The following is a 72,089-nucleotide window of genomic DNA, read 5'->3' as shown; positions in this document are numbered from 1 at the left end:
GGGAAGATGCTTCGTAGAGAAGGCCCCAGAGATCCACAGAGGAACACTTGAGTCTTCAGCTAGAAATGATCAGATGACCCCATATGTATGAAAATGACTAGAGACCGGGGAGGTAAAACAATCCAGAGGAGCAGATAGAAAAATCTCTAGAACTCACACAGGACCCAGAATAATCCATGGTTCCCATCTGTCAAAGTAGAAAAACCTTGTAATAGATGAGGCAGTAAGTAAAATATTTCGAAGTAACAAGGCTAAATTAGCTCTAAACTAGAGACAAACCTAGGAAAACTTAAAGAAAATCTCTAAAGGATCAAACTGTTTCCATAGAACTTTGGTGCATTCCGGAACAAAGCTCAAGAATAGTTTTAATGAATTTCTTATTCTAAAAGAATTATAGATTCACTTGCATTTGTAAAAAAAATAAGACAGAGAGAGCCCATGTACCCTTTATCCAATTCCACTTGATGGTGACATGTGGCAAAATTCTAGCACAATATGACAATCAGAATATTGACTTTGATAAAATCTACCAATCCTATACAGGTTTCCCCAGTATTACCTGTACTCATTTTTTCCATTTGTGTGTGTATTGAGTTCTGTGCAATTTTATCATTAAACATATGTTTGTGTACCCACAACAGTTTACATATAAAATAGTTACATCTCCACAAGGACCTCCTTGTGCCCCTTTTTATAAGCAAATCATTCTCCCTTCTGCAGTCCCTCTTCCCATCCCTAACTTCTGACAACCACAAATTTGTTCTCCATTTCTACAGTCTTATCATTTCAAATCATTATATAAATAGATTCTTACAATATTTAACCAGTGGGATTGGCTTTTCTATTCAGCATAATTTCCTAGAGCTTCATCCAACTTGTAGCATGTATCCGCAGCCCATGTGCGTCTGGGTGTGTGTGTGTGTGTGTGTGTGTGTGTGTCTGTTTGTGTGTCTGTGTGTGTACCTGCATGTTTGGGTCTTTTCCTTTAACTGATAAGCCCTGTTGAATGGTGCTGGACCACTGCTTTTCCTCTTGTGAATCAACTCATAGTTCAGCTGCTGTGTATATTTTCTATGTGTGTATTCTCTAATTTTTATTAATTCTAAGTTTTCATTAAATAAATTTGACTTTCTTTTCTGAAATTCAGGTTTTTTTCTCACTTTGGGGGTAACTTTTTAAAGTTAGTATCATTTACTATGCATAACTGCTTATGGTCAAGTTTATAATATGCATTTAATACATATTTTCTTTTTCCCCATTTAGCGGTTCATCATACATATTTTAAATCAAGTTATTTCGTGAAGATATGAGTTCCAGAAAGGAAAGGTAACCTCAGAATAATTATCTGAAGCTATTTAAAGCAGCCATAAAATAGTTTCCTTTTCTCTTTCTCTCTCATTTTTGCTCCGACCTTTTTCTTTGAAAGTTAGGGAATACTAAGTTTTTTAAATACTAAAAAAAAAAAAAAAAAAAAAAACAGGTTCTTTTTTTCAAATATCTTAAATCCCATATATTTAAGATGTGTTCTTATATCAGCTTTGCAAAAGAAGTCATCATCTTACACCGTATTTGTTTTGTTTTGTTTTGTTTGCTTTTTAGGGCCACACCCACAGCATATGGAATTTCCCAGGCTAGGGGTCGAATTGGAGCTACAGCTGTGCCACAGCCATGGCAACACCAAATCCTTAACCCACGGATCGAGGCTAGGGATCGAACCCTTAACCTCATGGTTCCTAGTTGGATTTGTTTCCACTGTGGCATGATGGGAACATCACACAGTATTTTTAATCAAAAGCCAATCATTTCTTTTTAAAGGAAGATTGCAAAAACTTGCTTTGAGTCCTTTGCAGTTCTCATTGCTCTTTCTTTTTTTTTTCCTTTCTTTTTGCTATTTCTTGGGCCGCTCCAGCGGCATATGGAGGTTCCCAGGCTAGGGGTTGAATCGGAGCTGGAGCCACCGGCCTACACCAGAGCCACAGCAACGTGGGATCCGAGCCGCGTCTGCAACCTACACCAGAGCTCACGGCAACGCCGGATAGTTAACCCACTGAGCAAGGGCAGGGACCGAACCCGCAACCTCATGGTTCCTAGTCAGATTCGTTAACCACTGTGCCACGACGGGAACTCCTCATTGCTCTTTCTTACTGTTGAGTAGTAGTCTATGGAATGGATGTACCAATATATTTAAGCACTCCCCCACTGTAAGACATCTGTCTTGTTTCCAGTTTTGAGCTATTATGAATGAAGCTGCTATAAACATTCCTATAGAGATTTTTTGTAAATTTTTCTTTCCCTGGGATAAAAGCCCAAGAGACAATTGCTGCTGAATCATATGGTGACTGCACATTAATTTTATAAGAAACTGGCAAACTGGAGTTCCCGTCATGGCTCAGTGGTTAAAGAAATCAACTAGGATCCATGAGGATGCAGGTTCGATCCCTGGCTTTGCTCAGTGGATTAAGGATCCAGCGTTGCGTGAGCTGTGATGTAGGTCGCAGATGCGGCTTGGATCCTGCTTGCTGTGGCTGTGGCGTAGGCTGGCAGCTATAGCTCTGATTGGACCCCTAGCCTGGGACCTTTCATATGCCACGGGTGAGGCCCTAAAAAGACAAAAGACAAAAAAAAAAAAAAGAGAGAAGAGAAAGAAGAGAAGAGAAAAGAGAAAAGAAAAGAAATGAAATGAAAAGAAAAAAACCTGACAAACCATTTTCCAAAACCACTTCACATCCCTCCAGCAATGAGTGGTGCAGATGCTCCTTATCCTTGTCAGCTTTTGGTGTGGTCACCACTTTTATTTTAGACATTCTATATGTGATATCTCTCTGTGATTAATTGGTATATCCTTTATGGACAAATATGTTGAACTGCTTTTCATATGTTTTATATATGAATCTGCATATATAAGATTATTGAGTGAAATCCATTGTTCCAATCAGATTTATTGATTTATTTTAGTTTAATTTGAAAGTTCTTTATATATTCTAGATAATAGCCTTTTGTTGGATATGTGGTTAGGAAGTATTTTCTCCCATTCTATAGCTTGCCTTTTCATCTTAATATCAGGTTTTTTGCAGAGCACAAGTCTTTGATTTTGATAACATCCTATTTTCATTTTTTTCTTTCATGGGTTGCACTTCTGATGTCAAGTCTAGTAACTCTTTCCCATCCCCAAATCCCAAAGATGTTCTCCTATAATTAACTCTAATTTAATAGATTCACCTTTTATATTTCATAGTTTCATCTTTTACATTTAAGTTTGTGATCTGAGTTAATTTTTATAAAAACATGAAGTTTAGGTCAACATTCATTTTCTTTTCCTGTGAATATTCAATTATGTCAGCAGCCTTTATTGAAAAGTTCATCCTTCCTGCATTGAACTGCTTTTTAATCTATCAAAAGTCAGTTGGGCATGTTTATGTGGGCCTTTTCCGAGTATCGGTATTCTGTTCTGTTGATCTATGTGTCTATCCCTCTGCTGATATTGTTGTCTTGATTACTAAAGCTACACAGGAAACCTTAATACCATGTTGACTAATTTCTCCACTTTATCATTATTTTTCAAAAGTATTTTTGCTTGGGGAGTTCCCGTCGTGGCTCAGTAGTTAACGAATCTGACTAGGAACCATGAGGTTGCAGGTTTGATCCCTGGCCTTGCTCAGTGGGTTAAGGATCCGGCATTGATGTGAGCTGTGGTGTAGGTCTTAGGTGCAGCTCGGATCCCACGTTGCTGTGGCTCTGGCGTAGGCCGGCGGCTCCAGCTCCAGCTGCGATTGGACCACTAGCCTAGGAACCTCCATGTGCTGCAGGAGCAGCCCTAGAAAAGGCAAAAAGACCAAAAAAAAAAAAAAAGTATTTTTTTCTTACAAGCACCTCTGCCTTAGCACATAAATTTTAGGATTAGTTTATCAATATCTACAGAATAGCTTGCTGTATTTTGATTAGGATTGCATTGACTCTTGATCTAAAAATCAACTGGAGAAGGAGTGATATCATAACAATATTTCATTTTCCAGTTCATGAACATGGAATAGTTTTCCATTTATCTAGATTTTTAGAAATTTTTTTTAGTGTTTTGTAGTCTGCATACAGATTCTGTTCACATTTTTTTTAGAGGTACACTCAGTCCTACATTTTTGTGCTATTGCATTGATTTTTTTAAAATTCAAATTTAAATTCTTTGTTCTAGTAGACATAATTGAGTGTGAGATATTGTTTAATGCTTTTTCTGAGTTAATTAACATTATAATTGAGTGTGAGATATTGTTTAATGCTTTTTCTGAGTTAATTAACATTATGATTTTTTCCCTTAGGCTGGTGATACAGAGAATTATAGTGAATGAATTTGAGAGTTGAACCAGCTTTGTATACCTAGAATAAATTCCACTTGTTTGCGGTATTTACAGTTTTTATGTGGTATTTACAGTTTTTATGCATTGTTGTTATCTCATATGTTGAGAGATTTTTGTGTTCATGTTCATGAGACATATATATTTCCCTATAACTTCATATTTTGCAAAATCCTAACTTCTTTTAGGATTATGGTAATGCTCCTAAAATTAATTAGTAAAGGCTCATTCTTGATTATATTTTCTGAAAGAAATTATGAAGAATTGGAAACCATCAGGGACTGGTGATTTTGGGGGAAAATTTTTAGAATTAATATGATTTATTTAATGGATTTAGGAATATTTGAGTTACCTACTTCCCCTTAAGTGAATTTTAGTAGTTAGTGAATTTTTAAGGAATCAGTCCACTTGATCTAAGTTTTGAAATTTGGGGGCATAGAATTGTTTTATAGTATTACTCTATTATTCTTTTATTGTCTATGGGATCTGGGGTGATGACCACTTTTCATTTCTAACTCTGGGCATTTATAACTTCTCTCATTTATTGTTGTTAGCCTGCCTAGAGCTCTTTCTATTTTTCTGATCATCTGAGAGACAGCATTTGTTTTTGTAATTGCCTCTATTGTTTTTCTGTTTTTAATTTCATTGATTTCTGCTCTAAATTTTCTTTTCTTCCTTCTACTTCTTTTAAACTTAAAAGCTTATTTTTTATAAGTTCCTGAAGTGGAAGATTGGTTTATTGATTTTAGATTTTTTTCCTCTTTTCTAACATACGCTTTTAATTATTTCTTTATTTATTTATTTATTTGTCTTTTCTTTAGGATGACATCTGTGGTGTATGGAATTTCGCAGGGTCAAATCAGAACTGCAGCTGCTGGCCTACACCACAGCCACAGCAACACAGGATCTGAGCCACATCTTCAACCTACACCACAGCTCATGGCAACATTGGACCCTTAACCCACTGAGCAAGGCCAGGAATTGAACCCACATCTTCTTGGATACAAGTCAGGTTTGTAACCGGCCGAGCCACAATGGGAACTCCCTGCTTTTAATACTATAAACTTCCCCTAAGAATTGCTTTAGCTGCATTCTATGAATTTTGATAAGCTGTGTTTCGTTTTTATTTAGCTCAAAATATGTTTAAATTTCTCTTAATACTTTTTCTTTTACCCATGAGTTATTTAGAAAGATACTCTTTACTTTCTAAATATTTGGAGATTTTCTAGCTATCTTTCTGTTTTTGATTTCTGGTTTAATACCATTGTAGCCTGAGTATATCCTTTGTATCATTTCTATTTTTTAAACATTTTAAGGTGTATTTTATGGCCCAGAATGTGATATGTTTTGGTGAATATCCTATGTGAGCTCAAGAAGATTATGTATTGTGCCATTGCTGGATGGATTCTATAATGACAAGATCAAGGTAATTGATAGTGCTTTTGAGGTCAACAATATCCTTACTGACCTTCTGCCTACTTGATATATCACTACTGAAAGGAGTATTGTTAGTCTCCAAATATGCAGTAGATTTGTCTACTTTGCTGTCTGTATTTGCCTCATGTTCTGGCATTCTGCTGGGAGATATGCATACACATTAAGGACTGTAACATCTTCTTAGAGATTTGGCTCCTTCATTATGTAATGCCCTTCTTTATCTTCCATAATTTGCCTTTTCTGGAAGACTGCTTTATCTGAAATTAATATAGATATTCTGTAATTCCACTGATCAGTTTTACCATGGTATATTTTCCTCTATCCCTTTACTTTCAACCTGTCTCTTCATACTGAAAGTGGGTTTCCCATAGCAATAAATATTTGGGTCTTATTTTTTCATCCACTCTGAAATCGCTCTCTTTTTTAAAAGATTTTTCCACTTAGACCATGTATTTTTAATGTGATATTAACTTTGGATTAATAGCAACAAATTATATAATTGTTTTCTGCTCTTATTATTTGTTTTTCTAGCTCTTTTTCCCCATTTTTTTATCCTACTCTGGCTTTAATTGCACATTTTATGTGATTTTATTTTATCTCCACTCAACTATGAATTATACGCTTCTATTTTTTTTTCACAATTACCATGGAGTATCCCATATTCATTGTTAACTAATTTAAGTTTACCTTCAAATTACACTTTCTGTTTCATGTGCAGAAAATGCAGGTAATTCAGACTATTTCCAATTTTTCTCTCCTACATTATGACATTACTATCATTCATTATTCATTGTTAGGGGCTAGGGAAAAAAGTGGGCATGAGGAGTGACTGTTAATGGATTTGGAGTATTTAAATATTTCTAATTAGATAGGAATGGTGGTTGCACAAACTTGTAAATATATTAAAACCACTGAATTGTACATTTTAAAAGGTTAAATAACATTGCATTTTTAATATCTAAATTTTATTTCAGTAAACTGTTGTTAAAAATTTACGTATTGCGTAATTCCATTTATGTAATATTTTGAAATGGAGAACAAATTAATGGTCGCAAGTTATTATGGGTAGGGAAAGAACAGAGGGGCATCTGACAGATGTGATTATAAAAAGCCACAAGAAGGGTTCTTGTGGATTTCCTGTTGTGCCTCAGCAGAAACGAATCTGACTAGTATTCATGAGGATTCGAGTTCAATCCCTGGCCTCCCTCAGTGGGCCAGGGATCCAGTTTTGCCGATGAGCTGTGGTGTAGGTCACAGATGCAGCTCGGATCCTGCGTTGCTGTGATTGTGGCATAGGTTGGCAGATGTAACTCTGATTCGACCCCTAGCCTGGGAACTTCCATATGTCGCAGGAGTTGCCCTAAAAAAAGAAAAAAAGAAGAAGTGTTCTTGTGATGATGGAACTGTCCAGAATCTTGACTGTGATACATAAAATTACACACCTGATAAAATTTCATACAACTAAATTTTATATAACACATGTACATACAAGCTGGAGAAATTCAAATAAGATCCGTGGGTTGTATCAACGTCAATAACCTAGTCGTTATATTGTACTATAATTTTGCAAGTGGTTTCCATTGGGGAAATAGTTTAAAGTTTACATGAAATCTCTATTATTTCTAATGACTGCATTTGAATTTACAGTTATCTCGAAAAACAACTTTAATTACAAAATCTATAGAGCAACCAAAATATCCTTTTAGATGAATAGATAAAATGTGGCACATCCAGAATATGGGATGTTACTTAGCACTAAAAACAACTGAGCTGTAATGCCATAAATAGAAATGGAGGAATCTTAAAGGCATATTCCCAAGTAAAAGAAGCCAATCTGAAAAGCCGGCAGAGTGTACAATTCCAACTATATGACACTGTAAAAAAGGTAGAACTATGCAGGCAGTGAAAAGAAATTAGTGCTTGCCAGAGGCTAAGCGGAGAGAGAAAGATCAAATACATAGAGGACAGATGATTTTTAGGGCAGTGAAACTATTCTGTATGATCCTAGAAGGGTGGAAACATATCTTTGTACACTTGTCAAAACGCATAGAATGTAAAACACCAAGAGCAAACTCTAATGTAAACTATGGATTTTGGTTAATGATGTGTAAATGTTGGTCCATCAGTTATAATAAATGTATCACTTGAGTGCAGGGTATTGATGGTAAAAGAGACTGTTGTGTATGTGTTGAGGGAGGAGGGAACTATGTGAGAACTCTCTGGACTTAATTCTCAATTTTACTATGAGCTTAAAACTGCTTTAAAACACAGAATCTATTAATGTTTTTAAAGAATATAGAGAGCAAGGCTTTCCCTCACTCTCTCTCTCTTTTTTTAAGAGATACAACATAAGCTACCTTACTCAACCTTAATTCAGTTTGCTGAATTAACCAATACTTCTCATTCTCTTTTTAAACACATTGATATATATTAATGTGTGTATGTGTGTGTAGAAAGCTTGGGACTAGTAAAATATTATTTAGTATAAATATGTATGTCTGCACTTTTTTTTTTTTTTTTTTTTTGCTTTTTAGTGCCACACCTGTGGCATATGGAGGTTCCCAGGCTAGGGGTCTAATTGGAGCTACAGCTATGCCTACGCCAGAGCCACAGCAATGCCAGCATCAAGCCACGTCTGCGACCTACACCACAGCTCATGGCAACGCTGGATCCTTAACCCACTGAGCGAGGTCAGGGATTGAACCTACAACCTCATGGTTCCTAGTCAGATTCTTTTCTGCTGCACCGCAATGGGAACTCCATGTATGTCTGCACTTTTAAAAATTCTTTATATCACTTACATCTGTTATCATACTAAGATTGAATATAACGAAAATTATATATCATTATGAACAGATAGTGCTGAATATAATGAATGTAATAAAGATAAGCTAGATATTTTATAAGAACCCCATAATTTAAAAACTGTTCTCAAATTGAGAATGAAAGAAAAGATTATGAAGTACTGGCATTTTTTTCATTTAAAAAAGTCTAACAAAATTCTGCACTTGGATTGTTTGGCAAAAGTTCTACTTTAGGAGTTCCTGTTGAGGCGCAACTGGATCGGTGGCTTCTTGGGAGTGCTGGGGCTCAGGTTTGATCCCCAGTCCAGGAAAGTGGGTTAAGGATCCAGCATTGCCACACTGGCAGCTTGGGTCGTGACTGTGGCTCAGATCTGATTTCTTGCCTGGGAACTCCATATGCCACATGGAAGCCAAAAACTGAAGAAAAAAAGTTCTATTTTCAATAACTGCAAATAATTATAGATATGATTTGTGTAAGAAAGGTAAGACACAACCTGGCCACTTCACACAATTGAAGTTGAAGTAGATGTCTTCTACTAAACAGTCCCAGTCATACTAACTATGCACTTGGTAACTCTTCTCGCAATTCAGCTACATGGAAAATGTAATTGTGCTGAAATGCAGATGTGCCATATCCACAGAGGGTGCATTTAGAAATCTGTCAAACTTACATAGAGCCATTGCTGAGAGAATCTAAAAAATGTCATATAAACTTTGGGTGATTTACAGTCTATAAATTATAGACCATTTTAGTATAGGGATCCCAAAAGAAAAAGGGACATCAAGCAGGGCATAAAATCATCATGGGACAAATCCTATGGGATTTAACCCCATCTCCAGAAAACAATTTAAAGAGTTAGCAGACAAATATGTGTTGCTAACTCTGCGCTACAGCGCTGACAAATATTTTTCTATGCTTCAGTGCTGACATATATCTATTAGACATTTAGTCAGTGCCAAAAATTCCTTGAAATTTGGTCCTGTCCAAAACGTCCATATGACATCTGGTCAAATTTCAAGAAGCTTTTGGTGTTGACCAAATGTCTCCATGGACATTTAAACAGGACCAAATTGTCCTATAAATCTCAAGAACTTCTTGGCATGGACCAACTGTCTTACAGGCATTTGGACAGGACCAAACTGTCCTGTAAGTATCAAGAAATTTTGGCATGAACCAAATGACTTATGGACATTTTGGATGGGACAAAATGGTCCTGCAAATATCAAAGATGTTTGGGCACAAACCAAATGTCTTAGGGACATTCTGGGCAAGACCAAATGTCCTGCAAGGAATTTGAAGATGAAATGTCATGTGCCTGTGTGTGCATGCATATGGATGGGGCAAGCCATATGGAGGGGAGGAGAAAGTTTGATTTCATGGCTTTGTAACACTAAGCTATTTTAACAAAATCCATCTACATGTTACAGAGCCACAGAAAAATGATCCATTGTTCTTTTCAATGTGCTTTCCAAGGACAATTGGCGCTTCATCCACAACAGTAGGGCATGTTTTTAATGGGCTGGTAGAAAACAGCACTCATAGCCAAACACAGGGCCAATAGTATATTTGTCATGCAACTTGGCCTTGCAGTTGGAGTTGAAAGCTGCTGCTGTCAAAGGAAATGTTTAGATGACTCAGCCAAGAAGGTGGTTTATTGGTTTTGGCAGCAGACAACAGGTGAATATTTCATGGAGGAGAGAGGTTTTATACAATCTGAGAGAGATTGTTTATACAATCTGCCCAGCCATGGCCATGGTTATTTAGATTGATGAATTAGACAATATTTCATTTCTCATGAGCCTGACGACTTCTGTTGACGGGTTGATGTTGCCACTATTTGCTTAACATGATTGCAGTAAAGTTCTCACTTCACCAATATACACTCCAGCTCCCCTGAGGAGCAACATCTACGGTTTAGGGCATCTGTATTAGACTAGCATCTCTAGTTATGTGCCAATTTGGCAGGAGTCTGCAAAAAATTCCTGCTGTACCTTTTTAATGAGCTTGGAAATCTAAATGGCTGCAACAACTCTAGCTATAAAGAGAATTTTATCACAAGAGCTGGCCAGTGTGTGTGAGTGTATTATAGCATGGTGAATACCCACTCTCCAGGGATGCTGGACATATCGTATATGCCTGATAAGGAGGCCCTCGTCCACTCCGGTGGGAGAGACAGGTGGACCTATGTGACATGTTTACACTTATGGCAGGAAAAACATACACACAAACACAAAAACACATTAATGAGTCTGTCCAAGAAGCCATGTGGTACATTAAAAGGTATTTCCATAAAACATGGACCATCTGGACCCTGTTCTCACTATTTACTAGTGTTGTGACTTTGAATGTCTCTCCTTAGGAAATCCTGTTTTCAGCCTGCTATGGTAAGGGCTTTGGAGAGTTGGCCAAATTTGAAGCAAATTGCTTTCATCATAGAAAAGCATAATATCATCAGAAGAAAAACAGGTTTTTATTGGAGAAGGATTTAGTGAAATATCAGGTGACAGGAGGTATTTTTAAGTTGCAGAATGAAGGTAAGACTGAGGATGTGAATTACTCCTTTCTTTACTGGCTTTTAGCCAGGGGCACATCACTGAAACTTGCACATCGCAGGCTCAGTGTCTGCATCAGGGAAACTGGAGCCACAGACTGCCTCCCCTTGACATGAGGGGCTAGCAGAGATCACGAGTAAGGACACATTAAGATAAAGAGAAAATACTGAGCATGTACTATTTGTAGCATCAGAAGAATTTGTTCAGTTCAGCCCTTGGCAATTCCACATATCAATTTCCATCTTTACTGGGACCATCATATGGAAAAATGGTCATTCTAATAATATCAGTACTTCTAACAGCTCTACTTATTGTCTGCCAAGTGCTAAGCACAATGCCAAGCATCTAAATGCATTATCTCATTTAATTCTCACAACTCAGCAAAGACTGTGTCATCAACCACATTTTACCTTTTTTGAAGTAACTTAGGTTTAAGGCAGGAAAATAATGTGTAAGATCCCACAGCTGACTTGGGTCGGAGCCTTAACTCCAGAACAGCTCTTTATGAAGTGATAGAGCTGATCATAATATTTGTATTGAAAAAAAAAATTACCCAAAAGTAAGAAAAGTTTCCAAACTCTTGAATCAAACATTTTGATAGCTTCTAATATTCCATAACATGTCCCATTATCCCCACAGCCATCTCCCAGATGCCCCTGGGCAATGACCTGTGTCGTGTGGGATGAGGAGAGGTGGCACAGGCCAGGGGAGCATAGACTTATCTTACTCATTTTTTCTCTAAAGCATGGGTCTCTTGTGACATAAAAGTGGTACAATTTCTAATCCTAGTTTTAGAGGTTAAAAAGCTCAGGCTCAGAAAATTTTCTTTCAATATCGCATCACTCCTTCTTTCCTAAACAGAGTCATCTGCCAACTTCTGTTCTCTGTGAAATAGTTTTATTTTGAGGGTTTAGAATAATACTGAGTCATCTAAAGGACCCCTGTTGACTCTTCTGCCCCACTGATCTGTTATCATTTTCTTTTTTTTTTTGTCTTTTTGTTGTTGTTGTTGTTGTTGTTGTTGTTGCTATTTCTTGGGCCGCTCCCGTGGCATATGGAGGTTCCCAGGCTAGGGGTTGAATCGGAGCTGGAGCCACCGGCCTACGCCAGAGCCACAGCAACTCGGGATCCCAGCCGCGTCTGCAACCTACACCACAGCTCACGGCAACGCCGGATCGTTAACCCACTGAGCAAGGGCAGGGACCGAACCCGCAACCTCATGGTTCCTAGTCGGATTCGTCAACCACTGCGCCACGACGGGAACTCCTGTTATCATTTTCGATGACACTTTCAAAGGATAACGTGTATTTTTAAGTGAACCAGATTAGTTTACTTACATTATTCATTTCCAGATTAGCTTAGTCATTTCTGTTATTTATTTTCAAACCGCTCTACTGCTCTATACTTTTTTCCTGAACTTTTGCTGTAAATGTCACCCCTTGGGACAGTTTTGTCATTGTTCAAGTTGTAAGGATGAAACTTCTTCTCTTTCTCAGACACTGGTCAGCCCCAGTCCCTCTCCCTGCCTGCTGAGGGTCATCTAGCCCTGCTCTTGCAGGTCCAGGTGACTCAGCCTAGACGTGAAAGCCTCCCCACCATGTGCTCTGTATGGTGATTGATACCATATACCATGCTCTATATGTGAGGCTACTATATCCTATACACATGCACATGTGGAAGACTGTTACCATGAAATGACCAATATTTACAGTCATAAATATAGTGTTTTGTGCACATGTGCATGTGTCATATCATGGCCATGGCTATCTTGCATGTACACACATGGGCCGTGCATACAGGTAAGGCTTGAACCATGGATCTAGGTCTTGGCTGAGTGTCTGTGACTGTCCTAGGACACAAGAACATAGGAGGTCTGGGAAGAACCCCTGGGAGGCCATCTTCCTCCCTGCCTTCCTAGTGAGGCTGTCATGAGATTGTTTCTCAGCTTCTCCCAAGTTCTGATGAAGTGAGAAGCCTCCAATCTCCCCACTCAAGGTAGAGCAGAATTTAAAGCTGCGCAACAAGGGGGTCCTAGCACTCAAGCTGCGGTCATGTGGCCACTTCTGTCTGGGTGTCACCCTGGGTAAGGGCCACAGGGAGTTGGCTCTTTTGGCTACTCTTCCTTCTGCTGTTTGTATGAGTAACAAACCACCTTTATCTAAAAATATTTCATTGTTCCTTCACCAGCTGAACCTGTCAGGCCTTAGCCTTTGTCTTATGCTTGACTGTGTGTGTGTCTTTTGTGTGTGCATGTATGTGTGTTTTAAATAAAAAAGAGACACTGTCACACCTCATCCCTCTCCATGTTCAGTCCTTGTTCCTAAGGCTAATCTCTTTCGTCTTTTCTGATTTTAATTTACCTCTTCATAAATTTAAAAACATGAAAATATTTCCATTTCTTGTTTCTCAGTGCTAGGCTAGTGTTCACAAGGAATGAGATGACTCAGCTCTCCTAATACGCCCTCTCTCCTTGCTCCAATGAGCCTTCTCCAAACTTCATTGCTTATTTATCAAATACTTACATAGCCCTTCCTATCGCCAGCCACTAAGTGCTTTATAAATATTAACTTACTCCATCTTTGTAACAGCCTTGAAGTAGACACTACTGCTAATTATATTTTACAGAGGAGAAAGGAAAGGTGCAAAGAGTTTAACCCATTTACTCAAGATAATAAAGCATCAGTGCCAAAGCTGAGATTTGAACTTGACTAGCTGGCACCAGAATGTGGGCTTGAGAAGTTCCCATCATGGCTCAGCGGAAATGAATCTGACTAGCATCCATGAGGACAAGGACATAGGTTCAATTCCTGGCCTTGCTCAGTGGATTAAGAATCCGGCATTGCCATGAGCCGTGGTGTAGGTTGCAGATGGGAATCTGGCATTGCTGTGGCTGTGGCTGGGAGCTACAGCTCCAATTCGTCCCCTAGCCTGGGAACCTCCTTATGCCATAGGTGCAGCCCTAAAAAGACAAAAAAAAGGAAAAAAGAAAAAGAAAAAGAAAAAAAAAGAATGTGAGCTCAGAACCACTAATCTATATTGCCTTTCTTTGTTGGTCTATCAGGTTGTTAATTTAAATGACTTATGTGTATTTCTATTGCATGTTCTGGGTTTCCCTCATGAAAGATGAAAATATGTCCCTCTCTTTCTTCCTCTCTCATTTCTACTTTCTAACTTCTGCCAGTTTTATTTTTATATAGTCAGAGTTTTAATGGACTTGATCTATTTTGTAATCATAATTGTGTTTTCCATACGTTGTGGTTGAATTCAAAAGTTTAAAAGTTAAGTAATGATATTTACATTGTTATAATGAAATATATTGTTCATTTCATGGTAAAGTGGCCTGTTAGAATTGTATCTCTGTATGGTCTCATGAGATGATCCCTGGATAGAACATTTTCATAGCATTGAGATAAAATATATTTGGTTTTCTTATTCTGCATCAATTGCTTAAAATATGGCACACTTTACTTTGTTTCTCATTTGGGCCACAGTTTTCAAGCTCTCTGTTTTTCTTGGAGTTTCCAGTTGTCTATCTTGTTTTTCCCTTGTAAGAAGAATAATATATTCTTCAACATATCTTCAAGTTCATCCAAATCCTCAATTATATTGTCTATGGCAGGAAATACTCTATTTTTCCCCCAGAGAGGTCCTTTCTGGAGTTTTCTGATTTGCCGTTACAGTCTCAAAGGTTGTTCTCTGCATAAGCGGCAGAGCTGTCATCCCAAGAATTTTATTTACTACATCTCTGGGTCTCCAGCCCATTTTCAAGATTCCATTTCTGTTTTTGCTTCTTTGTTTCTGGTGACCTATTTTGTTGGGATATATTCTCAAGCAGCACTAGCCACCAACTGTTTCCTCACTTCTGTCTGTGACCGCTGTTTGGATGTTTTCTCTCATGTTATCTGTCTTCTTGTCTTTTTTGCCCTACATCTTGAAGTTTAATTGACTTTGTCTTCCTTTTTTTGCATTTAAAAATTTTTTTTGGTTTGAGATCATTGTGGATCCACATGCAACTGTGAGTAACAATAGAGATCCTGTGTATGTATACTTTATCAAGTTTCTCCCAATGATGATAACTTGCATAATTATAGGACAATAGCCTAATCAGAAAATTGACATTAATAGAATCTGTCAACCTTACATACATTTCACCAGCTTGATATGTAGTCATTTGTTTATGTGTGTGTGCTAGTTCTACGCAGTTTTACTATATGTGCTGATTATATGACCATGACCACAGCTGACAAAGAACATTCCATCACAAGGTCCTTGGTACTATCATTTACAGCCACAGGCAGCTTCTTCTTCCTCCCCACTCAGTACTTAGCAACCACTAATCTCCTCTCCATCAATATACTTTTCAATATGTCATTTCAATAAATAATAGAGTACTTAAAATGCTATGTAAATAGGACTATGTAGTGTGTAACCCATAATGCCCTTTTTTCGCTTAAGACCTAACCAAAGTATATGGATCAATAGTTCTTTTTTATTACTTTTTATTCCATGGTATGGATATACCTTTTTTAAAAAAACTATTCATTGAAGGGCATTTGATTATTTCCAATTTGGGATATTACTAACAAAATTTTTAAGGATATTTGAGGGCAGATTTTTGTATGTTTCCATTTCTTTGGGATAAATGCCTAAAAGGAAATTGCTAGGTCACATGGTAAGTGCATTTTTTACTTTTGTTAGAAACTTCCATATTCTTCTCTAGAGTGACCATAGCACTTTATAGCCCCACCAGCAACATATGAGTGATCTGTTTTTTCCACATTTTTGTCAGCATTTGGTGTTGGTATTTTTTTTTATTTTTTACTTTCATTTATTTATTTATTTATTTATTTATTTATTTATTTATTTGGGCTGCAACTGCTGCATATGGAAGTTCCCAGGCTAGGGTCAAATTGGAGCTGCAGCTTCCAGTCTATGCCACAGCCACAGCAATGCCAGATCCCAGCTGCATTTGTGACCTATACAACAGCTCATGGAAATGCTATATCTTTAACCCACTGAGCAAAAATCATTTCATGCTCTTATTTTCCATCTGTATATTCTTTGCAGTAAGATATTAATTTATATCTTTTCCCCATTTTCTAATTTGATTTTTTTTTCATTTTTACTAGTGAATTTTTGAGTTCTTAATGTATTCTAGATACAGGTCTGTTGGATATGTGGTTTGCAAATACTTTCTCCCAATTTTCAGCTTGTCTTTTCATTCTCTTAACAGAATCACAGAACAAAATATTTCAGTTTTGATGAGATCTAGTTTATCAATTTTTCCTTTTATGGATCATGCCTAATTTAAAAATTCTTCAGCCAGCCCTGTGACCACTCACCTGATGAAGGAGGCACATTTAGTGCTACTACCAATAAAGCATTATTAAAACATTTTACATATAAACCTGGGATGAATTTTAAGTTGATTTTGCATAAGACATGACGTTTGGGTCAAGGTAAATTTTATTTCATTTTTTTTGCCCATAGGTCCCTACTTGCTACTGCACCATTTATTCATATATTGAAAAGATTTTCCTCCATTAAATTGCCTTTTCACATTGGTCAGAACTCAGGAATATTTATGTGGATCAAGTTTGGGTTTTCTATTTGATTCTATTGATCTATTTCACAGTGTGTCTTCAATCATGATTTTTGCTAGCCATTCATATCAGGTAGGTGTTATGGTTTCAAAGTCACTGACGTCACTGAGGCTCAGGGGGTTTCAGTTATGTGCCCTTGCCATTTGGCCAGTAATGAAGGGATATTCTGTCCTTATGTTTATCCCATGCTCATATTGCAGCCCACAAATGCCTATTGACCCCTGCAATTTCATGAAGGCCTCCCTTTAATAATGAGACAACACTTCCAAACTCATTTCACAAGCCCAGCATTACCCTGATACCAAAACCAGATAAGGACACTACAAGGAAAGAAAATTAGAGGCCAGTATCCCTTTGTGTACATAGATACAAACATCCTCAGCAAAATACTAGCAGACTGAATTCAATAGCACATTGAAAAGATAACACACCATGGTGCAAGTATGGCTCAATGTACCATAAATCAGTAAATAGGATACATCACATTAACAAAATGCAGGATGAAAACCATGTGATCATCTTAATAGAGTCAGGAAAAAAAATGACAAAATTCAATATCCTTTCACAATAAAAACCCTCAGCCAATTGGGGATAGAAAAAAATTGTACTTCAACATTCTAAAGGCCACATAGGACAAACCCATAGCTAACATCATACTCAATGATAAAAGTTTTTTCCTCTGAGATCAGAAACAGGACAAGGATGCCCACTCTCATACTATATGGTCTGACTTATATGAGGAATCTAAAAAAGTCAAACTCATAAAACCAGAGCAGAGCAGGGGTGGGGGGGCATCAGGGAAGGGAAGATGATGGTCAAAGGCTAGAAACTTCCATTTATAAGATGAATAATTTCTGGGGATCTAATGTAGCACATGGTGATTACAGGTAATAATGCTGGACCGTATGCTTAAAATTTGTTTAAGAGATCTTTTTTTAAAATTGTTATGAAAGTACAGTTGATTTACAATGTTCCTTTAATTTTTGCTATACAGCAAGATCTTAAGTGTTCTCACCACACAAAAAAGTAGTTATGTGTTAACTAGGTGGTAATTATTTCGTAGTGTATATGTATATCCAATCATCACACTATACATCCTTAAAAAAAACACATTGTATAACCTAAATGTATACAATTAAGTTTGTCAACAAAGCCGAGGAAAAATAAAGCTGGGGGAAAAATAATGAACTCACGACATGAAAATTGAACAGAAGAAACCAACAAGGAGACAAGGATAAGATCCCACAGTCAACTTTGAACACGGAACCACATAGGATTTCATGCGTTTGCACAGCTAGAGTTTGAACAGCTGCAGACACAGTTTTTCTCAGTCTACTGCTGGTTATTCTTTGTTCTCAAAACCTATTCAGATATTTTGACTGAATCAGGATCTCAGCATTGCCATTTTAATGAATCTGATATCCAGGCTGCTGTTATAAACAAATGCCTGTCAGTAAGCACTTTAGAGGGAACAAGGCACAGTGTGTTCAGCCCAAGACCTTTTCTTAAGTTCCTGTGGAGAAGCTCTGGAATCAAGGAAACTGCTTCTGTGAGCTCGGGGTGCTATGTGGATAAGTCAGCATGAACCACAATTACTTTAGTGATGATCAGTACTGACGATGCGGGCAGCTGGAAGGAAGAGATCCTCAGGCTGTGATTTATTTTCTGCAGCATCTCTCTTGGTAAATTCTAAAAACAAAACATCAGCATTTTCAATGTAGGGAAGAACAGTGAACACATGAGAGCATTTTCTATTTCATTGCTCAATTCCAGTGGCAGTTGTTTTAAATCTTACTTTTCCACTGATTAATGTTATTTTCCATTTGGAAGTATTGGCTTAAATTTGTTCTCTTGATTAAACAGAAGACATGAAACCTGAACAATTTCTAAAGTTCAAGCTTCAAAATTATTTTGTTACTAGACACAGAATCTAAAACCAAGAAACTTACTGTCAAGAAATGAAACCCTGTGTTTTACCTGAATTATAAATGGAAAAACTCTTACTGACTTACAGATTGTTTTAATCTAGACATTAGCCAGCATTCTCTGGTTTATCTACACTTTTAAGTTTCTTGAAGCAGGACATATAAAATTAATGCTAGACATATATTATGCATTCTAACCTTGGAATGTTTGTAAATTTGCGCAAAATGAAAGCTTTACATGTTTTCTTTTGCAATCGGAAAAGGGCTAATATATGAACTGTTTAATGCTAGTTTAGTTAAGAATGATGTAGATATTACAATTCAGAAATTCCTGCAAGATTTTTTTCTTGAGTTGCCCGTTTCTGACTCACATCATGGGACCAGATGATTTCAAGCTGGGCAGGATGGTGAACCCACCCCCCACCACCATCATAAACAGCCAACCATGAAGTGTAGCTCCGTATGACTTCTCAACCCTAGACAGGGATTTCACATGCCACTTTGAAATTTTCTGCAACTTTGATTTTACGATGAGAGATATATTCCAGATTTTAGGTTCAGAAGTAAACTTCCTTATAGATTTACAAAGAACATTGCCAAGAAACTGAACTCTAATGAAATGTCCTCCTTAGGGGCCAGTCTTGCTTTGGGAAATGTCCACTGAAAGGATGCGCTCAGAGGAATTCAGACATCATTCCATCTCTGGATCCCATCCAACTTGTGTGCAGGCCCCTTTGGCACCAGTTGTATCCCAGCTTTCCCACAAGGCTCTGGAAGGGCTCCAGGAGCTCATTTAGGCTCTGCCTCTTCATATGGATTCAAGCACCAGAAAGGAATCATGGAGGAAACTGGTCTTGGGCACTAGAGTCACAGGAGAGCCTGGAGGAGGTATAAAACCACGTGCATTTGCTGTGGTTGAAGTAGCGATCTTGAAACCAGACCTGAGACAGGGACCTCACTCTGGATCCCAAGGAGGAAAGAGCCAGACTGTCAGCAGACTCTCAGGTGCTGGTATTCAGGGAACCCAAACTGCCAGTGTGCTCCACAAACTGAATGTCATTGCCAGGGAAAATGAGAAATAGAATATGTGCATCTTGTACACATAACATAAAAGAGACTTATGGAAAGATGGTATGATTGTTCTTCAAGAACCAATGAGGTGACGTATGGAAGGCTACCTGAGTTCTAATTCCCCAACACCAGTCCATGGTAAAGACCCACAACAAGCCTCATATATCCGTGCCTCGTTTTTCCCATCTGTGCAAAGAAGACACTGGATAAAACAGTCCCTTATGTAACCTCTAATTCTTTCATTTATGTGGACTTGAGAACACTGGGAGAGAGTCGCACTTCCAATACCCATTCTAATTACAAATCCTCAGCAACCCATAGATCACCCATAAATAGAAATGATGTAAGTGGTACAGAGGTATGACCAAAACATATATTCACTGTCCTTTCAAGGAAGGTAAATTGTAGCCCTTAAGCCTTTTCTGTCTTTGGCACATAAGCCTGATTTCACAAAATTAGCAATTACAAAACATAGGTTAAAATATGAGAACATAATAAAATGCAGTTAATAATTGGAAAACATGCAGTTACTACCCAATCAATAAAAAAGTTGAATACCCCAGAACGTGAGTAAAAGATTTGAACAAGAAAGTTAGCAAAGATGCAAATAGTCAATTAACAACTAAGTATTTAATTTTAATAGCTGTCACATAAATGCTAACTCTTAAAATAGTATGTTCTTATGTTGCCCGTGAAATGAATCAGCCAAATACAGGTAGAACTTTAAATGAGTTCTGTTTTCAATTGCCAGAGAGAAATTAGGCAATATAAAGCAAGAACTTTAAATGTAGTTAGGTCTTTTGATTCAGAAATTCTGTTCCTCAAAATGTATTCTGAAGAAATAAGTGGAAGTATCCATAAAATTTATGTAGTAATGTTCATTGAAGAACCGTTTACAACAATAAAATGTTAAAAACAATTTAAATCATTAAATTTATTTTGACATATCCAAATGCTGTCATTAAACTTTTGATTTGAAGGTACTTGATAATATTGAAAATGCTGCAATGTAAAATGAAAACAGAAGGATATATATATAACATGATTCCAATTCTGTAATTATAGCCGGCCCTCCATAACCATAGGGGATTGGTTCCAGGACCCCTGCAGACACCAAAAACCACAGATGCTCACGTCCTTTACAGTATAAAGTGGCATGAAACAGTCAGCCTTCCCTATTCATGGGTTTCAGACTTACGGAGAGCCAATTGTATAAAAATAAAAGCTAATATGCAGTTTTATTTTGTTTTACTTTATTTTGTTTTTCCAAATTCTCAGCCATGAATATGAATTGCTTTTATTGTCATAAAAATAAGCATGGCTTTAAAATGACTCAACAGTGAAAAATCCTTTGGTAATATCTACTTCATCTTAACATGCTCCAATTCTATGATTGAGCAATTCCACTCTTAGGCATATATGCTCAACAAAAATGTATCAAATGTTCACCAACTTTATATCCTAAAACATTTATAGCAGCACTATTTATAATATCCCAAAGCTGGAAACGGTCCCAATGGCCATTAGTGATAGAACAGATTGATAAATGGTGGTTTATTCCCATAACAGAGTACCATAAACAATAAGAATGAGTGATAGATGCACAGCTACACACGATGATGCAGAAGAGCCTCACCAATACTGTTAAATGAAATGAAAGGAACCAGACATTAAAAGCACATACTTTATAATTCTATGTAAAGTACGAAAACCAGCCAAATTAACTAAGTTGTTGGTTACTCTAGGGATGGGTTTGGGGAAGAGAATGCAAAGGGCTTCTGGGGCTGTCACTTTCAGTGTCTCGATCTGGGCGGGGGTGGGGGGTGTAATTTCTGAATATTCACCCAGATGTACATCTCTGTGCCCTTTCTGTATGTCTATTGCATTTCAATAAGGGGTTTAGGTATAGATTAATAAAATATTCAGCCAATACAATGGGAGAAGTGAGAAAGCTGGGAGGGAGAAGAAAGGAGCAAGATGAGAGCAGGCATGGGTGCTTGAGAGAATAATACTTTTACCAAGTGAAGGGGGGGTGGGGTAGGATGTAGGGTTGGGAAGTGGGGGGACCTGAACCCTTGTTGCCCTGCACTTTGCACAAAAGCCTTGGCTAATGGCCCTGACCTCTCTGCTACGCTTCTCCTATAACTCACACCACTTTGTCGACACTCGTTTTACCCTTGCCGTTCCATTGACTGGCAAGACTTGTTTTCCCGACTCTGTACTTGACTCACTCCATTCAAGTCTTTGTTCAAGTATCACCTTCTCACTAACCACTTATTTAAAATAAATAACCTCTCTCCAACTTCACTCTCATCCACCAGTCCCTAATCTTGCTTTATTTGACCTCATAAGACTCATTGCTATTTGTAATCAAATTGTATACACAAAGAAGAAATAAAGATAGATACCGATATATAGGTTTAGATATAGATTTTTTTTCTCCACTAAAATGTAAGATTCACAGTGGCAGACACACTTTTTCTTATTCCTTTTTCTCTCCCTAATGCTTTCAATAGTTTCCAAAATATCAAAGTGCTCAGTAAATATATGTTGAAGGTATATTATTCCTTTGGGCCTCATTTCTCATACAATGTGGCCACACTTGCAAAGGTACTGATATCATATAGATGAAAATACCCCTTCTTGGTGACTGCACTCTGTGCCTTGCTCTCCATGGCAGCCCAAAAGAATTCCAAGCAAAGAGTGAGGCCATGGTTGCAACTTCCCAAGATAATTGGAACCAGACTCAGCAAATGCACACACTAAAGTTAGGAAAGTAGTTGTTTGGAAAATGGTAGAGCCCTAAGTGCCTTGGTATTTTTGTTGAGCAATCTGAGCTGCTGGGTACATTTCATGTGAAGGGTCAGCATCATACTTTTCGAGAACTCCACTTGAGAAATAGTAGACGAACAGAGGTCAAGATAATTTGAGTCCATAAAGACCTCTCTAGTACGGGGGACTGGTGTAAAATGTTATGAAGTGTTCTCACAGGCTGGTGTGTAGTCAAGATTCAAAAATTCCCAGGGTGTCTGTTTCACATGTGATTTCCTTACTTCCATATTGAATTACAGCAGCTCAAAGGCAGCAGTCTGAGGTTGTCATTGCTGCTGAGGGAGCTCAACAGGTCTGTCCCAGTTCTGAGAGATTATGTATTTAACATTATCCTATATGTCAACTTGTGGCTCAAGTAACTACCTTGTTTAACCTGTATCACAATCTATCACAATTCACTGACTTAGGGCAGATTTTATAAGTGTTCCCTTTTGCAGATGTGGGAGCTGATGTTCACAAGTAGTGGATGTCCCTTGTTCATTTGCTAGTGTCATCCCTATTAAGACAGTTGCCCCGTGTGGCCAGATGCAATTTTGGGTCATCACCTGTTGAAATCAGAGGACTAGTAAATGATGCCATTGGACATCAAATCTTTTCATTTTAAGAAAAATATAAAATCTTTTATATTTAGCATGTTTTTCCTTTTCCTCTCCACTTGTTACTTCTACTTCATATCTGTTCCCTAGACTTTGTATATTTATATTTGGAGAATTCCTAGAGTTCCCCGGAGTCTGAATCATTTTTTTGTTTGTTTGTTTGTTTTTTAGGGCTGCACTCTTGGCGTATGGAAGTTCCCAGGCTCAGGGTCAAGTCTGAGCTACAGCCAGCAGCCTACACCACAGCCATAGCAATTTAGGATCCGAGCTGCATCTACGACCTACACCACAGCTCATGGCAATGCTGGATTTCCAACCCACTGAGCAAGGCTAGGGATTGAACCCACATCCTCACGGATACTAGTCGGTCTCATTACCACTGAGCCACAACGGGAACTTCTGAGTCTGGATCATTTTAAAACAAGACAAAACAGGACTGTGAAAGCAGATGGAGAATTTCACTTTTTAGTAAAATTTCAGCTTTATTCTTAGTAACTGTATCTGCATGCCATTTATTTTCATGGCTTTGCCAAAAAGCTGTGTGGCTAATAGCCTAGAGCTACCAAAGTTTCCCAAAATTGCCTAGAAGTTTCACCAGGTCCATGAATTTGGATAGTGTTTGATTTCATTGTGCTCCTCGACTGTGTCTATAGAGACTCATAATTTCCTTAAATGGTCAGTTCTTTCTTTTTGTCTTCTTTAACCCATGAATATCCCAACTGTGCAAAAAGGCTGAATTATCTAGCTATTCCTGATAAGAGGGCACTATAAGTCTCTCTTAGTTCATCCCATACCCTCTGTTATTTTTTGACTGCTTCAGACCTGCTGAGCTCTGGGCTGATATGATCTGTAGCTTATTTGTGGACCCATCAAGCTCTGAGATTACAAAACTCCCCATGAGTTGGTAGTCTCCAGAATACCAGCAGGAAGCCGTTGAATTTCGTCCTACTGTCTGTCCTGAGCCCTATATCTGCTGCCCTACAAGAGCCTCTGCTTCCACGTTGTACAGACTTCACCTAACCTGTCTCCCCAGTTCTGATGCTTTGGTTTCCAGATTGGAATCACATTTCCCACTGATATTAGAATACACTCTTTACTTAGGAGATTATTTTACCTGGTCTCCAATGTTGGCCTTCTCTGTATCGTGGACAAGTTCCCTCCGTGGTAGGTGAGATTACGGAAATATAACATTACTAGGAGTCCATGGCCTATGTCCAGAGATTCCTGCTGCTGTAGCCTCGTTGTTTAGGACTCCTGAAACAGCAACATCACTCTGAACCATCATGCCCTCTTCAAAATTTTGATATGGGTAGAAGACAGACCCGCAGCCAGAAATGTTCTCTTAACTCCAGATGTGTTTACTCCAGTTTACCTCTCAAGCCCGGCAGGCCTCATGGATGGCCCTATATCTTTCATAGCAACTGCATCCTCCCCACTCTTCTGCTGCCTGTGGACACCCTATCACAAAGCCCCATGCCAAACTCACCTCTTCTGGGATGCTGCTGGATCCTTGGCTGTTCTGACATTTTATAGTCTTTGAGCTGCAACTTTTTTATCCTTATATAGGGAATATTCTCTGTATGTGTGAATGATCTCCTCATTCATACGCTTTGCATGATCATCCTACCTAAGAATAAGGACTCATTTTTATCCAGTGATGCTCTGTGTTTGCCTCATCTTGGTTATTCCTGACTAATGCATTGAAGCTGCCTGCCTCATCTTCCAGTGGAAAGCAGTTAGAGAACATGGGATTAGTATAGAAAAGTCCTCACCCTGATTTAAAGTGGTGGTTTGAGGAGTTCCTGTCATGGTGCAGTGGAAACAAATCTGACTAGGAACCATGAGGTTGCAGGTTCAATCCCTGGCCTCGCTTAGTGGGTTAAAGATCTGGCATTGCTGTGAGCTGTGGTGTAGGTCACAGACATGGCTCAGATCCCATGCTGCTGTGGCTGTGGTGTAGGCCATCAGCTGTAGCTCTGATTAGACCCCTAGCCTGGGAATTTCCATATGCCATGGGTGCAGCCCTAAAAAAACAATAAATATATAAATAAATAAAGTGGTGGTTTGAAAGTTTCAGGATGTCTTAGTGCAACCTTTGTAACAAATACCATGGATTGGATGGCTTAAACAACAAAGATTTACGTCTCAGAGTTCTGGAGCCTAGGAAGTCCAAGATCAAAGCACTGACATATCTGGAATCTAGTGAGAACCTGCTTCCTGGTTTGTAGATGGCCATCGTCTCCTTGTATCCTCACATGGTAGATAGGAGAGAGAGAGAGAGGTCCCATGTAGCCTCCTCTTTTGATAATGGCACTAATCCCATTCATGAGGACTACACCCTTATGTCTTCCAAAGGCCTGACTCCAATACCTTCACTTTGGTGATTGGGCTTCAACATATGAATCTGGGGGGAGATGGGAGTGAAGACATCCAGTCTCTGGCATATGACTTCTAAGCACTTGGATGTACTTCTGGGATATCACTATGCCCTAGCAAACCACATGGGGAGAAGACTGCCCATCAAGCCATGCAGTCAGGGTGTCTTGGGTGATGGTGCAGGAAGCACTTGACACATACTTTACTCTGCTTTCTCTGACTCACTGGGTCCTGCAAATGCATAAATGTATTGTGTGTGGTCTCACAGCTACTATAGGACCCATAAGTAACTCTCACTACGATACTGTATGTGCAAAAATAGAGAAACTGGGGATATATTGGGGGCAGAGAGAGAAAAGGAACATTTATTCCAACTTGGAAGTTTGTGAATACTTTCTGGAAGAAATGACACTAGAAGTGAGGTTTCCCAGGATAATTACAAGTTAAACAGACAGAGAAAAGTGAGAGGGGCACTGTGAAAAGAAAAGTTTCCAGCTTGTTATGGGTTGAATTGTGTTGCCCAAAAAAAGATATGTTGGAGTCTTAACCTAGTAACTCAGAATGACTGTATTTGGAGATAAGATCTTTACAGAAGTAATCAAGTTAAAATGAAGTCATAAGGAGGTTGGGATTAACATACACACACTGCTGTATATAAAATAGTTAACTAACAAGGACCTGTACCTGTGTGTATGGCACAAGACAATCTACTCAATACTCCATAATAACCTATATGGGGAAATAATCTGAAAAAGAATGGATATATATATATGTATAGCTGATTCACTTTGCTATACACCTGAAACTAACACAACATTGTAAGTCAACTATACGCTAATAAAATTTTAAATAAATTCATAAATAAAAATAAAATGAAGTCATTAGAGTAGGCTCTAAGCAGATATAGCTAGTGTCCTTATAAGAAGAGGAAATTGGACATAAAGAGCCATATAGGGAGAATCCACATGAACATGAAAATGGCCCTCTACCAGCCAAGGAGAGGGGCCTGAAACAGATTTCCACACAGCCCTTAGAAGGGAGCCACCCTGCCAGCACTTTGATTTCAGCACTCCAGCCTCTAGAAGTATGAGACACTACATTTCGGATTTTTAAGCCATTCAGTATGTGGTACCCTGCAAAATAATTTGCAGTGTGAGCCATTTGGAATGACTATCAAAAGTCAGGCACTGAATCCTAGATCCATCAGATTGACCAGGTCTTGTTTGTCCATCTTGTGCCTGTCAGCTTGTTCCCTGGACAGGCTCTGCTGCTCACCCACCCCACCTCAACCCACCTCACTTTGTCTGAGCCTCCTCTCATGGCTCTGCACTCCTGAGGCTGTGTCAGTCTTGCTTCAGGTGGCTTGTGCTCCCCACTGCCTGCCTGACTTGGCTTAGTTTTTATATCCTTACATGGACCCTATTTTCCCTCTGGCCCCTCCTTGGCTTGCTTGCTTGCTTGCTTGCTTGCTTTCTTTCTTTCTTTCTTTCTTTCTTTCTTTCTTTCTTTCTTTCTTTCTTTCTTTCTTTCTCTTTCTTGGGCCACACCTGCAGCATTTGGAGGTTCCCAGGCTAGGGGTCAAATCAGAGCTATAGCTTCCAGGCTACACCACAGCTCACAGCAATGCCAGATCCTTAACCCACTGAGGGAGGCCAGGGATCAAACCAGCATCTTCATGGATACTAGTCGGGTTCATTACCTCTAAGCCACAACAGAAACTCCCCCTTTTTCGTTGCCCCATGTTTTTCCACTGCAGCTTCATATCTTTTTCCAGCACCCTCAAGCACACTGCATGGGATGGTGCAGACTGAGTGCATGGGGAGAAGCCACTGACTAGAGCTGAAGAATTGGGGGACACTATCACACCACAGTCAGCATTCAATCATTACTAATCAGAGTTCTTTCCTCATTACCGTCATTGCTCCCTACTCCCATATACAGCAGCAGTGCTATGAAAAGCACTTCGCACCTTGTCCACAATATTCTGATGAAGAATCTTCAGTTTTTAAGCTTATGCCACGTGGCCAGATCCTGTTCTTGAGAAAGATGAGACATTCAGGATGCTGTTATCTACATGGATTTTGGCCCATTAATCTGATATTTTTTATTATCTTTAGAAAGCTAGAAATGAATAAACAAACACATCTATTCCTACTTAGAGCTGGATGGTTGCTCTCTGTAAAAACAGCCCATCAGCAATCCTTCTTTTACTTTGAGGTACTTAGGAAGCAGCGAGGCATTTCTCCATCATTAAGTCAAACCACCTGATTCTCCCTGCTGGGTCTGTAGCCCAAGACAATAGGGGCTCCGAAGGGGAACTGCTCCTTTGCCCTAATGCTATGCTGGATCCTTCTCCACTGTGCACATCAACAATCCATCAACAGGGGACATAGTCAGTTGATGAAAAGAGTGGACTGAATGGATGCTACCCATTTAACTAAGTACAATGGTGGGAGTGTCCTCTGTGACTATGCGTGCTTCAATGAGATGGCCCATCCTCAAACTGAGATGCCTGTGGGCTTTCGTGACAAGAGGATACCTCTGACAGGCGACGTGTCCTTTGTTCTCCCTACACCCTTCACTGACTCACCCAGGCTCAGTTATTCAAGTTCCTGACCCTAACAATTCTTACCCTTCTGTTTTCAGTCCTAGCCCCACCGGGTTTTTTGGCTGCTGATGTAGGTCTTCCAGGTTAGCCCCAAACCTCAGAAGTCTCTGGCCTTCCTGCTCTGCCACCAAGAATGGGACCCCAGCTGAGATGGCCTCTTTGGCCATACCTGTCTCTAGGTGGAGGCTGACCAGTTGGCCACTTCCCTATGTTTCCCATTACTAAGGAAATGGGATTTGATTCCATGTGGGTTTTTTTTTTTTTTTTGGCAACAGATTTTTGTACATCTTTTGAAAAGCTGTTTCTTTTATTTTTTATTTTTTTATAATTTTTATTTTTTCCATTATAGCTGATTTACAGTGTTCTATTTTCTACTGCACACAAGGTGACCCAGTCACACATACATGTATACATTATTTTTTCTCACATTAGCATGCTCTATCACAATTGGCCAGACATAATTCCCAGTGCTATACAGCAAGATCTCATTGCTTATCCATTCCAAAGGCAATAGTTTGCATCTATTAACCCCAAATTCCCAGTCCCTCCCACTCCCCCCTCCCTCTTGGAAACTTTGCTCTTTACACATTACATTTCCAATGAGACAAGTGATATAAGAATATACTTATGTGATACATCTCCACACCTAAACACAAACCCCCATTGGTGATTTAGTATGCATTTGTGTGAATTTTCATCTATGTTGTCCATTAGGGAGCCACTAGTCACATACAGCCCTTTAAATGTAAATGATTTTAAATTAAATGAAATTTCAGATTTAGCTCCTCAATGGCAATTGTCACATGTCATGTGCTCAAAGCCACATGAGGCTACTGGCTGCCATATGAGACAGATTATAGGACATTTCCATCACCAGAACGCTCAATCAGATAGCCATATACTATGGAAGTATATGGCTCTGTGTTTATGTGATGTGTGCCTGTTTTTGTTCCACGTGAATTTACTGCACCATACATATTGTGTTGTAACTTTTTTGTTACTAAATAATGTGTCCTGCAGATCTTTTAATGCCACTGCGTGTATAGCTCCCACATCCTTTCAGCACTTGCCATTTCTATACTGATGGAGTTTAAATGGTTCCTTTTTGATTTTATGTTCACAATTACAAATGATGTTACAGTTAACATCCTTGTATACCCCTGTACCTGCCTTTTCATGAATCTAAGTGATTATTTTTCTTTTTTTTTTTTTTTGGTCTTTTCTCTTTTTTGTTGTTGTTGTTGTTGTTGCTACTTCTTGGGCCACTCCCGCGGCATGTGGAGGTTCCCAGGCTAGGGGTCGAATCGGAGCTGTAGCCACCAGCCTACGCCAGAGCCACAGCAACGCGGGATCCGAGCCGCGTCTGCGACCTACACACAGCTCACGGCAACGCCGGATCGTTAACCCACTGAGCAAGGGCAGGGACCGAACCCGCAACCTCATGGTTCCTAGTCGGATTCGTTAACCACTGCGCCACGATGGGAACTCCTAAGTGATTATTTTTCTAGGAGAGTTAACAAGAAGTAGAATTTCTAAGTCAAGGTGTGTGTCCTTTTTTAGTTATTACAGTCTAAAAATTGCCCTTTAAAGCAGCTCTATCAATGTTCAATTACACTAAAACTATTAACCTGTTATCACAAACTTTATCTAACTTTGGCAATTCAGCTATACTCCCGGTTTTAAATGATACCATTATTCTTTTAAATGGACACTTCCATGTAGGAAAATGACTATCGGTCAATACAAATTGCTGGCAATTTGGATTTCATTTACTGTAATAGCCACTTCAAATATCTTGATGGTTTTTCATTTGTGTTTGTCTTTTACTGAATAAAAGAGGTCTTCATATATTTAATATTGGTCTTAAATATACTACGTGTGTTATTAACATTTAGTTATAATTTTTTACCTTTGTAACATCTTTTTTTTTAATTTTGCAATGTTTATACTTTTTTAATCTCTTAAAAATGTTTTTGATTTTACAGTTTTAAATGTTGGTGTCATTATATTTGTCAATCTTTATGGGTTTAGTATGCATTTTTATTTTAGGCCTTTCCTACTACTAAGTCATAAACATCCTCTCCTCTAAAATTTTTTAGCTTTTAAAATTACTTTTGTTTTTTAATTCCATAACCCATCTGGAACTTATTTTTATGACTGGTATGTGAGGTAGCGCTCTAATTTTTTTCCCCACTTTTATAGCTAAAAGTTCCCACACAATTATATTAGCCCATTTCTCTCCGTTGTTTTTATTTTTATTATCCTATATCAACTACCCACATATATGTGAAAATGCTTAGACTTTCTATTCTTGGTGTGTCTATTCTTGTGCATTGTTTTACATTCCTTGCTTTATATTAAATTATGAGAAGCAACAAGGAAAATGGTTGGTTATTTTCCTTTTTCAAATTGTCTTGGACATAGGAATCAGGATAAGAATTTCACATTCTATGAAAAATATGATAAAATTCTAATGGGTAGTGAATTGAAATGATAGATTTCTCCAAAAGGTATTGATGTATTTATAGTATTAAATTTTTCCATCAGTTAAAATGGTTTATCTCTTCATACATTTAGCTTTATTCATGAGCAACTATACTTTTATTTACAAAGAATTTTTTTCATAAAGTTCTGGTTTTCCTTGCTAGAGCTATTCCTAGCTATTTTATGGGTTTTGTTGTCAATTGGAAACTAATTAAATTTATATGGTCTATTTCTTCATTGGTTACTACAGACATATTGAAATACTAATGTATTTTTTTTCTATTATATAGTGACCACAAGTGGGTCATTAGGACTAATGGCAAGTGTAGCCCCCACAGATTTTATCCATTGGTTCTAAACCATTGCATTCTAACTTGGGGCATGGTACCATAACGTGGTCATTGATTTACGGTAAATATTACACTTTGAAAGTGCCCCACTCTCACACTGAATTGTGTCCAAACTTACATCTCAGCTATGTTTCTAAGTGTTCTTTCTCTGCGTGCCATGGAAGTGATTTCTGGAGAATGTAGTATGTGAAAGGACTCACTTAACCTTCAAGTAAGTGGCTTGCTTACCTGAAGTGATGTTGTTTGGAATCCCATGTAGGTGGGTCTAACACCCTAAGCCTCATATAGTCATGATGACCAAGACCTTGAAGGCAGAAAAGACAAACCAATACCCAGAATACATGTGAATCATGGTCAGGATGATGCTTTGTCCCTTCAAGGGTAGGGAGGCCTATATAATCAACTTGCCACCTTGTGACTGCATGGTCTTCTCAATGGAAGGTGCTGGTGCCATATTGTGGGTTCAGTGTTGGTCTGTTACTGGCAGTTTGGCATTAGCTAGGTCAACCCTAGAAGATATGAGCCCGTGCTTTGGGGCCAAATCCTCCAGCACCTCCATCCTTGCTACCATAGCAACTCTGCTCATGTGCCCATTGTGCCAGCACTAGGGTTGCCAAAGGTATAAACTGTCTGATCTCACCTGGTTGAGTTATTCTCACCACTTGTCTATTTGTGCCTTATCTATTATGAGAGCTCTCGAGGGACATTAACATGTGATACAGAAGTCTTCACACTTTTCAACACCTGCAACAATGACATGGCCCTGGTGGGTTGATTACTGAAAATTCTGAAAATTTACATTAACTCCTCTTCAAATCTTCCCACAGCATTAAACATTGTAAATAACCACCCCAATCTCAAGTGGAAAAATGCCCTATCTGGAGTTCTTCTACATCTCACCTAAAAACTCTGAAGTTATCTGTGCTTATGAAGAAGTAGGGGTATCTTGAGAAGTCTCATTGAGTACTTTGGGTAATTTTAGAAGTACCAGACAACATAAGATCCTGGACCAGAGAAGAAGGTAGAAGAGGTAGATGATGGGAAGGCTTATGGATTTCAGGACAAGCTTGTTCTAGGGTCCAGGGCTCTCAAGGATCTGAAGTAACAACCTTCCCTGATGTACTCTGAGATGAGGGTAATTTGTCATGTCCATTGTAAACAGAACATTGTTTTCTGTTAAGCTCTTTTCTACAAGCTGTACTCCCAATAAAAGAAGACTTTGGGGCTAACCTGAGGTGTCGTTTGGCCAGAGATATGTTTTCTGGGTGGGAGTCAAGGGCGTTGAGAACATGCCAACCCTTGCTGCTTGGTTGAGCAGTTTCTTGTTTATGATGCCCAATTGGCTGCTGAGATTAAAGCCAGGAAACATTTTTTCCTATAGGAAAGGCTGGAAAACTCCCAAATAGATACTACTCAACTGAGCTGGACCACAGAAAGTGTGATTCTGTGATTGACACCTCCTACTAAAACCTCTTCCAAGGAGTGGATTAGGTTTTGAGAGTCTGCTAGTCTGACTGAGGCTGGCGTTTCTGGGCCTTTGGGTAATCCTTTCCATGCCCACACCTGATTAATCTGACACAGTGGTTAACATGGTGGGAGGCTTGCTACAGGGAGGCAAAGAGGTCAGATCATGAGGATGGGCAAGTGAGATGAGGATCAGGGAAGAGAGCCCAGACCACCCACAGATAGTGTTCTCAGAGCCCTGGCCTCCGCATAGGTGAGAGATGCAGGGAAATTATGAACAAAAGAGCCTCAAATCACAGGGAGGCACCAGAGTGGGATAAAGGGAGTGTATTAGAGTGAAACAGTTGACTGGGAAGGTTGCAGACGGACCCACTATTCTGGCCCATCTCTGCCAAATTCCATTAGTGCCTTGGGCAGATGAACAGAAGGAAGAAGAATTGGAACCACTAGAGGGCGAGGCAGTAGCTTGGAAGGGAAAGATCATGGGCTGGGAATCAGAAGTTGGGGCAATCTGGGTCCCTCCCACCTCTGGCCAAGGACTTTGGGTACAGGCCATTGACTCTTCTAAACTCTTACTTTAGAAGAATACCACTTGTCTGCCTACCCCATGAGCATGCTGTAAGCATCAATCAGCTCCCTGTGACTATAAGGGCCATACTGCAAATCTAATACATACATATAATGGAAAGCAGCTCCAGGGAGATCAGGAAACATCCCAAAGTTCTTTATTGGCCTTATCCTCCTCTGTCCCTCTGTTCCAAGTATTCATATGCACCCACACATGCCCACACATACATACCACCTATACACAATTTACCTGTGTTCCCTTTCAGTATGCACTAAATTTGACTATTTCAACGGATTCGTGTAAAAGTAAAAAACGCAAACGTTATCTCTCATTGTGATTGCAAAATCAGTATGTGTAAATGTAGACATAAAGATAAGAGAGATGTTTTACAAAGTAAGAATGTAGTCAGAAGTAAACACTTAGGGCATGCAAAATTAAGAGAAATAATAGTGACAAAAATGCATCCTAATTGAATACATGCAGCTCATTTCCAATTGGCAAAAGATGCCACAAATAAAAAGATGAGAGATAAAGCATGATTCTTCATTGAAATTGGATGTCACCCACAAAATCTGTTTCTCATATACTTACAAGCTATGATATGTTAATTTCTTGACATTCAGAAATTAATTGTCTACACATATGAAGACAATATGAGATGCTTATCATTTGAATCAATAATAATTTTCCTTTACTTCCTCCACTGTTCCTTCATGTCAGGCTTTGGACTGAAAGTTTCCTCTTACTGCCAATTAAGACCAAAGAGAATATTTTCAAGAGCTAAATTAACAAAAATTTAAATGAAAATAGTTCTAAAGATAAGATAATCCTAAACCGTGCTAGCTATAGTATAAATTGGCATAATCTTTCTGAAAAGTAATCTGAAATATCCAAGATCCTTAAACTCTCCGTTTCTTTTTAACATATTAATTCTACTTTTAGGAACCTAGAAGCTTAGACAAATACATGTAAACACTTTACATATCCACATGATTCAACATTCAGCAACTCACTAAAACAATTAATTAGGTCTATATTTATTCAAAGAGAATGATGCCTGTGATCTTTTGATACGAGATAAAAGATTTTTAAAAATCTGCAAATATTGAATTCCTTATACTATGTGTATATGTGTGGGTTTATGTTTGTAAGTACATTTCATTCATGTGTATAAGCACAATGAAAGCAAATTGGAAACATAAACAAAATCCCATTAACAAGGTGCTGAAATTGTAGATTATTCTGAAATTGTAGAATATTCCCTTATTTTGAAGGTTTCAATTTCTTGAGATCTCAGAATACTTATTATATTAATAATTGGAAATAATAAAGCTATTTTCATTTTGAAAGCACTTATTATTGAAAATTCAGAAAATAAATAAAAAGCACCATTCTAGTACTAAAATAGGGGTAACATCTATGTGTACGTTCTGTTTTTCACTCCCAATTTAGGTGGATTACAAATAAATGTGAATGTACTGCAGATAGAAAGACAGACGCAGATACATATATGGGAATATATGATACTTGAATTTGAATTTTTTATTTTAATTGGTACATAATAGTTCATCCAACTGATGTGACTGCCATTATTCATGCAAAGATTCTCTTATTGTTAAATATTTAACTTGATTACTAATATTTTTGCTGCTATGCTAACACAATGATAGAGGCTTTGCCCATGGCTCCTTGCACACTTTCTGGTTAATCCCTTTTTTTTTTTTTTTGTCTTTTTGCCATTTCTTGGGCTGCTAAGGGTCTAATCGGAGCTGTAGCCACTGGCCTATACCAGAGCCACAGCAACTCGGGATCTGAGCAGCCACAGCTCACAGCAACACTGGATCCTTAACCCGCTGAGCAAGGCCAGGGATCAAATCCGCAAGCTCATGGTTCCTAGTCAGATTCGTTAACCACTGAGCCACAGTGGTTACTCCCCTGCTTAATCCTTTTGGATAAAATAATAGCAAAAAATTGATGAGCTGAAGTGCATGTACATTAAATTATATATTTACACTTACATACATTTGTACCTATAACATATAATCATGTATAAATAAATAATTGATGAACAGAAATGCATGCACATTTAAATATATGTATAAAACCATCAGTTTTTACAGAACATGTGTGTCAGTTTATGGCCTCCGGTAGAACATGTTGAGAATAACAACAATAATAAGTGCAGTAAGGTCAGTTAATGCTATGTAGCATTTACTATGTGCCAGAGATTCTTCTAAGCATTTTGCATGCTGACTCTTTAATTCTGCCAAGAATACGTTGAAGCTTTTATTAATCCCATTATACAGATGATAACACTGAGGCACAGAGAAGGTAAGTGACAGCCAACAACTAGATTTCAAACCCAGATGGCTCTGCTTGTATCAGCGCTCTGACCACTCTGCTCTAAGGCCTGTCACAGTGTAGACGCTGCCATTTCTGTTCCTTCTGTCCTCACTGTTGTTAACAATCTGTGTCATCTTTTCTGACTTGACAAGTAAACAATATTTCATTATTTTCATTTATAATTTTTATTATGAAATAGGATAAATGCATTTTTATATCTCCACTGGTCACTTATACATGTCCTTTGCACATTATTTTTCCTATTAGGATCAAATAGATCCTATTTTTCCTATTAAAGTAGCATCACTTTCTATAAAACTCTTAGAAGAAAACATAGGCCAAACACTCTCCGAATTAAACCACAGCAATATCTTCTCAGATCCACTTCCTAGAGTAATGATGGTAAAAACAAAAATAAACAAGTGGGGAGTTCCCGTCGTGGTGCAGTGGAAACAAATCTGACTAGGAATCATGAGGTTGTGGGTTCAATCCGTGGCCTCGCTCAGTGGGTTAAGGATCCGGCATTGCTGGGAGCTGTGGTGTAGGCTGGCAGCTACAGCTCTGATTAGACCCCTAGCCTGGGAACCTCCATATGCCGTGGGTATGGCCAAAAAAGACAAAAGACAAAATAAATAAATAAATAAAACAAATGAGACTTAATTAAACTTAAAAGTTTCCACACAGCAAAGGAAACCCTAAACAAAATGAAAAGACAACCCACAGAATGGGAGAAAATCTTTGCAAATGATGCGGCTGACAAGGGATTAATCTCCAAAATTTATAAACACTTTCTACAGCTCAATACCAAAAAAACAAACCCATCCAAAAATGGGCAGAAGATCTAAACAGATAATTCTCCAAAGAAGATATACATACAGATGGCCAAAAAACACATGAAAAGATGTTCAACATCACTAATTGTTAGAGAAATGTAAATCAAAACCACTATGAGGTACCACTGGCCAGAATGGATATCATCAAAAGTCTACAAACAGTAAGTGCTACAGAGGGTGTGGAGAAAAGGGAACCCTATTACACTCTTGATGGGAATGTAAATTGTTGCAACCTCTGTGGAAAACAGTGTAGGGATTCCTCAGAAAACTAAAAATAGAATTACCTTTTGATCTAGCAATCCCACTCCTGGGCATCTATCCAGAGAAAAACATGATCTGAAAAGATACATGTAGTCCAATGTTCATTGTAGCACTATATGCAATAGCCAAAACATGGAAACAACCTAAATGTCCATGGAGTGGATAAAGAAGATCTAGTACATATACACAATGGACTATTACTCAGCCATTAAAAGGAAAGAAATAACAGCATTTGCAGCAACATGGATGGACCTAGAAATTATCATGCTAAGTGAAATCAGTATACAGTGAGACACCAACATCATATGCTATCACTTACATGTGGAATCTAAAAAAAAGGATGCAATGAACTTCTTTGCAGAATGGATACTGACTCACAGACTTTGAAAAACTTATGGTTTCCAAATGATACAGGTTAGGGGGTGGGGGATGCGCTGGAAGTTTGGGATGGAAATGCTATAATTTGGTTGTGATGATTGTTGTACAACTATAAATGTCATAAAAGTCACTGAGTAATAAAAAAATTAAGAAATGAAAAAACAAAGTAGTGTCACTGTAGATTAGAAGCAATAATACACTGTGCTTCTTGTATGCTGTATTTTTGGTCTCTTGGCTTGTTCTTTTAACACAGCATATACATACAGTGTATGTATGTATACAAACATTCTATAGGAGACATACAGAATGTCTGTCTATTTCTATGTCTCCTATAGAAATTTCACTTTTTCATGTAGTCAAAGCTATAATTCTTTTCATTTATGATTTCTATTCAAATAATAGTCTATATTTTATTCTATACACATTTGATTCTAACATGTTTTAGAAATAGATTATTTTAATCTACCTGAAATATAAATGTAGAGTGTGAGGCAGATCCTATTTTTCCCCAAGGGGCAAATTTATAAAATATCATTTTATAAATTGAAGAAATAAATTTTCCTGTAAACTGATTAAAAAGTAGCCAGAGGGTATGAGAAGCCAACAAAGGGGAGAAATTGTACGGATATGACCTCTTCTTTAAAATCTAGGAAATCTTTAAAATCTAGAAGTGAAAAGAAAAAACAAAGGAGTTCCCTTCATGGCTCATCAGTTAACAAATCTGACTAGGATCCATGAGGATTCAGTTTTGAATCCTGGCCTTGCTCAGTGGGTTAAGGAGCCAGCATTGCCGTGAGCTGTGGTGTAGGTTGCAAATGCAGCTCAGATCCCATGATGCTGTCGCTGTGGTATAGGCTGGAAGCTGTAACTGTGATTTGACTCCCTAGCCTGGGAACTTCCATACAGCCCTAAAAAGCAGAAATAAATAAATAAATGAAATGAAATGAAATGAAATCTAGGAGCGGTGTAGCTGATTAAGAATCCAACTGCAGCAGCTCAGGTTGCTGAAGAGGTGCGGGTTTGATCCCCAGCCCAGGGCCATGAGTTAAATTATCCAGCATTGCCGCAGCTACAGAGTAGGCTGCAGTTTTGGAGTAAGTTGCAGCTGTGGCTCGGATTTCATCCCTGGCCTGGCAACTTCCACATGCCACGGGGACAGCCATAAAATAAAATAAAAATAAAATAAAATCTAAACCCCACCCTCCTGACAGTTCAAGGAAGACACGATCCAAAATAAGAAGTCTTGTAAATGACCCTGATCAGAAACTCCCCCTCCACGCCCTGAATCTTTCTTCTCCTTGGAACCTTCGTCTAACTCCTGATACAACCCCCAGCCACTAGCACTTGCACACTCCCTCTACACTGCGCCTGGGACAACCCTTTAATTTTTTTGTCAACAGTCCCTTTCCTTTGTTCAGTTTGTATAGCATTTTATTTGAGAACCTATTAAAGACCAGAAAAGAATTTGTGGGCAGCATGAAATAGCATCCTTCTATGAGATGGGCCTCTCCTCAGATCTTGCCCATTCCTGTGTGGCAGCCTGGCACCCTGGTAGGTGGCCCTCTATGCTAAGGAACTAGTGTCATAGCCATGGTTTGGGCCTTGGCCATAGGGCCCAGTCCCTGAGGCAGCTTTCCTGTCCCCCTCCTTTGGCCTCACTGTAGGTATTCAAAAGACCAAGATGTGGGTCTGGTGTGTGAGGCTCTGCTTGGCAGAGGCTGGAGAACACGCTGGGCTCCACATGGAGGAGATGCCACACTTCCTGTAGGTGGAAGCCAGCCAGCAGGGGCCCCGGGTGACTTCCCAGACCCTCCTTGGTGGCATCACTTTCCACATTTATTTCCAACTTGATCTTCTATTCATTTCCCACATTGTTTACACATTTCTTTCATATTATTTTCCCCATTTTTGACCCGTTTCTTTTTTTTTTTTGACCCATTTCAATTCAAAATTTATAGCCCATTTGGTCTTATACCAGTATGTTTAGTCTGTCTGGACTCTTTATCATAGTTTGTGGGTGCCCAGGAACACCCTCACTAAGTGGTCTGGAAGGTACAGGTGTTTTGGGGGGTTCCCATTGTGGCTCAGTGGAAATAAATCTGACTAGCATCCATGAGGACGCAGGTTCGATCCCTGGCCTCTCTCAGCAGGTTAAGGATCCCATGGGTGTGAAATGTGGTGTAGGTTGCAGATGAGGCTCGGGTCCTGCATTGCTGTGGCTGTGATGTAGGTCAGCGGGTACAGCTCCGATTCAGCCCCTAGCCTGGGAACCTCCATATGTGGTGGGTGTGGTCCTAAAAAAAAGTACAGATGTGTTTTAGAGCTAAGCCCCAGCGTCCTAAGAAAAACCTTTCTCTTAAGAAAGGAATGAGACGAGCACAAATGCCTTAATTAAATGTCCTTTGTACATCAGGCATTTTAATATCATTTCATTTCATGATCATACTATTTATCTGAGGTAGATATTATCCCCACTTCACAGATAATGAAGACTGAGTCCAGAGAGGTTAGGTAACTCGTCTGTGATTATTCAACCTGAGTAGTGGAACAGGAATACAAACCATATGACCTTCTCTAAAGCCAGTGTTCTTTCCATTATTCCATGTTGTCTCCTGAGTCTCAGCTGTAGGAACTTGTCTAGATTGCATTTGTGATGAAGAAGGAAAAGGGGTTGATAAACACTAGCAGTTATTTCGAGGTAGCATGAAGCCTCTTCTCTTTTTCCTTAATGAACAATTTATTCTTTCAATTTTATTGGGCCATATATGGTTGTTTCATGTCTTTAGAGCTTCATTGAGGGATTTAAGTCACCTCAATTTGAATTTTAAATGCAGGACTGTGCTTAAATCCAATCCCCTTAAGGGAGATTGACAAGTAGGGAAGACTGATCCCTGCCCCAGGGAGCAGTGGAAGCAGTAGAAGCAGTAGAAGGGCCCCTTCCTCCAGGCATACAGTTCAGAGTGGATTCAATTGGACATCAAAGGACCAGCTCCAGTCCAGGCTCTGCTACAAGAAGCCCTTCTAAATCCGAGGCTCTCTGAGCCTCAATATCCCTCTCAGTAAAATGGAGAGGGTTTGTCCATGTAGAGGATGACAAGAAGGTTTTCATTCCTGTGCCACTTCGGTGCACGTGGCCATAGCTCCCTAGAATGCTGTGTTGGGAAAGACTCTAAGGCTCCAAGGGAAGGGTTCTATAATAATGACAGAAGTCCACATGGTTTGGGCACAGAAGGTCAGAGTGCACACATCTTCTGTTTCCTAGATCAGGACACAATTAAGATCACTTTAGTTACAACATTTGTGGCCACATGTCTGCCCCTTGGGCCTTGTCTAAGTTCAACAGACTCATAAATATTAAATCCACCTGGACCATGATGGATGCAGGAGATCATGGGACATGAACATAGGGAGACTGATGAGGTGGTCTTCGCTGAGGGGTGCAGGAAATTTAAAGGGAGAAATGCTTCCTGACCCCCTTCTCACCCTAAAGCCGAGTTGTAAGAACACATGTGTCTCAGGAAAGTCAAGTTTCTTCAGTGGCAAAAAAAAAATTGTAAAGCCTTGAGCTTTTACATTAAAACAGATCTTACAGAATAGAATAGAACATATTTACCTGTTTCTTTATGTCTTTTTTTTATGGCCACACCTGCAGCATATGGAATTCCCAGGCTAGGGGTGGAATTGGAGCTGTAGCTGCTGGCCTACACCACAACCACAGCAATGCAGGATCCAAGCTGTATCTGTGACCTACACCACAGCTCATGGCAGCACAAGATCCTTGACCTACTGAGCAAGGCCAGGGATTGAACCCTCATGGATCCCAGTCGGGTTGGTTACCACTGAGCCATGTCGGGCAGTATACTTCAAGGAAATTTAGTGCTTGCTCGATGTGCTCTGCTCCCAAAAGCCTACATGATCTCACTTCTCTTTTGCTATTTGTTTTCCATCAAAAACTTGGAAAGCACCTATAGGAAGAGTACCAGAAAAATGATGACCAAATAGTTCAATCAGGAAAAGAAAAACCAGTGGAGGACCCAGGAGCTTGTCTCAAATGGGGAAAAGCAAGACTTGGCACAAGAGCCAAGCTGTGACCGCAGAGAAAAGCCTGGGCCAGTGGGGCCTGTGGGACTTAGTAGCATGAACTCTATTGAGCAGCCTCCCTGAAATGGAGCCATTCTGTTGATGGGGTGGCGGGGAAGAAACCTCTTTTTTCTTCCTCCTGCCTAAACTCATTGTTATTCATTAGCTACAATCCCATCTTCCAAATGGCCTTCAGGTCAATATATCCATTTGACAAGTATTTATTGAGTATCTACTCTGCACCAAACATGATGTAAATTCAGTAATCCATTTAATATCCATTTTGTCCATGACTGCCTCGAGCCTGGCCTTCCTCTGTACATCCATCTTAGTAAATGCCACCATCAACACCCTGTGATCCAAGCCTGGGCATCATTCTCTTTCCCCATCTCACTCACTCTTTATCACCTAGTAAATCTCTAAGTCCTTCTATTTCAGGACCAACTCAGAATATAGCCAGAAAAAGCACTTGAGTTGTCTTTTCTCTGTGCTCTTGGAGCTAAACTCAGCCAGTCACAGCATCTGCTTCCTATTCTTAAAGTAGAAATCTGTGATACTTCCCCATGGGCTTGGCAAACATGCCATCCTTTCCCCAACTTTCTCCGGTGCCAAAAAGGCTGAGTTCCTGGGGGCAGGAGCAGTGGAGTGCAGCCCCTGTGAGCATGGCCAGCATTGCTGAGGCTACAGGGCAGGTGAAGACTAGGAGAAGCAGGTATGTCCACAGGGATCACACCAGACCAGCTCTAGGTGTGATTCTGGCAGTTGTCTGGCTTAGCTTCCCTGATGCCTGCTCATTGCCTAAACACTGTTACATGATCTTGCCAGGGATTCTCCAAATTATCCAGCAGCCTTTCCACAAATCCCTTTCCTTGATAAGATCACCCAGGTCAGTTTCTGTTGCATACAAACAAGGATTTTTGTCTAAACGAGTACCAGCATTCTGGGTATCATTTCCTTGGTAAAGAGAAAGAAGGGGACAGAACCACAGGTGATGCCTGGGGGTGTGGTCTTAGTGACAAGGACTGAAACAAACAAGGCACAGGCCAGGACTATGCAGCAGCAGGTGGAGCTAGACAAGGAAATGTGAAATCTGGACAAATGCTTAGGCTGAGCCAGAGAGTAAGGGTCTGACCTGAGGTGAGTCTCTAGAAGTCTTGTGGAATTGGGATGAGTAATGAGTGACCAGAGCAGTGGGTAGGTAGGCAGAAGCACTGAACTGAGGCACTGAGAGCAGAGTTAGGGCAGCCCAAGCATCCTATAGATGCTCCTGGGTCAAAATCATGGGATCAGAATCCAGTGGAGCTCCAATCACATCCTTCATTCCCTGTGACTTCCTTTGGTTCCTCTATGTCTGGACTCACCCTCCTTTGCTTCTCAGTCCTCGAGCTTCTGAATCTGCCACATACAAACTTAATCTCTCCCTGACCTGGTACAGTTATGCCAGTTTATGTGTCTTTTCAGTTGTCAGTCTCTGCCACTGGACTCCAAGTTGCAAGAGGAAAGAAGCCACATCTGGTTTGACTCACCACCACATCCCCAAGGCAAGCAAACAGTAGGCTACTTGTTAAATTATTATCTAAGAGAGGAAAACTCAGCAGTTACAATAATAATTAATAATCTAATTACAAATAATAATAACATAATAATAATTAATGTAGCCATAACATTCCGTCCTCACAAGTCAATAACATAGTCATTATTGCTCCTATCTCACAGTTGAGAAATCTCATGCAGATAAGGTGATGCCATTGGCCCAAGGTCATATGACCTTGACCTAGGTCTATCCTCACTCATGTTCTACAGTCTACTTCTTTGACTTTTGGGAAAGTCACTCTCCCTCTCATGTTCTAATCCATGGCCAAGGAATTTAGGTTGAAACAGTAGGTCAGTCTGGTGGCAGGTGTTGCCCAAGGGCTTCTTTTGTTTGGCCAGCCCATTGTTTTAGTTGAATTTGAATGCCTTTTAAAAAAGCAAGAGCTCAACAATTTTCAAGCTGTTCACCCTACTCAACTCCATTTTTAATTGTCAGGGCTCAGTTCCAGCCTTAATATCATCATCATTGGAGTCTGTAAGATTATGAGCCTTGAATTCCTGGACCAACTGCCTCTGTACCCTAATTACATATGATTCCACGGACATTCTTGTCCCTCTTCCCCCCATTTCTTGATGAACCCAGGCTCTGCTAGGAGCCTGGCCCCAGATCCAAGGAGAAGACAATGTCATAGTACTACTGGCTTCTCATCATATCAGTATATCTAGGGGTTATATTGAGTAGTTTTAGGATAAGCAAATAAAGATGTGAGACCTTCAGGAAAAAAAGACCCCTACAAAAATACCTCATATTATTCAGAGGAATTCAAACCATATGTTTCTGCTTCTTTTACTGATTCTTTTTACAAGTAAACCATTAAAATGCACTCCTCTAAGAGCTGTTTGATGTCCCAAGAGCTCCCAAACATTTTACAAGCTGTTTTCCTTAGAACCAAAGGATATGTTCAACTTACCCAAAAGATGTGGAAGGCACCCAAATCTGAAGGATTCTTTCCCAACCTTTGAATTAGATGCAATAAATTGCCTGCTTCTAACTCCCCATGATGGTTGAAATTTGTAACTGTCCTTGTGAAACCACTCTGACTTGGTTTCTGGGAGCATTAGAAAGAGTGTCCATGGAAGGAACCGAGAGTTTAGGAATATTGTGGTGTTTGTAAATGCGGCCTTTTCTGCTGCTCAATCCCTTTTTCTGAGCAGGAAGTTGCCTTGAAACAGGCAGAAAACAATTACAGCCCAACGTTCATAACCTGCTCATCTCAAGGATCCCTCTCTCATATTTTCTTTTTCTGTTCTAACCAGCAGATAATAATCATCTTGCCTCACACAAGAGATTTAAGTTGGGCAGAAAAAAAAAGACCCATTCCATCTTCATCAGCCTGCCCTATCTTGTTGAAACTCAACTCATGACTTCAACTTGCTTGTGCAAAAAAGCTTATTTTTATCCCATCTCCACCTTCTGGGGCTTTTAACAGACATCTTTCCCTCTCAAGGTATTACTTTTTATTCTCAAAAAGAAAAAATTCAATAGCAGCTTCAACATCTCACTTTGTATAGAGGTTTAGTCTTTGAAAATTCCCCATGAATTCTCTTTTTTATGTATTTTATTGAGTCATAATTGACATCTAACATTATATTAGTTTCAGGTGCACAACATAATGATTCCATATTTGTATATATTATGAAAGGATCGCCGTAAGTCTAGTTAACATCTGTCCACCACACACGATTACAAAATTTTTTTCTTGTGATGAGAACTTCTAAGGCCTACTCTCTTAGCAACTTTTAAATATGCAATATAGTATTATTAAATGTCATCACCATGCTATACATGACATCACCATGACATTTCTTTTATAAGAGGAACCCATGAATTCTCTTACTTAAGTCTTCCAATTTATTCTTACAATAGTCCTGGGACAACCTTCTCAGCATCCTACCATCCAGTGAAGATAAATTATGCTCCAGAGAAAAGTAAGGAAAAAACTGAAGCCTAGGTTCCTTGATTTAAAAATGACTGTATCAGGGAGTTCCCATCGTGGTGCCGTGGAAATGAATCCAACTAGTAACCATGAAGGTGCAGGTTTGATCCCCGGCCTCGCTCAGTGGGTTAAGGATCTGGCATTTCCCTGAGCTATGGTTTAGATTGCAGAGGCAGCTCGGTTCCCAAGTTGCTGTGGTTGTGATGTAGACAGGCAGCTATAGCTCTGATGTGACCCTTAGCCTGGGTCCACATGCCACGGGTGCAGCCCTAAAAAGCAAAATAAATAAATAAAATAAAGAAGACAGACAGTATCTTCTATTTGGGGACTTTTCAAACAGAAAATACTTAATAGAGCTCCACAACAAATCTACACTCATGACTCAAATCCACCCCCATGAATACCTGTGATTGATTCAGTTAATGAATGAGTGAATGTTTAGCTCCCTGGGGTGGGGGCTACCTGAGAGGTAGGAAGCCAGCTAACTTATTTTAAGGTTGGCTCAATGGGAGAACTAGCCTTTCCAGTGAGTGTGTGAGAAACTCTAAGTCTGAAGGGAGAATACAAGCAAGGCTGAGCAGGTTCGTTTTACTTTAAGAAAAAACAAATGAGTCAAATTAAGAAACTTCTAGAACTGCCTAATTATGTACAGCAAAAAAATACCCTTGGGCACCTGGTTCTTTTCACAGTGGAAGAGCTGTTTAGAGAAAAGTCAGTGCTTTGCACTAATTACTGGTTATCCAATCCTTTGCAAAATGCTCGATGTTTGCAGTGTCGGAGTGATTCAATGTGAAATATAGCTTCGGCCATGCTTTGGTACAGATGACAAAGAGCACGGGTGTTCTTTCTGGCTCCAGTGATAGTCCCGCCCTCCTTTGCGTCCATATCACAGGAAGAAAGTGACTTAGTGAACAAGTAAGCTTCAGGACCTTGCAGATCCAGGACTGGGTCCTTCTGAGCCCAGTAACGAGCGGTCACAGAGAATAGCACTGAGTCCTTTTACAAAAATTCCACCAGCTTCAGCTTAATATCCATTCATCCAGTCTAATATCTCTTGACAAAGAAGGAGAAGTTTTACCGCAGGTGAGGAGTTCTGCTTTCTGTCTGTCATCCATCAAAATCGCCCTCTTAATCTCCAAGCATGGGCTCATACTTGGTCAGTTGTTCTCAAAGTTAGCAGAGAGAAGAATTACGGAGGTCTTCTTAAAGCACTGAGTGTTGGGTTTCTGACCCTGCAGAGTTTCTGACCCATAAGGGCTAGAGTGAGCCTGAGAACCTACATTACTGACAAGTTCCCAGTGATCCTGATGCTGCTTATCCAGGGACCACACTTTGAAAAGCTTCGATGTGGGCTTACCCTTTCACCTGTGTTCTTATTCCCATTCCTTTTGGTCTCCTTTGAGGAGAACATTGACCTTATCCTTACTTCGTCCCTGACTCAGCTTTGAGCAGAAATGGGCATCTTCTACATAAGGACCATCATTTGTGTCCTTGACATTGACAAAAATATATGTAATAGGGCCCACATGGAGGTTGCTTTGTTCTCAAGCTTTTACCAACTGACAAAAAAGATTTGCCACATAGGTACTTTCCAAACCCCACTGTTACAGCCTCACTACCTTTCAGAATCGGTCAAAACACAGTTAAGCAAAGTCAATGGAGAAGTAAGAGATCCTTGTCCATATAACTCTCCAGATATCACAAAAGATTAATTCCTGGCTTAAGCCAAACCAGCTGAGAGGCCCCACCTAACCCCACCTGGCCCCATGATATGCCCTCCTCCATGCAAGGCTCTGAGAAACACAGGTTTAGTGACCTGAGCATTGGGCTGGGCCATCGTGCTTACCTGGGGCCCTGCAGGAAACTGCCTCTAATAGCACACCTGTGCGCTGCAGGATATGGCCCATTACAATGCTGCAGTCTCATCACTGTACCACGAGGAATGTCTCACATGATCTTTACCCAGAACAGCATCATGCTTTCCCTGGGCAAATGGCCCAATTCTGCCTCATGGACACTGCATCTCATAACTGGCTGTGACTGTCTCTTCTCTTTGGCCACTAGGTTCCTAGGTACCAGCTTTTTGGCCTTCTCTCAGGGGGAAGGCCCACAGAAGTAAACAAAAGCACAAACCATGGCTCCTGTGTGGATAGAGGCTGCAAGGCCCACAGGAAGGTCAGAGAAAATGAATGCCTGATGTGCCAGAATCTCCGAGTGTCCATGGGTCAATTTCAACATGCCAGCTGTCTGTCTGAAGATTTTATTGTCATAGACCGTAACCTCAAAGATCACTTGGCCCTGTCCTCTAGGCTGTTGTCTAGACATTTGCTGGCTGGACTCTTCCATCCAACACAGAAACCAGCCCAAGGTTGCAGCTGAATGACATTTGAAAGTTGGGCACAACTTGTCTCAACCTGGGTGGCTTTGATTTTCAAAACTTTTGGAAGATAAATATGAACAAAAACATCATCTGTGTGATAGTCACCGAGAGGCTTTCAAGAGCCATGTCAGCCTTCAGAGTCACATCCAGGGAGGGAGGCAGTGGGCTGGGGCCTCTTCTTTCCTTCTCAACTCTCCTTCTGTAAAGGATACTTTGAGATCAACTGATCCTGGGAAGATCGCTCACTGCAAGGACACAGTCAGCTTTGGTTTCCCATGACATTCATGGACTCCTCTCTTCAAATATTTTTTCTTCTACTTCTCACCAGTGCCAAAACCTCTGATATATTCTATATTTTGATTTCTTTTTTCTGTTTTTTGTTTGTTTTCATTGTACCCATGGCATGCAGAAGTTCCTGGGCCAGGGATCAAGCACGTGCCACATCAATGACCCAAGTGAAAGCAGTGACAATACTGGATCCTTAACCTGTTGAGCCACCAGGGAACTCCTGATATATTCTTTTTTTAAAGGGAAGCTCTCTGCTCTGTGGAAAACTGGAGGTTGCAAATTGGTGTTCCTGAACCATCCTGAGTAGGCTAGAGGCTGCCAAATCTCCTAGGCCTAGCAAAATTCATCAATGTCAGGCAAATCAGAGAGCCAGGATTCCCAATTAAGACTCAACATCTGAGAGCATCAAGGACTTTGGGAGCTCTCAGAAGCTCAAGCCAAAGAAGAACCCCTAGCAATGGTTGAATTTTCCAAGGGGAACCCCATCTCCTGAAATGAGAGAAGAGTTAGAAGCTCAGTCAGTCAGCATAGAATTCATACTGACCTTGAGAAGGAATGGTGAGAATATATTCACCATGACTTTCTTAGCCATGTCCAGGCTCTGCGAGCCTATTTCATGCACTGTTTATTCAAGTCCTTTGCAACCAGAGGTTTATACTCCAAGTTAGGGCTTTTGAAAGCAAAATAACACAAGCTTTGGCCATCTCATTCTCATCCCGTCTGTCTCCTCTGAGCCTCATCCCCTGAAGTCATGTATCAGCAACCCATATTGATGCTAAAGTGGTTAATACTTAAACCAAGTCGAAAGATGGATACTGTCTCTGGTTTTAAAGACCTGCAGGATTCAGCCTTACATCCTGCCTGCATGTCCCTAGGTCCCTAATCCCCAACCAAACCATGGAGTTCTTAATGAAATCTCTGGGCAGGGAAACACCATGTTTTAACTCTGAATTTTCTTGAGGGAAAGTGCCTTTCCCTATCGTCCCCTGTGAAGTCACCCAAACTTTCTTGCTTTTTTCCTAAGCTCCATCTTTCCAGCCTCTTAATTATCTCTGGGATCAGTCCCAAGAAGGTCTCTGGCTTCTCTAAATCTCTCCTAAAAGCCTTCCTTTTGTAATAAATGCAAGCGAGTTGACACATTCCTTGGACCAAGAAGTCTCTAGCTTTGCATGGCCTGCAATTTTTCAAAAATTAAAAAAAACAAAAACAAAAAAAAAAAAACACGTCTTTGAGGAGTGAGTCAGAGGCATTAGAGTAACTCCCTGTGTAGTGGATTCTCTTCACAGACTTGATACCTTGGCCCTGCTCTAGATATTTCTCATCCTGGGGAAAGGTCTGAAATGTTAATGCCTTGGGACCCTGCCACAGTTTACAAAAAGCACCTTTGCCTTCAAAAGCTTCTGTGTTAACCAAAGGTGATTAAAACCAGGTCCTTGCCAAGGGCATTCTTTCACAGTTCTGAACAAGTAAGGAAAAGCAGAGATGATTATCTGGCGAGCTCAGCCGAGATTTGCTCCTTTCTATAAAAATATACATGCTGACAAAACAACAGCTGTAGATTTACAATTTGTCTGATTTGATCACCTTTCAGCACAGGAAACTGGCTTGTATACTCCATTAGAGGGGCTGCTGTAGGGACTGTCACGGGAGACAAAGCCCAGGCTGGGACAAAACCAGAGATCAAGCTCTGATATCACCTGGACCATCACCTTCAAGATGCCGCTGGAATGTCCCATCCCTGCAGGCAGAAAGTTCCTGCAACCCCGTGGCTGACTCTTTCGCAGCACATTACAGGGTGTGCTGTGATGTGTGTCTGCTCACCTCACCCAGTAGTTGATGAGTTCCTTGTATTTCAGCAGGGAGTCCTTTAAAACCCTCCTGAATTGCTAAGAGCTTTTCCCTGGAAAACCAGGAGCACTTCCCTTCCTTTTAGAAACATCCAGACACAGCAGTGCTCATCCAGGCTAAACAATCACAGGCATAACTCCGAGATGCGACAGGTTCATTTCCAGAAAACAACGATAAAGCAAATATCACAGCAAAACAAGTCATACGAATTTTTCAGCCCCTCAGTAGCATAAACTGTATTTATACGATACTGTAATCTATTAAATGTGCAATAGCATGATGTCTAAAAAAAAGCATCCATACCTCAGTTAAAATATATTTTATCACTAAAAAATAAATGCTAACATCTGAGCCCTTGGCAAGTCTTAATCTTTTTGCAATAGTAAAATCAAAGATCTCGGATCACAGATCACTACAGCAAATAAAAGTCAAAGTCATTACAGTCTCTTACAGCATAGTTAATGTACAATATTATGTTACAAGTATACAATACAGTGATTCATAATTTCTAAAGATTATATTCTAAAATATTGGCTACATTCTCCGTGTTGTACAATATATCCTCTTACCTCATTACAGTTTCTGATGAGGACTTCGTGACCAGCTGGCCCTTGCGCTCCACCTCAAGCCCTCATCCCGTTATGTCTCTTTATCACTTCCTACCGCTCTGCTGTTGCACACTTTGCACTACTCACCATGGTTTCCTGACCTCCCAGGAAGCTCCCAGCTCAGGGAGTTGGTGCTTGCTGTGTCCCCTACCAGGGACACTCTCTGCCCATCTCTCCGTAGGACTTCCTCCTCACCTCCTTCATTTCTTTGTTTAAATGCCACCTTCTCCAGGAGGACGTATCAGAGCAAACTGTTTAAAGATTCAGCTCACCCTTGACAGCTCCTTTCCCTGACTTAATTTTCTGCATAACTCAGATCACCCCTTGACATAATTTATATTTTCCTTATTAATTCTTTGTACTCAAAGGAACATGCCAGACTGCATAAGAAAAGGAGTTTTGTCTGTGTGTTCACTGCTGTATTTTCACCCCATAGGATACACATTAACTCCTGTGGGCTAAAGATATATATATATAGATAGATATATACACATACAGACATGTATACATATACATGGAAGGAAGAGAGGAAGGGGAATCAATGAGCAAATTTTCTTTCTTTCTTTCTTTTTGTCTTTTTAGGGCCATACCTGTGGCATATGGAGCTTCCAAGGCTAGGGATCAAATCGGAACTGTAGCCACTGACCTACACCATAGCCACAGCAAAGCAGAATCCGAGCCATCTCTGTGACCTACCCATAGCTCATGGCAATGCCGGATCCTTAACCCACTTAGAAAGGCCAGGGATCGGCCTGCATGGTCATGGTTGCTAGTCAGATTTGTTAACTGCTGAGCCACAATGGGAACACCTGTCTTTTTAATGGTTGAGTAATATTCCATCATATATATATATATATACCGGATATTCTTAATCCATTCATCTGTCGATGAACATCTAGGTTGTTTCCATGTCTTGTCTGTTGTGAATAGTGCTGCTATGAATATAGGGGTGCATGTATCTTTTTCAATGAAAGTTTTGTCTGAATATATGCCCATCAGTGGAATTGCTGGATCATATGGTAGCTCTATACTTAGTTTCCTGAGGTGGCCCCATTCTGTTTTCCATAGTGGTTGTACCAATTTACATTCCCACCAACAGTGGAGGAGGGTACCTTTTTCTCTACACTCTCTCCAGCATTTGTTATTTGTTGACTTGTTAAGGATGGGCATTCTGACTTGTGTGAGGTGGTACCTCATTGTAGTTTTGATTTGCGTTTCTCTAATAATTATTGATATTGAGCATTTTTTCATATGCTTGTTGTCCATCCATATGCCTTCTTTGGAGAAATATCTATTTAGTGTCTTCTGCCCATTTTTCAATTGAGTTGTTTGTTTTTTTGTTGTTGAATTACATAAGTTGTTTGCATATTTTGGAGATTAGGCACTTGTCTGTCGCATCATTGGCAAAGATATTCTCCCATTCTGGGATACTTTTCTTAGTTAATCTAGGATTGCTGACAACAAATTCTCAAGAAGGGCATTGGGTGCAAAAAGGCTAAGCATGTGTTCAGAGTTAGATGGAATACACACCCAGCTGATGTTCAGACCCCTGCATCCTGACCTTACTTGAGTGAGTATTGGTCCTGGGAGGCATAGGTTTTCCGGAGGAGGTCATGCTATTTAAGAAAAAAATTTTAAAGTGCTACAAGTCTTTGCTTTTCTTCACCAACTGTGGCCAAAATCCAAGGACCCTTTAGACAGGCAGCAGGAATGACAGACAAGTGCCGGGTGGAAACAATTAACCCAATGTCCTATCAGCCCAGGTGGCTCCAGGCCCAGACACTCCATCTCCATCCACCAAACATTATGATGGATAAAGAAGGCCAGTCCCCAAAAGACAGATATTTGAGAGTCTTTGAGATTCTAGGTCATGCCCTCATGTCACCTTTTAAAAAGAACCAGCTTGAGGCCAGAGGGCCTTCTTTGAAATTGTGTTCCCTGCTCAAAATGGACTCTCCAGGCTCCTATTGGGATGAGACCAGTGGATTCATTTAGTATGGAGCAGAAGCAGGTGTTAATGGTGTGAGGTTTTAGTGCTGCCACTGCCTTAAATGATAGGAATTGTCATCACACCCAGAGAAGAGAGCTGTATTCAGATATCCCTAGCATCAATGTGAGCCGCTTCCTCTGCTTCCAGCCTCCACAACTTAGCTTTCCAATGCTCTTTCAGAGAGGCATAAGAATGGGACCTGCCCCAAAGAACTGATGGAGAAGCCACAGATGCTGTGCTTCTAGATGAAAACTGCCCCACAAACTCAAAATACTCACAGAGGATAAATAGAACTCAGTGCTTATTCGCTGTGGAACCCTCAAGATGAGAAGCCACTCCGAGTACAATGCCTAATAGAATATCCAAGTTAGAGAAACCAGGGAAGAGGAAGAGAAATAAAATTTTAGATCTAGATTCAACAAACTAAGGAAAGAAAACAATCACGACTAAGAATAAAAGTAGTAACACAATGGGAGAAATGAAATGCTCAGTATCTGTATTTGGAATCAAAGTGAACAGGCTGAATTTCCTTATCCAAATGTAGAGACATTCAGAGAGTATAACATTAAAATTGAGCAGTAAGTAAATCATCTAGAAAAAACCCAAACATTAAAAACAAAATAATGGAGGACCTCGACTTCCACAGTGACACTGTAAATATAATTTGTATTCCTCCTGCTGTGGATAGCTAAAATTCTGAACATTATAAGACAACTATAAGAAGATTGAAAAGTATAGCGTTCCTACTGTAGCATAATGGGTAGAGAATCTGACTGCAGTGGCTCGGGTCGCTGTGGAGCTGCAAGTTCGATCCCTGGCCTTGTGCACTGGGTTAAAGGAAACAGCACAGCTGCTGTGGTCATGTAGGTCCCTGCTGCGGCTTGGATTCAGTCCCTGGCCCAAGAACTTCCATAGGCTGCAGAAGCAGCCATTAAAATAAAGGAAGGGAGGGAGGAATGAAGGAAGGAATGAAGGAAAGAAGGAAGAAGGAAGGAAGGAAGGAAAGAAAGATAGGAAGAGAGGAAGGAGGGAAGGAAATCTGAAAAGCAGAGAGAAAAGGCGGACTGGCTAAGGAACTCAGAAGCCAAATCATTATATGGTGGTGAGTTCCTTGGGTTTTCTTTCAGCTTTACATATGCCAGACTGGGTGCTAGAAAAGACAGCAACCTGAAAATACCAATAGGTACAGAAAACAAGGGCCTGCCTTTTTTATAGTCAAAGGGCCAGAATTGAGGGAGCACCACAAGACAGAAAAGTTTTGTACAATAACAATTTTTCAAACACCAGAGAAAAACCTGCAGCCCACCTTCAACCCCACCTGCACAGGCTAAGTGGAGAGCCAGAACTTCCACTCTCACTGGGCCATAATAAGCACCCCCTCCGTCAGCCCTCCTCAAGATGGCAGCAAAGTAAATTAAGTAGGGAGCCTGGCATTTCATCCTGGATGAGCAATAATGAGTTCTTTCCCACTCCCCAGAGTCAGTGGACACCAACTCAGAGCCTGAAATTTAACACCCCCCACCAGCAGCAGGAATGAAGCACGCTTCCCATTCATGGCTAGAATGGTGTCAGAGGACGCATACAAAAACACAAGTTTCTTTTTCCTTATTCTTTCTTTCTTTTCTTTTTTCTTTCTTTCTTTCTTTTTTTTTTTTTTTAGGGCCATACCTGCAGCACATGGAAGTTCCCAGGCTAGGAGTTGAATCAGAGTTGCAGCTGCCAGCCTATGCCACAGTCACAGCAACTCAGGATCTGAGCTGCATCTGCAACCTACACTACAGCTCAGGGCAATGCTGGATCCTTAACCCACTGAGCAAGGCCAGGGATCAAGCCCACATCCTCATGGCTACTAGTCAGGTTCGTTACCGCTGAGCCACTAGGGCAACGCCCAACACAAGATTAAATGAATATCCAGAGTCTCATAACATAATAGCTCAAGTTTCTAGGATTCAATTAAATAAACGATTAAATACTCAAATATATATTCATAGACCTATATAGATATGTTTAAAAATATATTTGAAATGTTGGTTCTAGAATATTAACTGTATCTTAGGATGGCACAAATTCAGGTGATATTTCATTATAGAAAACAGAATAGAATCACTTTCTAGTTGTCCCTGTGCCCTCTGAGCAGTAGTTCCTGCGAAGTGACACTAGAGTTTTCCTACATGGACTTGGGAATGGAGAGATGTCCTAGGAAGAAGTGAGTACACCTTTCTACTGGGGCCAGTTGAGTGACACTGAACTTGACACTGAGAATTGCCTGTAAGTCATGACAGGTTTTATTTTCCTGTATCTGAGGCCATGTCAGAGGCATGCATGCTATACTTTAAATACCTCAAGGGCAGGCCAGGGGTGCATCCAAGCAGACAAATGGCTGGCTGGGTGCCTGTCTCCCCAGGGGGATTATTGGAACCTCTGGCTGAGTCCTCAGAGCCCGGTATCCCCTGAAGCCTAGAATCAGGCAGGGAAAGCCGCCTTCCCAATCCCTGTATCAGTATAGGTCAGAGGTGATACAGAAACCAGAGACCAGGAGAAAGAAGCAGTTAAGATTGGCTCCTTTTTAATTATAAGTGAAAATCTGAGCATCTTTCCACAGACCCTTAAGAAGTAGGAAAACCCCCAGAAGCCTCCATTGACATAATTAATACTTTACTTAAAAGTTAATTGTCAATCAAAAGTTTTTATATCAAACCAAGTTCAATGAAAGGCAAATATCCTACAAAGAACCTATTGGGGTATTTTTTTTTGTTGTTTGTTTGTTAGTTTTGAGAGACTATAGTTAACCTAGAAAGCAGATGGCTGCCGAGCAAGAATGGAACCACCCTGGAGGGGGAAATGGGATATGAAATGTACTGCAAGAGGACTGGGAGTTTGTTTTCTAGAGCATAAACCACCAAGGCAATCAGAATCAGCCAGCCCCTCAGGAATCAGAAACTGGAGCATCTCATGGGACAAAAAGTAAGACAGCACCAGTAGAAGAATGTCCACTTAAAAGCCTGAATCCTCTATTAGTGTGATTATTCTTCAAGGGGTGTGTGTGTGTGTGTGTGTGTGTGTGTGCACGCGCGTGTGCATGCACACTGTATATATACACATACAATTTTGTGATTCATTTTTTTTTGATTTAATAGATTTTGACCATCCTCTCTTCTGCATAGATAGCGATTAACTCATTCTGCCTCAACTGCAAGGAGAATTAGGAGTTCACTGTTGGATCTAGTTGTTGGGTTGGTATTTCCTGGCTTATGGTATAGGTTAGAATCAGCTGAGTTTCCCTGCCCCCCTGCTCTCTGGGGCTCAGAGCCTACAGACACATCTTCCTCCTCCTCTACACATGGGCTGAGCAAAAGGGACCTCCGTAGTCCATTAGTGGGGTCCCCAGTGCCCTCCCCTCCAGCCCTGATTTCTGCATGATCTGCACACTTCTAGCTCAACTACTCTAAGTTGAGTGGTTTGCAGGCTCCCTTGGGATGCACACTCGGTACTGACACCCTCTCAGTATTGAGTCCTGGAAATCTAGAAATCACTGGCTCCAATGTCATCAACTTCCTATCGTCCAAAACTTCCTTGATGTCTCAGGATTATTTATGGCATCATTTTCAGTCTTCCAACTGCTTCGAAGACTTTTTTCAACTTCTTCACTTGAAACATAAACACGTGGACCCAAATGGCCATTGTAAGCCCAGAAAACATGCATTCTTAAAGCACCAGAGGAAGACAGAAGAGCTTGTTCAAAGACTCGGACCCATGGAAGAGCGCAATGTAGCTAGAGGAACTTAAGAAGATGGGTGTTCCAAAGAGCAGAGGATAATGGGTACATTTAATTAGTAAGTATTTCCAGAGCGCCTTCTGGATTCCAGGTTTATGCTAAATAGCAGAGGACAAAGTAAAAGGGACAGCCAGGTGCCAGAAGCTATAAGACTTTGGGAGACCAACATGACATTTATTCCATGGTGTTAGAATCTTCTGACGTGGCCCTTGTCACATAATGATTGATGTCCCTGACCGGACTCTGTAAGCACCACTGGGAGCCAGTGCCATGTTGGTCCAGTTTCACAGAGCAAGAGGGGCAAGCGCAGACATGAAGCCCTTGGCCAGAATAAAGAGCTCAAATGAATGAGAAATTCCAGTAAAACTCTTTAAATTTTAATTTTTTTTTTTATAGAATGTTGTCTTCCAGGAGTTCCCATCGTGGCTCAGCAGAAACGAATCTGACTAGCATCCACAAGGACGCAGGACCCTGGCCTTGCTCAGTGGGTTAAGGATCTGGCATTGCTGTGGCTGTGGCATAGGCTGGCAGCTACAAGCTCTGATTGGACCCCTAGCCTGGGAACCTCCATATGCTACAGGTGTGGCCCTAAAAGGACCAAAAAAAGTTGTCTTCCAATTTTTTTGAGATATTATTGACATAGAGCACTGTATATGTGTAAGGTATATAGCACAATGACTTACATCATAAAATGATTACCACACTAAGTTTAGTGAACATCCATCGCCTCATACAGATACAAAATAAAAGGAAAAAAATATGTTCCTTGTGATGAGAACTCAATTACTTTCAATAACTTTCAAGTATAATTTCAGCAGCATTTATTATATTAATTCTGCTGTGTATTACATCCCTAGAATTTATTTATCTTAAAACTGGAAATTGGTGCACTTTGACCACCTTTGTCATCATACAAAGATATTACATTATTATTGAATATACTGCCCACTCTGTATATTTCATCCCTGTGATTCATCAGTAAAACTCAATTTTTAAATAAAGTTATCAGATCAGAAATCCAAACAGTGAGCACTTAAGAGCAAGGAGGTATATAAAATAAGAAAATGCTGCACTCAGCACTTTTTTGGATGGGTGAGAGTTATGGCATTGTGCTTTTAGTGCCTGGGAAGGGCTATAAATAGCCAAGGGAAAGGGGTTTTCCCATACGCTCTTTTAAACACACACACACACAGACACACACACACACACACACACTTTAGTACTCTTGATTTTTCAAATTTAAGAGGTCCAGTTCCAAAATTTAAACCAAATGTGTTACTCGGATGGAGACGCGGAGTTTGCCAAGTTTTCACCAGCGATGAGTTATACCCAAGGAGCCAAAAGTGTGAACATGCAGCTTCGGGACAGAAACCAGGATTCTGAACTTTGATGGAGAGAACGGGTCCCCCTCAGAGCCAAGCACTGGAAGGACAGGCATGTGAGGAACGGTCCCCGTGGAGGAGCCTTGCTTCACTAATTGGACAGAACATAGACATGGGATTATGAATAGCCTCCCTTCCTTGTGCGCCCAGGTAGCTCCTTCCATGGATGGGTCCAAGTGCCCTGCTGTGGGAGAGGGAAAGTCAGGAGAGCCTTCTCGTTTCCCATCCAGCTGGTCTCTGGGACCTCAGAGGTGGGAGTTGGATCTGGAAGGACTTGACTTTACTTCTCCAAAGGAGGGTGCAGATGGCTAGGGTTGGAGACCGAGGTCCCTGGAAGAGAACAAGTAGTCAGCCATGGAAGCAAGGGGACTTGTCATAGTAGCCACCAAGACCTGCCTCCATATTGGCCTTTTGTTCTCTTCCTATTGCCACTTGCCTTCCATGGCTGACCACTTGACAAGCTTCCAGGTGACTCCAGGCTGGCCTGAGACCCACTGATTCACAGAGCTCCCCAGCTGGAGAAAACATATAGGAGTAGGAGACCTAGTCAGAGGGAAGACCAGGTCAGGAATTTTCTTTCATTTTAGCCTAAAGCATAGGCAAGTAAAATCAGAATGTTCATTCAGGGTCCCCACCCAGGGGGGTCCTCCTTTCCAATAAAAAATGTTCAAGCTGGGAGATGGTTCAGGATTCCACAGTCATGATGTCTTTTACCTACACATGATTCATTCTTTTCCTGGAAATGATCAAAGGAAACATGCTTATAAAAATTGCTGCCACATGAACAAAACCAGGAGGAAGATTGGTGAAGAGGTGTTCATTTCCTGCGCTCAGGTAGGGCTTTGTGTTTCTTAGAGGGTATTTTCAGCAAGATGAACAATAGAAATATAGATTTATCAATTCATTCATCTATTTATTCTTCAATAAAATGCTATTTACTGAACATGTTGGACACTGAGGGCAAGGGAAGAGACAAAAATTAATATAACAAATATATATTGAGTGCCTATTATGGGCCAGGCTCTGTGTTAGATGCTGGGGATCAGTGGTGAATAAGACTAACAAACTTCCTTCTCTCACAAAGCCTGCATTCTGTTGGGGAAGACAGACTGTGGACAAATGAATGCATAATCAAGCAAGATAATAAAGTGACAGGGTAATGAGCGGATTACCTGGGAGAGGCTACTTTGGAAAGGATGAAATTTCCACTAACATCGGAAGATTAAGAAGGATGTAGTTACTGTGCACATGCCAGTCCCAAACCCCCAGTCCATATGGAATGACTGGCCAGCAGGGACCTGCTATACAGCACAGAGAACCCTACCCAGCACCCTGTGATGATCCATGTGGGAAAAGATTCTGAAACAGAATGGATATGTATATATGTATGATAGGGCTACTTTGTGTTACAGCAGAAATTACCACAACTTAGTAAATTAACTGTACTTCAAGTAAACTTAAAAAAAGAAGGGAGTCATCACATAAAGAGCCAGGATGAGTATTCATGCCTAGGGAAATCTCAATTGTGGGAAAGGCCAGAGTGTGCTCAGAGCACTGGTGGGAGCTGGCTGGGTCTCAAGCAAGGGGGAAGGATGCTGGGCTTGAGACTGGAAAGCAAGGAAGTGACAGGCATGTGGATCTATTGTAAGTGTGACAGGCAGTGTCCTAGAACTTTAAACAACGAAGAGATGGGATTGGATTGTTGTTGGCAAGGTCACTCTGCTGTTGAACTGTGAGTGGTGAAAGGAGGGAAATGAGAGAGAGAAGCTTAGAGGCCATTGTGGAGAAGGGGAGAAAAGGTGATGCTTTTCATTGGAGGGTCGTGGTCAAAGTGGAGACACAAACGGGCATGAGGCATATATGGAACTGACTGTGGATTCTTTGTGGCAAGGGAGGTGAAAGAAGACCATTGAGCCAAACTCCTATGTCTTTGGATGGAGGAAATAATGATTGTAGTGACCCTTCCTGAGATGAGGATGCCAGGGGAAGGCTCAGGCTGGAAGGTTGGGAAGGAGGAATGCCAGTCCTGGCCCTGAAGGAGCTGAAACACTTTGGTGACAGGCATCCTTCGTGGGTAGGTGTGAATGTGATATGTGTTCCATGTATGGAGGGGCTGTTGCTCATTGGTCTATACGTTTTACTTCCTTACTCCCACTCTGGTTCATCTGGGCTCCCACTAAAGGCTAGTGGTGTTTATGCAGCCTAAGCAGTGACAGAGAGTACCAGATAGGGCTCTAAGATTCTGCCGTTCAGAGATCATGCTGTTCATCCTGGACTCATGAACATGGTCAAAGGGAACCTGGAGGCACAAAGTTTGCACTCGTTGGGAATTATGTATTTTCCCTTAATTTTCAGCAGTGAAGAAAGGACGCACATACTGCCTTCTTTAAGTAAGGTAACAGACACAGCATCCATAGAATGATGGCATTAAGGGGCATTGAAAATGAATGTAACTTTTCTGGGAGAAGATGGTTCCATCCATGCCTCTTCTGGAAGATTAGGGAGGGAATTAAGAGGTGATGTTTCTGAGGCCCCACAGTCAACATGTGAACCTATCCAAAGTGCCAGGACTCTGTGGTGACTAGGCACCATATTTTACACAAAGCACAGTGTTTATAAGAGATTGTCAAGAAAAATTGCAAAGTTTACACATTTAATAAGGGTGGGATCTTGTTTGCTGATGCAAAGGGAAAAAGTAATAAATATTGTCAATATAACTAACATAGGATCACTACACTCCTTTTACACCCAAAGGCAGTTTGACTTAACTTATCCAAAAAAAAATAAATAAATAAATAACGGTTCTGGCAACATAGAAGCCTTGTAGTCCTTCCTTCTCCATAGGTGCACTCCTGGGAGAACCAACACACAACTCCATAATGTGAAAACTGGGACATACTTGAAGGCTTTCATCCAGAAAAAAATGTAAATTGATTTCATCGTAGCCAGATGATGAAACTACTTGCACTTGAAATGTTAATAATAAAGTTCACTTTAATAATAATTTTGAGTTTCCTGGTGGTGCAGCAGGTTAAGGATCCAGCATCATCTCTATAGCAGCACAAGTTTGATACTTGATTCAGGAACTTCTGAATGCTGTAGGGCTCAGCCAAAAAAAAAATTAATAAATAAATAAATTAAAATTATTTTAATAAAAATTGCAAGTATTGCAAGTATTGTAATTTGTATTTCCAAAAGTTAATTATTGTGTGTCATCACTTGAACTCCAGTCACACAAGGGGACTGCCTATGTTCCAGAGAGTAAAGGTGAGCCTGTATTTGTTACCTTACATCTGTACCCCAACTTTGGTGGACCTCTTGCAGGTTTAGCCAATAGCCATGCCTCTAAGGTTGATAAGGTTATGATGCTGTGGAATAAAAAAGTATTGCAATAGCTAGGACAGATTTGGCAAAACAGGAACTTCCTGCTACAGGGATCAAACACTGTGTTAACTCGCACCAAATGGGGAAAATGCTATAATCTGTTCAATTACTGAAGCGTAGCCCCACTCACCATGTAGTTTGGAATTCTAGGTCTACTGAGTTTTATGTTATTTATGGATTTATTCCTGCCAAAGAGACAATTTTCGACTTGAAATGTGATCCAGTGTTTGACTTTGGAACCAGTGCTCTAACGCAGCTTATTTCATCCTCATGGCCATGCTATTAATGCTAGCTAGATTTAGAAATCTGAGGGACAAATGCAATCATGGGATGTTTAAAAAATGCAACTCTATTTCAAAACCAGTAGCCACTGATTCTCCATATTTTGCTTGGTGCCCAGATGGGGAGCACATGTTTACTGCCATGCAAGCTCCCAGGTTGCATGTTAATATGGGCACAAGCTTTGGTATTATGCCAGCCCTATCCTGGCAACCATTATTGGATGGATTATTTCCAGCAAAAACAATAGCTTCCCAAGTATTTCAAGTAAAGTACCCAATTAGGAACATAAATTTGCAATGGTTGATAGATTCTCAGCTTTTACGAAATAAACTAATCACCAATTCCAAGCTGCCTGAGATGAAATCACCCCAGAATAATAAATCACAATCAGGAAATGATAAGCCATTATCAAGAGCAGTCCTTAAAAATCGTAGGAAATATGAGACTAAAAAAGCTGCAAAACAGGAAGCAGGAAGTGACACGAACCAAGATTTGGCACCTACCCCTGCCCCACAGAGTACCCCATGGAACACTTCATCTCAGTTAACATCTGAAGACCATGAGACAAATGAAAAATTCCAGATCCTAAAGAAGACCCAGTTAAACCTTGAAAAAACAAGCAGCAAATGAAACATGGCGAGAAAAATAATGACAGATAAAATTTAAAAAGATACCACACTTCTCCAGGAGCTGGAAGATTTGGAATTGGTTACATTAAAAATTCGCCAAGGGTGAGTTGTTAGCATAAATCAGAGGGAATGCATCCTATGTGTTAAACCCTATAGTGCACCTGAATGTTGTCTGGCCACTACATACCCATATGTACTGCTCAACTATAACGCAACCAGTTATCCAAACTTCAGCAAATATGTGAAATTTATTCATAATGTCCACTAACTCAATACATTTCAAAACCTGGTATAGAAAAGAGATATGCGAATTGCTTAGTTAAGCTCAAGACAATGAAAGTCCGATCTGATCTTATTCAGTATGATTTGCCATATATGAATAAAGTCATTTTAAATTTAAATCAGCATAACCCATTAGATTGGTTAAAAGTAGTGCAAAACAGGCAAGGTGAACAAAAGTTTGTTTCTCTAACATTGGAATGAATATTAGTTTTCTCCTGAACTTGTCCTAACTCACTAAGTTGATCAGAATAAATTCAATAGAGTAAATTTGCAGAAAACTGAATTGCTTTAGAGTCCACTTTCTCTGGAAACCTTTAAAGATTTCATTTTTAAACCAAAACTTAGGCTTTGCTTTACCCGATGAGGAACTACAGAAGAGCCTGAATATATGCATAGCTGTCACATCCCCTCACAAAAAGGAATTTAGGCAGTCTCTTTGGTGGCTGGGAATGGTCAGAGATGGAGCTGCACACAGAATTCTGATGTGAAGAGCCCCCCATTTATTTGTGCATATGTATTTCATGCCTCCCATGAGTTAAGGTTTGTCTAAACATGGTCAAGATATAATAAAAAGTTCCATGTGGAATCTGTCAGGAAGAACATTAATAATATATGTTAAAGTTCCTAGCAGGTAAAAAGAACTTAAAGAACTAAGAAACCAAGGCAAAAATGGAATCCAATTAAAGCAGTAGAACACAAGAGAATAAAATGTGCCAAGAAAGGGACCCCAGAGAAACTGCTTTGAGAAACCAGAAGGAGGGGCTCCGCTCAGTTCCTGAGGGGTGGTGACACCTTCAGAGCGAGCCCTGGAAGCAGTGTTTTTTCCACCTAGGATTTCCTGGTGGTTTGGACACAGAAATGCTCTGTAGAAGCAGGTTTCTGTGAAGCGTCCAGCCAGCAGAGGCAGAGAATGGCTGAAGTTTGTGGGGAGGGTACCACCGTCTGCCCAGTAGAATACTGAGTCTTCCCTGGTCTTTCTCCATCTTCAGTTTTGATCTTGAATACAAATTTGAGCTGTCTCCACAGTCGTCAGACACAGGATTTCTTTTGCAAACTTTATGTAGCTGAGAGCAATGCTTCTTCCCCCTGTGGGCACAGGATGCTATCCTCAAACTTTATAACACAGGAAACAGGCTGTGCCGTGGAGAGCATGTTCCTGCTGCCATGCTCTTTATTGCTGCATTGATGATGACCAGGCAAACAGAATGCCACAAGGACAACTTCAGGCTGAGGTCACTGGGAAATAATGGGTTACTCTGAGCAGCAGCTCCTCAGTGCTGCTCTGCTCTGCTTGGAGAGGTGGGAATCCCTCCCAAAGGGAAAAGGTGATTCTCATGGATGAAATAAAGGCTCTAAAGGCGAAATCTCTTGCTGTTGCCCAAGGAGGGATAATAGAAATAAAAGGCTTAATTTTCTTCCTCTGTATCCTAGAATAACTCAGTCAAGCCAGCAATGGCACTGGTTTCCCGGCACAGAGCCTCTGATGAGGCGAGCCAGGCACCACGTGGAAAGCAAAGGGCAGCGTCTACTGAAGGGAAACAGGCCTTCCCTGGAGTCCTGGAGAAAGTGCTGGAATTCTTCCTTGTGCTGCTGTAGCCCTATGACCCACATCCTTTTCTTAATTCCTTGGCTGAAGAAACTGCGGGAAAAGCCTTCACTACCTTTAGCTCCTGGAAAACCATTTGAAGTCTGGTTCCTGTCATCTCTGCAGCTGTGGTCTTTCTCTGGGAGAACTTGATTGAACAGCGTGACCAAGAGATTTATTCTCAGGAGGCCTGAAACCAGAGATAAAGGAAGGGCCTGGGAATGAAAAGGAGAATAACAATCACATTGAACTCAAAAGTCACATTGAACTTATAGGTTCCATTTGTGGGAGGGGGAAGGAGGGAGGAGAGAGGAAAAAGAAGGTTGCTTCTGCTTTTGCTTCTGCTCCACTCTCGCTACCTAAGAAACCATACAGTGGTCCATTCTGCCAGACTCTTCATGGCCTAGGATGTTGGTGGTGGTGTGGTAACCCAGGTATTGTCACTCATACTCTCTTAGAATCAACATCATACAATCCCAGGGCCTCGCTGGAATCTGCTCTCTATCCATTCTGTAATCAGCTGTCATTTTTATCACATACAGTTTACAAAGCCCTTTCACACTTGTTCACTCAAATCAGTTTACTGAGAGACAATCTGGGGAATCATGGAAGACCCTGGAGCTCTTACAGTGAACAAGACAGGGATGGTTTGAGTCCTCAGGGAGTTCCCAGCCTAGGGCAAAGACAGGCATGAAAAAAGTTTCTAAGTCAGTGATAGTGAAGTAATTATATGTTGTGATACATGTGATGAAAATAAAGAGACACTGAGATGCAATATATGTTAATAATTACATAAGTGCAAATGGATGCAATTCTCAAATTGCAGGAGGGGAAGCAGGAGGGGAAATGGAAGTTAGTGCATTAAGCCCTGGATACAGTGTTTTCTTGGGAGAGGAAGAAATGTTTTGGAACAAGCCCTCTGCGCTGGTTGCACGCATTGAATAGGCTCACTTTAGGTTGACGGGATGGCGCATCACCACAGTGACATTAGTGACCTTCAGATGTCAGGATGTTTAGTCCCTTATTCCAGGAAAAGACCCTACAGTCTCCACGCTGGCAGTGGAAGTCTAGGGATGGCTCTAAATCAATTAGCAACTAACTTAATTCTCCTTTTGCTGGCCCAGTTTTCTTGTGCCTGATGTTTCCAAATAGAAACAGAACCTCTTCCAATTTCTTTAGCAAAAGAAACCTCAAGTATCCTCTGTGTGGCAGAGGTGGCTATATAAATTGTGGCACCAAGTGCAAAATGAAAATGTGAGTCCCCTTCTCGAAAAAGCTGGAGAAATTTGTTAAATGTTCTTAAACATAAAGCTTTTCCTTTGTTCTATGATCTGAATTATTGTGAAATCATTTAAGATTATGGACTTAAGATTTTTAAACTGCTATTAATTGTTTTAAAAATCATTACCTATTTAGAATTAATAACTATGTCTTTATCCCAAGTCTTCCTTGATCTAATTATCAATATATTTGCTTTATTTTGTTGGAATAGATTTTCTGAAATTTCTAACAGGGCTTCTAGTTGGCAAATTTTCTGAGCTCTTAAAGGGCTTTAAAAATATTTTTTACCTAGTATTTTTTTATTTTGCTTGGAATAGAATTCCAGTTCAGAATCACATGGCAACGATTTTGAAGATATTGCTCCACTGCTTTTAGAAATCCTCTCTTGCTTTTGAGAAATATGATTCTTTTTCCTTTGTGGAAAAAACTACATTCTCCTTTGTTTTCCTTTACTAGCCTTTAGGACCCTTTTTTTCTGAAATGTCACCATGTCTGTAACACTCGTCCTATCTATCACAGTGTCCTGTTTGGATGTGAGGACTCGTGTCTGCATTTCTGAAACTTCTGTCTTCTGTTATATTCCTCCCTTCAATTCTCTGTGTTGATTTTTTTCCCTCTTGCAAATTGAATTAGGCAGAATTTGGAACAATATGATAAACCTTCTCTGTCTCACAATGCTCCTTTAATACTTTCCATTTCTCTGTCTTTAGGGGTTATATTTTGGAAGAATTCTTTGTTGACATCTTCCAGCTTACAAATTCAATTTTAAGCTACATTTATTCTCCTCTTTAACCCACTTTTAAATTTCATTGATCGTATTTTCTGTCTTCCTAGATCTCTAGGAGTTTTGTATTAATTTATATAGAAAATATTTTCAGATTTCCCGTTGTGGCTCAGTGGGTTAAGAGCACAACAAAGCATCCATGAGGATGTGGGTTCAATCCCTGGCCTCAATTAGTGTGTTAAGGATCCAGTATTGCCACAAGCAGCGTCATAGGTCACACACATGGCTCGAATCCAGTGTTGCTGTGGCTGTGGTGTAAGCCAGCAGCTGCAGCTATGAAGCGACCCCTAGCCTGGGAATTTCCGTATGTCTCAGATGCAGCCTTAAAAAGAAAAAATAATAAAAAAAAAAAGAAAGAAAATACTCTTATCCATTTTTGTGATATTATACATTATTGCTTAATTAATTATGCATATTCTAAAGAATGTCTTCCTGACGCCTTAAACTTTGTTTCCTTATGCATTATTTTCTTCATGTAATTTGTAATTTCAATGTAATTTCAAGGTAATTTGACATGTTTCACAATGACGATTTTCTTCCACTGGTGTGTTTGGAGGTTCTTGGTCATCTGGCTTTTTTGCATTTGTTACCTGGCCAGGTGAATAGATAGACATATATTTCTTCTGCATTAGGTGTACCAGATAGATATAGATACATAGATGTAGACATAGATATAGATCAATAGATAATGAATGGCATCAGTCTTCCCAGAAAGACAGTCTATTCTGGTATTTAAGCATTTCATGTATTTTGGGTAGTAGACTAACCAGCAATGCCACTTACTAACTCTCTAATTTTGAATAAATTATTTGACTTCTCCAAGCCTCAACTTTTTAATCAGTCAAATGGGTATAGCACAAGAATAAGATGAGGATTAATTGTGACCTTGCAAATCCATATGCTAATGCCTGATACATAGTGAACAATAACACAAATATTAACTGTTGTTTTCGTTGGTTCAGATCAGGGCCTGAGAGTGGAGAAATTGACTCCCAAAGAAATGAATTACTTATGGTAGCCTTGGTAATGGGATGATGGTTCAAATATTATAAGGAAGAGGAAATGCTCAGTGTCCCATCATAGAAACCTGACACTCTACCTCTGTCTCTTATCCTGAAAGGTCATCTGGGAGTAGCCCTGAGGATCCAGCAGCCCCACAGTATGGAGGAGAGCACACCAGGCTGGGCCTGGCAGGAGGAGGATCTGTAACCACTGGGTGTTGAGCTTTCCGCCGAGGATGGGAACCCACAGCACCCCTCGGGGTTTCCATCCTCCAGACCCATCTGTTCTGTGTTTTTATTTTGATTTCCACTGGTAGCTTTTGAGCACAGCTGAGCATCTTCTTTCCTCCCAAGAACCAAGCAAGGCAAACCGTAGCCAAAATCAGCAGCTGTCGGTTTGCTTAATAGGAAAAATATCTCCCAGAGCTGCCAAGGATACATGATAGAAGGGGATTGAAAAGGGCTGAGGTTCTTTTCCCAAGACATAAAGAAAATTTTAGTATAAAAAAGTCCCATGGCTCACTTCCATGTGGGAGACCCCTATGTCTTTTTCAAAGTCACTCTGCAGCCATTTGTGGTGGGCTGTGTTGGTCCATAAATATACCTGCAGTTGTTTCTGCCTGTCTGCACTCTTTCTACAAGGCCCCAGAGCTCCTTGGAGCTTGATTCTCAGCATATCCTGATGGCAGGAGACCCCCTGCCCCTAGCCAGGAGGACATCCCTTCCTAGACTATGAGTACAGACTTGGTGCTTGTCTGTGGGCATTGGATTTGCCCAAGTGTGGAGGAGACAGTGTGAGAAGATGGACAGGGGACCTTGGAGTTTCATTTAATATTACCTGATAGCTGCCAATGGCTGTTACAGTCCTGGCAAATGAGAACCCAGGGCAGGGTAAGTCATTCCCCTTCCCACCCCATCCTCACATTCCAGCCCTGCCCTCTCCCCTGTTTTTAGCACCTCCACCTTGGACGATTTCATCAAGCCAATTGCCCCTACTGCCACCACTACCCACCCCCCCCCACCCCTCACCCCCACTGCCTGGACCTTCCCTTCCCACTGAGCTGCCAAGAGGCTGACTGACTGAGTTGGGAGCAGACTTCCGTCTCTCCGCGTGCTGAAATGAGAGGATGAGTCCAGCTGAGACCTCCTTTTCTTAAGTATTTCCAGCCCAGCTGGTCTGGACAGAGCAGGTCTGCTTATAGGAGTGAATACGGCTAAGAAGGGAAGAGACAGCCTCTATCAACATCAACAAACGCCCTGGAGCTGAAACGTTGCCCTTCTAAGACCAGCTTTTACCCAAGACTAGCCTGGCCATGGGTCCAGAAAAGATCCTGAATCAGGGCTGAGAACGGAGCGACAGGTCTGAGCTATGTACCAGATCAGGCCAGCCTGAAAGCTCATGGCCCTGCCTGGATGCTGCTTGCCAGAGGCCAGCCTGTTCCCAGCAGAGTGCCGTGGGACTGTCCTCAGGGAATTAGGCTTTATCCAGGTCACTCTCCTCTTAGGGATGGGCTTTTCCTGAAGATGGTCAGGTTTTGCATGGTGCCAGTGACTACTTAAGATTGTAGCTATCAGCTTCCCCTTGTTCCTTCTGTCCAGGCATCTCCCCCCACTACACCCCTGCTGCTTGCCATACCTGGACAGTTTTGTCAGTTGTCCAGACTGAATCTGAGTTTCCACTTGCTCTCAAGAGGCATAGAGCAGAGGGAAGACTGTTAGGGTCAGCTTTCTGTCCAAGCCCTGGCTTTGCACTTACCTTCTATGACCTTGGGCAAATCACCCAACCTCTCAGAGAACTGCCTTCCTCAGCAGTGAAACTGAAGAATGGAATGGAAACTCTCATGATGGACCATCTCCCTTGCCCCTCTCATTCCTTCTCTGGCGGGTTAGAGGAAAGGTGGCCCCTGAACCACTCACTGGCAGTTTTCCAAGTCCTGGTATCCCAGCCAGGTGCCTGCTCTGGCCTGGCCCTCTGCTCCATCTGCTCTCAGCAGATATCCCCTCAGTGTCAGGGCAGCTCCCCTCCTCTAAGGTACCTTCCTGATCCCATCTCCACAAGATCCAATTTTTCCAGCCTCTCCTGGTCTCCCAGCTGCACAGAATCTCAACAGAACTTGCTGTCCAGGCTTGGACCTTCTTGTACCACCTCTGTTATGGTGTCCACCCAACACTGGGGTGATTCCTGGCTGTGGGCTCTGCAAGGGCAGGGGCCTGGGAACACAGTCTTCTTCTCAGGAATGTCCATCTGTGTGTTTCACACCTAGTGGGTTGCTGGACAGAAAAGAGTTGGGAGACACACCATAAAGTCAGTAGCTTCATACTCCAACTTTCTACAAATTACCCAAACATTGCAGCAGAAAAACATCCTCAAAGCCACTCCTCCCGTTGCATCTTCTAACTTGGAGAATGGCATCAATTTCTGCACAGCACCAAAGCTGGAAGCCCAGGCTTCATCACCCATCATCGCCTCTCCCTCACCCTCTCCATCCAATCAATCTCTACTCCTGCTACCTCTGATTCCTCCATGTCTCAGGTTTGTTATTGACTTTCTCACCTCTGTCCCATGTTGGTTCAGGCTGATATCATCTCTTGTAGTCTTTTTAAAACACAAACCTGATCCTCACATTCCTGTACAAAATATCTTTCAATGTGTCTCCATTGCTCCCTGGTTGACAGCAAGCCCTTAATATGACTTCCAAGCCTTTGCACAATATGGCCATTCCTTGCCTCTCCAGCTTCATGCACACCTCTTCCCATTCTCCACCTCATGCCCAGACCCTAGAAAGCATTTTAGTCCAGTGATCAGAGCAGGTGTATCGCCCCACTGGGCCTTCACTAATGCTTTTGCCACAGCGTGTACCATCTCAAGCCAGCAGCGTCCTTCTCCCAATGTGAATAACTCCCCACCCCATGGGCCTCACCTCCAATATCACCTCTTCCAAGAATCCTTTCCTTCCTCTTCCCAACTTGGTTTATGTGTTTGCCCTCCCAACCTGTGGACTCCCATCCCTTGCTCTTGCAGTAATTGTCTTCCTGTGCAGAAACTGCTAGCGTTCTTGTCTGAAGAGCAAGAGCCATCAGATGACAGGGATGCTGTCGGTTCTTATTAATGAAACCTCCCTCACTGCTTCCCCCACACATCACAGGACAAGTAGATAGTATGTTTCAAATGGAAACATCCTCTTTCTCTAGAACTGAATTTGCCACAGATGTAAGAAAGCTGATTCCAGATTAAAGGAGGGCTAAATTCAACATCTGAACCTGGACCAGAAAAAGGGAACTGTGAGACAATTGATGTAATCTGCACTAGGACTATAGATCAGAGCAGTGCCAATTAACTTCCTGATTTTGATCATTGTGCTTGTGTTACATTAGACACGAGAATCTGGGGAATTTGGGCAAAAGGTACACAGCAATTCTTTGTACAATTTTTGCACACTTTTTGGTAAGTATAAAATTATATTAAAATGTAAGTTTACAAATGTAAAGCAAAGATTAACTGGAAAGAATGAGATCCAACATCAGGATTCTCCTGAAACTTGATTTTCTTAGTAAATTCAACATCAGTTTGGGGTGGGGGGTCGTTTGTTTGCTTGCTTGCTTGCTTCTGCTTTTCTTTTTTGTATAACAAATAGAATTTACATGTTAAGGCATGGAGGATTCTTATTCCTGAGTATCCACATGAAAAGGCCGTAGATACTCATAATGCTGTGGTCTGAGTGTCAGGCCCAAAGAGGCTCAGCGACAGCAAACTAGTCTGTCAGTTTACTGATGGCAAGCACCAACTCTAGTCCACTGGTCCAAGCACCCTTTGACTGGATGAAGGCAGGGCCAGTGATGCCACTGGCCTTGAGTGAACACTGGAGCTGCTTCCTATGGAGCCAGCCTAACTTTACATTGCCTGAGATGTTCATGGGAATGGGTTTCACACACAGGAAGGAAGACCAGGAAAGAGAAAGCCCCACACAGCATGTCTACGACCCAGCTCCCAACCCACTGTTCCAGCCCCTGCCTTTCATCCTCAGGCCAACCCAACGTGGGTCACCCTCGCCTTTGTCTTCAGGGCATGGATGGGACTGTCTGAGTCCACAGTGGAGCCTTCCCTTCAGATGTTAGGAGTGCAGGAGGGGCTGCAGGTGAAACTCCAGGCCTGGTTCTTCAGCTTGAGACTTAAAGCTGAGCAAACATCCCCTGCAGGCCATGGCCAGGCTCAGTCCCTCCATGAGCACAGCATGGCTCTGCCGCTCTCCTTCTGTGCTTCGAAGCCCTTGGAGATGTGCCATAGCCTAATGCTCCGCAACTTTAGACTCACCCATGCTCGGAGGCGAGAGATCCAGCGTACCCACCCATGCTCCTGGAGAAAGGGAGCTAGCCTCGGCTCGGGCACTCAGGGTGACAAGGTGACTGCTTTCTCCCATGACCCACCCCTGGGGTTGCTAAAATAGAATGCAATGAAATCTGTCCCCTGCAACTTCTACATACAGATCAAAGTTCTACCCTATGGTGACTACACAGAATTGGTTTGTTTTTTCTACCACATTGTAGCTCTTTAAACATCTGGAGACAGCAATTGTTGTTCCCCCAAGGCTTTTTTTTTTTTTTTTTTTTTAGATTAGATAGCCCTTTTGGATTACAGTCTTTTAACTTGTCTCCATAAGACATGGTTTCTAGATTCCTCACAATGGTGATCACTGCCGCCTATATTCATTCTCAAAGTTCTCCCTGTAATGCAACAGGCAGTGAAAACACAAGGTTCCAGACATGGTAGCCAGCACAGAGGACAGCGGGTTATCTATTCCATTGATCCACACTCCATTGCTCTGCTCATGCAATCCCAGTTTGCCTTTTTAGCCGTGTGTGCGGATGCAGGCTCCCATTGAAGCTGTAAGACACCTAAACTCTTATGATGGAGCATGATAATGTGAGAAAATAGGATGTATACATGTATGTGTAACTGCGTCACTATGCTGTACCATAGGAAAAAAAAATCATACTGGGGAAATAATAATTAAAACTAAATAAATATTTAATTAAAAAACAAAAAACAAAAAACAAGACACCCAAACTCCGAAACATTCACTACCTGATATTTATACAATTGATTTCTGAATGAAAACTATTTTATGTTATCACAATTAATTTTACCTCTGCAATGAACACAAATTTAACTTCTTCCCTTGGGCTTCCCCAAGGCCCCCCTAAAGAGAAGCGTTATGATAAGTCCAGGCACCCAGGCACGTTTGTCTGAGATGGGAGAACATACAAGAAGGCAAGGCATCAGCATGGCCCTGCTCACTGGATAAGTCCTCACCTATTCCTAGGTAAAACAAAGCAGAGAGGACCTCAAAGCACTACAATGTGGAGATGAGGCCATAAGAAGCCAGAGAGGATGGGAGAGGACATAAGAGGCTCTGGAGGCAAGGGGCCACCCTGGATGCCAGAGCACATGGAAGCCAAATGGGAGCCAGCAGCCTGTGGGCCCAGAGGGGAGCCTGGGTGACAGGCCTCCTTTCCCACCTCCATCCACAGGAGCCAAGACAAAGGCTTCACGCTGGCTTGGCCCCTTCTAGAAGAAAGTGGAATAGAGAGATTGAATGTACACTTCACAGAGGATCTGACTTACTGCTCCTGAGAGAAATGCCGAACCTTTTCATCTTGATCCTATCCAGACTCCCAAAGGGGCATGCATTCATTTCAACGAAAGACAATAGCATCATCTCCGCTGTAGAATGGCCAGCCACAGCCTGCAGGAAGCAACTCCACTTAGGAAAGTGGCACCAAGAAAATACTTCCTGCAAAGACTAAGTTGATCCCTGACAAACACATCTCAGTGGCATAGCTCTGCTGCAGTGAAATGTCAAAAAGAAAGGCGATGTGTTGGATTTTCTTTCATCATTTAAAGGAAGTCCATAAAGTGGAGCAGTGGGATTTTACTAGCCAGTGCATCAGCAGCAAGGAACACAAGGTAACCTTGACCTCCTACAAGAGTCTGTAAATTTCAAAGTGTCTGTGCAGATGAGGGGGGTCAGCTGTGGTCAAGCAGTTCCATAGTTAAACCATCCATGGATAAGATTGTTGCTAATCTAAGGTTCATGATAGGCAACTTCTGGGTGGTAATAACAATTGGGAGCCCTGTGGTCCCAGGAGG

At 40.8% G+C, this 72,089-nt stretch overlaps 1 pseudogene; it reads left to right on the top strand.

Annotated features, from left to right (window-relative positions):
- The first annotated feature begins 59,962 nt into the window (after nt 1-59,962).
- On the top strand, nt 59,963-61,009 carry LOC125116979 (eukaryotic translation initiation factor 2A-like; annotated as a pseudogene).
- Nucleotides 61,010-72,089: the final 11,080 nt, after the last annotated feature.

Source organism: Phacochoerus africanus, chromosome 15 (genome assembly GCF_016906955.1).
Source record: "Phacochoerus africanus isolate WHEZ1 chromosome 15, ROS_Pafr_v1, whole genome shotgun sequence".
Lineage (NCBI taxonomy): Eukaryota > Metazoa > Chordata > Mammalia > Artiodactyla > Suidae > Phacochoerus > Phacochoerus africanus.
Note: the sequence above shows the minus strand (reverse complement) of the source record. Positions and strands in the feature narration are given on the sequence as shown.